The sequence below is a fragment of the Ixodes scapularis genome, unplaced genomic scaffold, assembly GCF_016920785.2.
Source record: "Ixodes scapularis isolate PalLabHiFi unplaced genomic scaffold, ASM1692078v2 PGA_scaffold10__122_contigs__length_95168666, whole genome shotgun sequence".
NCBI classification, from domain to species: Eukaryota; Metazoa; Arthropoda; class Arachnida; order Ixodida; family Ixodidae; genus Ixodes; species Ixodes scapularis.
The window spans coordinates 25179021-25251109 of record NW_024609836.1 but is presented as its reverse complement, the minus strand read 5'-3'; the positions used below and the strand labels follow the sequence as shown (position 1 = coordinate 25251109).

At 46.2% G+C, this 72089-nt stretch overlaps 1 pseudogene; it reads right to left on the bottom strand.

The window, feature by feature from the left end:
* Nucleotides 1-18239: 18239 nt before the first annotated feature.
* LOC115318049 lies at nt 18240-41527 on the bottom strand (annotated as a pseudogene).
* Between the last annotated feature and the right edge of the window lie 30562 nt (nt 41528-72089).

The following is a 72089-nucleotide window of genomic DNA, read 5'->3' as shown; positions in this document are numbered from 1 at the left end:
CAACGTACAGCCCTTGGGAAGATCATGGCGGCACAGCGCAGCACTGAGCTGGATTTGAGACGCCATGAATTTCCTAGAATTGGCGCGCGGCACGTGCCTCGAGCATGTCTACAACAATGAATGGCGCCCTTTTTCTCAGCATAGAGGGGCTTTACTCACACTGCGCTGCTGAAGCGCTAACCGAGCGCTACGTCACGCGCAAGTGGGTGCCATGTGAGCGCTGCTTCCAGCGCTTTCAGCAGGAGGCGCCAGAGCCGTGTATTGGGAGAGTTTGGCCAATAGGCGGAGCAAAAGCCGCCGCCAGCGCCGAATATCCCTCCTGCGCTTAGAGCGCAAACTAAATTTCTGACAATACGTTGACCAATCAGCGAACCGCGACGTCACAATATTGTAAACGACATTCAAATCGGGAAATAGAATCGTTCAATATCACCGTCTTGTTGACAATGGCGTCAATCGCAAATCAGCAGCAATGATCGTTGGGTGACCAAGGCGTGGACGCCTTGACTGAGGCTACCGAGGAACTATTCAAATCGAGCGAATAATCGAGACAGTAGTCTCGCTTCCGCGCTTCTTTCTAGATAAAAATACGAGTGGTGAGTGAGCGCCAACCTAATCTAAGAGAAGACGTCGGGATCTTCGCTGAGACAGAACGGCTCTGCGCTGACACCCGGTTTCGCTAAGCGCAGTTAAAAGAAACATACAACTTTCAGAATCCACAAGTCACAGGTGTCATGCTGGTGGTCCGGTGCTGGTGGACAGGTGGTCCGGCGAGTGCGAGCACCCCGCTTTTGTTCCCTGCTCCGCCGCTCAAGTGTTCGTACCGGGGAAGGATCTTTCGAAGCTACCAGCTCGCACTTATAGCCTCTGCGGCTAGCCCATGTTTGGTCGAAGTATAAATACCACTTTCCCGTGTTGTCCCTTGCTTGCCGAAGCGGCAAGCGAAGGGACAACGAGCTAGGAACCGTGCGAACTGTTTGACTCGTGTGTGTTGCGCACGAGGAGAGTCTGTCACGGAACTTGTTGACGCACGGATGAGTGGTACCAGAAATGGAGTCACACAAGCTTGTTGTTTGGTCCCGTCTAATTCACGCAGTTTCCATTGGGCTAGGGGTCATCCGGCTGCTCTCGTTTTGTTTAAATATAATGGGTATGCAAGAACAGCATTTGCTGTTTATAGACTAATGTTTCTGACGCATTGACCGGTTTGGCATACTTCCTATGGAGCTCTGTTTCAGGCTTTATACACTTGAAATGGGGGTCGTTTTTGCATGTTACGATGACACTGCTTTCATTATGCTTGGCAGACTATTTGCGTGAACGAACCTGAGGCAAAGAAGCTGGGATTAGTTATAGTCCACTGAAGATTAACTTTTGCATAAATGTTACACCAATTAGGCATTCCACCGATTAGGATAAAAAAAACATCTTACCTTTGAGCCAGTGTAGAGTTCGAACTGCAATCTCTACACCTTGGTGACAGCAGTTATTTTGAAATTTACACAAGGTTGGTTAGTTTATCACAGCAGCATAAATCGTATAGGTTATGAGATTGTAGCGCTAATGGCAATATATGTAATAACTGAAGAATTTATCTATTTGCTATTGCAATAAAACATTTTAACTATCAGCAGCGAACATATTTAGCTGGTGTATTATTTGCATGTGCTTGCACAAACTGAACATGAGCAGAGCACATATAGAAAGTATTCATTGGCGGCCATAGCTGTGTGCGCGACTACTGAGCGCGTGCTGATGGCGAGCTTCCACAGTTCTTCTGTAACATGCATTCCGCACCCCCAAGATTGCCGGTCTTAGCAACCTATTAATGTGGGCTCGTTCTGGGCATGCGCTCTAAACAGTACCCACAAATATGGCGCCCAGTGAATACTCCTTATACTTGCATGTCAGACTGAAAATTAAATCTATTTAGGCCAATAACAGGCCCGTGTTAGATGTCTTGTTATCCCTTTTTCTTATAGTGCGAATACCCTACTCTCATGTGCTGGAAGTTGCGCAGTTCCATTTCCTAATGACCTTTTACTTTTGCCTTCTGTCCAAAAGGCGGGATGGGCTGGTAACTTACCACTAACACATGCCTGGTGGCAGACAATTTTTAAAGCAGCTCCATGAAAAATGTGCTCTTGGCTCTTAAAAAAACGGTACTTACCTAGAGGGGTGCCTGCTATATTAAGAATCAACTTCTAATTGCCTTGCCCCGAGTGTTAGGGTGTTGCCAGTCTAGAATGCAGTGTGGCAGTATGAAGCAGTGCCCCACAAATAAAAAAAAAATGAAAGCCGTTTACAACCCCCTGTAACGCCGAATTAGAGCGCAGCTCTTGAGGAGGAGGAGGGAAGGGTACTAAGGGTCACCTGTTCTCGGGGGGGGGGGGGGGGGGGGGTCACGTGACCCCCCAGAAAAATTTTTCCACTAGATTTAGCGAGGAAATGTTTACGCTAGAGTTAGCGGGGAATTTTTTCCGCTAGATTGTAGATTTAGCGGGGAAATGTTTCCGCTAGATTTAGCGGGCAATTGTTTCCGCTAGATTAAGCAGAGAAATTTTTCCGCTAGATTTGGCGGGGAAATGTTTCCGCTAGATTTAGCGGGGAAATTTTTCCGCTAGATTAAACGGGGAAATTTACCCATAATGCACCGCGCGGTGACGCCAATTGCGACGGCGACGGCGACGCCGCTCAAGCCGGAAACGGGCGCCTAAGAGCTGCGCTCTAGAACACAGTAGTACCAGGACACAAGTTCATTTCGAGTCATTCACAGAAGGTACACAACATATTCTGAGAGGAAGAGAATTGCTACATGGCTCAGACAGTATCAATGGAGTACCAGTCTAATATAGGCTACTGAATGAGCTAATATACTCATCTCGGGCGGTACCATCGGCATCCTTAAATGTCCCATAGCTTTCATGTGCCTTGTTTTCTGTTTCCTTTTTCACTAGACTCCAAGTATGCCGTTGTCCTATAGACACCTCGTAGAACTAAAAGGCCGGGATGAAGATAGGCATTCCTCCAAAGCGCTGCAAGCAGGCAGACTATATATGGAATATGCCCAACCAAAATCATCTCTAGTGGAAATAGTAAACCTGTCCACAGTATTTAGTGTTTCCTGTGGTTTACTTTCGAGGCTCTTCTGCTAAAAGGAATAATTCTAGGAGTGTGCAAATAGATATATTTCATACCGAATCAAATACAGATTGAATAATTTTCAAATAGCTTTCGAATAGTTGATACATTGTTTATTTATTAAGTCCTTGCTTTATTAAACAGAATAAACCATAATATGGTTTTCTAGAAGCTGTTGTAAGAGCACAGGACTGGGTGAAAATGAGTAATTAATGGGTGATAATAAATATAAACATAAACTTTCACAATATGGATGTTTGTCAGCTACAGCACGATGGTCGCACCACATAAATTGCCAATGAAGTACATGAAGACAGCTGCTTGAGAACAGTGAACAGAAACTAGAACCCAGAGATCCTGGGTTCAATGCCCGCCACTGCCCGTTGCAATCTGGATGAGTTTCGCACCGGCGTGCACTCGTGTACCACTACTGCGTGGTGCACGTTAAACACCCCAGGCTAGCGGTTGTGCTGCACTGGCTAAATTGTTCATCTACAGCGAGTTACCCCACAACCCCAATTAATATTATTATGAATAGAAACTATGCGAGTGAGACAGGAAAACCAATGGCTTTAAAATGCAGATTGTGAGATCAAGTTCTATATCAGTTCTCAAAAAGCTTTGCAACAGAAAGATAATTGCTACTTTTAATCATCTCCCTGCCCGCGGACCAGATGGGGACAGAAGCAGTTAAAGATTATGATCCAAAACGTACAGGAAAAGTTTTGTGAAAAGTGGGCAGCTACAAATAAAAGAACACCGTACACATAGACACACATTGGGACTGGTAATAGTGACCATGAATGAAGACTAAGGAGCCTACACACACTTTTTGTTGGGTGTACGGCACCCAACTCAAAAATGACATTTTCCTCTACTTATATTAGGCGTACAGAGTGCCTGTGAAGGAATATTTGCTGTGCTGAACTGTCCCAAATCTGGTTCCGGCTATTCAGAAACTTTTAGCAACTATTCGATTCAGACGCCGAATCTAATAAGTCGATATTCAATTCGTTATTCAAAAATCGAAAATATAAACACACCTCTAAATAATTAATTTATCAAACAAAATGGGAGTGAACGGTTCCAACATATTCTTCTTGATTGTAGTACCTTATTTTTGTCGGCTTGGCAATCCAGACGTCCTTTTAGAGTTGCAGATAGCATTAAGACATACATCATATATCACATCACAGCACAAAGACCCTGCTCACTAGCTGCCTGAAGGTTATTATACAAATACACTAAAATTATGCGCCATGCACCACAGAAAGTTAAAAACATTAATAGTTAGCAGTCATTACTGCTTTAATTAGGAAAGTCATAGTAAAGATTATGGAAGACATTTCAGAATATGCAATATGCCTTCTAAATTCATACATTTTGATTGTGGCTTATATACAGGTCCAAAACATTTCAAACACTATTTCATGTCAGTGTAAATGAGGTGCTATGAAGCATCTTTCTTTAATCATAATGTAACAGATAGTGATTACTCCAGTCACTTTGACAAAGTAAGGTGCATTATAACACGCAAAAAAGAGTAAGGGTACAGGGAAGATGGTAAATTCTAAGCATTACTAAACCTGAGAAGCACGAAGAGAGGAGACACAAAATAAAGTGACAACACTTTCAGAGATGGTGTATGTTGTCCCTCTTATTCTGTGTCTCCTCTGTCTTCCTGCGCCTCAAGTTTAGTAATGGTATGAAATGTTCCGACCAATTCATTTATGCTTAGTAATCTGCAAACTGAAAAAAATACATGTAAAAGCACGCTGCAAGACTTACTTGTCAGTGTTCTAAGAAACTATGGTGCACACAGGGGCTAAAACGACAAGCTTAGGTCTTACTGTTTCAAATCTTTTAGAAGTCGAGGTAGAATGAAGCTTGCGTAAAGTGCAGAACCACCAAAAGCCTGGATTGAGTGTTTCAGCTCATAATGTCCAAGGAAGTACCCACCTAACTTTTCAGGCTATCCTGTACCCAATTAACTCCCAACTTTTCAGGCTATCCTGTTCTATCAAGGCCAATATTAGGTGAAATGCCACAAGCATGCTCGTAGTACTATCTGCAAGCATTGATGCATACTGAGTCTGAGACGCATCTTTCCTATCCCCATCTGCACTTGTCATGCCATTCCACATTGCCAGGTCTTCTGCTTAAGAACATTGGTCGGTGGAACCGTTTTACATGAGTACACTTTGCAGCTCTATGCTTGCAAGGAAAAATATTCGAGGTTACATCCTCAGATCCTCTGCTTTGCATCCGTCTTGCAAGAGCAACGGATGTTAAAATGCGTTCTTACATGCCATACTTTCCCGCCCAATTGCTCATAGTGGAGATAAACATATATCAATCGCAAAACCTTTTTTTATTCTGCGATTGTAGCACGATTACACAAGCATCTGCATGATTAGCCGATTTTGGGCCTGTGAAACTATTGTTTCACGTGTTGCGGTCTGGTTACTTTGATAGATTTGACAAAGCCCAGGTTTTTTTGTATTTGATAACCAGAAAGTTTTGTCTCAAAAAGAGTTGGCTTTTTACCCTCTAACCCGTAATTATTTATTTCGATGTAAGAAAGGAAACTTCCCTTGAAGTTAAGAGATGCTGTCATCATGCGTTGTCTTTTGCAGTTTGACTAAATTTTTCATGATTCATTAAGATTTATTATGTTAGCACCATGCAAAAATGCTACTGATATCTCCAAACTTTGTCCTTCAGAAACATCAGTTATCTAATAAAGTCTTCGGCATCATATATTGCTTTGAACGGAGCTTCCACATTGCTGTTGTCTATAAGGCACATCCTTTGTTACCGAAGCCACTGCACAAACAGCTTGTTAGTGTTTGCTTATTTAAAAGGCTTCTGTATTTTCTAGCTTTTCTAGAAGGTTTTGGGACTCCAGCCTAAGTAATCATCCCCACCCTGAAAAAATATAAGGACATGAATGCATGATCCATCATTTGGTACTACTACTAACTACTCTTGGAGGTTCCTTGCTACGAGTGTGAATGTAGGCCAACTTATGCTTTCTAGTTCCCGATTAATTATGCTAGCACGATATGTGGCAACAGGTTAGTGTAAACAAACCTTTGTTTGCTAGGTCGATATCTCGGCGCATATCAAGATGACTTCCATCTGGATGATCAACGTAGTAAAGGTGAAAGTGCCAGGGTTTGAGATGTGCGACCGATTCCTTTTTTTTTTTGTTTAAATGTTTTTTTTAGATATGAGCGACATTAAATACTTTTCATCTTAGTTCGTATTAAAGAAGCGCTTGGAGACTATTTTTTGAAGGTTATCATCCAGGAGCTAGGAAATATCACTGTCACACCGCGATACCACCATCGTTGAAAGTTGCTAATCCTGGCCTACCATCATGTTATAGGCAGTTCTGCAATTGTTCATATCAGATATTGCCACCCACGTGGCCGAGCGAGCGCGTGTGTGGCCGAGTGGTTACCGTGTTTGGCTTTTGTGTGGAGGCCCCAGGTTTGATTCCTGGGAGTGGTGCGTCTTTTATTGATTCTTTCAATTTAGCGTTCTCGTAAGTTCGAGAACCTTGTCGTATAATCGAGGTAGAATGCTCTACGCACCGAACGTTCTATGCCGAATATTCCAGATTCCAGATATCTACGCGGGTGCATAAGGGACTCCGCATGACGAGCCGGAGCCAGTCTTGCCCCAGCGTTCGACCCTGCTGTTTTGCCGCCGTCGACGCTAACATTTTTCTAATTTGCTTTGGGCACAAGTTGACCCAATTAAACATTTAGTTTCTCCAGTTAATTCACTGCCTCATCATTTGCCATTCGTGACATTTTGGTGGAGGTGCAGGGATAGCATTCTATACCCGTGAAGCGTATCCCTCCGAAGACACCCCGGCCAAGTGAGATGGTCAGCCCCGGAAGGCTACCCTTCGCCGAAGACTCAGAAGCCCTAATAAGCTAACGTTCCCAAAACGCGTAGCTGTCCGTACTCCCGCATCCTTGCATGGTGAGCCTTATGAAGATGTCGCAAATAGGGCTGCATGGCTTCCATCCAAGCAACCCATGCCCATGCTACGGTAAGCGACTACAGGGGATTGAAGGGCACCTTCGACAACCGCAGTTTTCTCCGCCTGCACCTTGCCGCTGGTCTCGCTCACCGTCACCACAACATCCAGCTTCGCCGATGCACTGACCCCGTCGTAAGAGCTTGTCGCTCTTGTTTTGCCGGGGAAACTCAGCGCTGCAACTTATGGAGGCAAAGGTTCCGTGGACGGACGCAGTAAAGAGCCTCCTCAAACGCCTGAGCGCTCCCATTCTCCCGACGCCACGCATCACGACACTCTGGCAACGGTATCCAACAACTTAAACATTGTTATCGACGGCCACAATGCATCGGCACTCATGGACACTGGAGCAGACTACTCAGTCTTGAGTTGGAGGCGCTCCCGCAGTCTTCAAAAAGTGACGACACCGTGGGATGGGCCGCAGATACGAACAGCTGGAGGACACCTCATCACGCCTGTCAAAAGGTGCACTGGTCGTGTCAAAATTCACGTCCAGGCGGGTCCTGCGAAATTCGTCGTTCTACAAGACTGTCTCAGAGATGTAATTCTCGCCATGGACATTCTCTGTGAATACGGCGCCGTCGTCGACCTTGGAGCAAACCAGTCGACGCTGTGGACACCCGTTCCACCTTCAGAGAAGCCCCAAACAGCGTCAGCGAGTGGCTGCTGCCCACGTGAACCTGCTGCCGCGATCAAGTGTTGTGGTAACCGTCATGACCGATGCAGCTACCAGCGGTGAAGTTGTTCTGGAAGGAAACCTTCAATTGCTCCTGGGAAGAGGAAGAGGTGTCACAATAGGTGTAGCTGAACTTCAGGATGAGTGCACTGTGGTCTTCGTGACAAACTTCCGAGAAGAAACGCAACACCTTACTAAAGGTGCAGCTGTGGGCCACGTCGATGAACTCCGAAACTCTGCCGAAATCGCCACGATTATTGAAGAATCCTCTCTGCCTCTGCAAGACATTACGTTGCCAGCGCAGCTCGACATTGACCCTTAGCGTCCAGGCCCAAAACAACGGCGGCTGAGTGACTTCCTCGCCGAATACAGCGACTGCTTCGTGACGTCGTCGAAGGTGTGCCAAACTACTGTTGCAAAGCATCGCATCTTTGCCGAGGACGACGTGCTCCCTGTGCATCGATAGCCATACCGAGTCTCTGTAAAAGAAAGGGAGGTCATCGAGGAGCAAGTGCAAGAAATGCTGAACGACGATATCATCCAGCCTTTAAGCAGTCCGTGGGCCTCTCCAGTCGTATTGGTTAAGAAGAAGGACGGAAAGCTTAGGTTCAACGTGGACTACCGGCAGCTGAACGGAGCGACGAAGAACGACAACTACTCACGCCCCCGCATAGACGACATCCTAGACTGGTTGCGCCACTCTCGATATTTTTCATCGATGGACCTGAAAAGTGGCTACTGGCAGATCGAAGTCGACGAACGGGACCGAGGGAAGACAGCCTTCGTCACGCCGGATGGACTCTACGAGTTGAAGGTGATGCCCTTTGGACTGTGCATGGTACCAGCAACTTTCTAGCGTGTCGTGGACACCGTACTGACTGGACTGAAATGGCAAAGCTACCTCGCCAACCTTGACAATGTCGTAGCGTTTTCAAGCGACTTCGACGAGCACTTCCGACGACTCCGAGCTGTTCTCCAAGTTATAGAGACCGCCGGCCTCACTCTCAAGCCATCGAAATGTCGGTTCGCCTCTGTCGGTTCGCCTCTGACGGACTGAAGTTCCTGGGCCACCCCATTATTTGATGTCCGTTAAGCTCCACAAACACAGTGAAATGGTAGCTCCGTAGCTCTCGCACCCTTCTATTTAAAATTGTGCTGAAATTGAAAAGGTTTGTCCTGTAAATTGCTGAATATTTCCCAGTCGGTGCCAGATCTCCGCAACCTGATGATACGCCCGCCTGAACAGTACTGCCACCTGGCTAGCAGACGACGCAGAAATGAAGAGTGGTGCAATGAGCAAAGGGGCCGATTTCTCTCAGTCTCATCCAACGAGGTAGAGAAACTTAGAGCGATAAACTGGTATCCCGTTCATCAGGCAAAAAGCGTCCCACAACAGCAACCACCATGTTGGACATTTTCTTGACTACTTGTCATGCGACCTGACAAAATATGTGATGACGGCCACACAAATATTTCAGCGCCCAATAAGTTTGCCTTTGATATACTGGGCCCCGCCATCTTTTCGCTGTTTTGTCACAAAATTGGTTGTATGTTCACGTGATGAGTAGACAAATTTATATGGCAGGGGCCAGGAGGGGTCTCTTTCAACTGAGAGATTAACACTTTAGGTCCCCCCCTTCCCCCATACCTCGTCGGCTTCGGCGTGCATTAAAGTTAGCAAAACAATACGACACAGGCGACTCCAACATTATAACACAGTATGCATCCTGGCGTTCCAGATCATATTGGTCATGATAGCACATATAATAGTGCAGGATCCAGAAAAGAGACTTTTCGTTCAGCATTTCATCCAAGGGTCTGGTCATGTTTGAATCTAGCTTGCTAGATTAATCACTATTACCACATGAAATAGCTGTTAAGGACAGGTAGATAACATGAATGCCGTGGAATGACGAAAAGCTTGTGGTCGGTTTGCCTTGCTGCATACCCGACCCGGAGGAATAACACGGAGCCAACGGTTTCAACAACAAGAAACTACATTTAATGGGACATGGACGAGACGATTAACATGGTTACCAGCGGCGCCTGAGTCCAGGCAGCGACTCTCCGTGCGCCGCCTCTGATCTGCCTTATCAAGGCGGCGCATCCGATGTGCGCGTGGCTGGCGTGACGTCGCCGCCACGCGGGAAAAGTTCGGCTTGAGCCTCGCAGTCGGGCAACTTGGCTTGGGAGCCGCCACGGTGCCCACACTTCGCCCCCCTCAAGCTTCGTCCGGCATGTCGATGACGGAGACGTTGTGGGCGTCAGGGGGTGGATGGCGCTGTTGGGCGGACTGACGTTTAAGTCCGGCCGGCACCTGCTGGACGAGCGCGGCGGCTGCTGACGAGCGCGGCGGCTCGGTCAGCTCCAGCTTGTCGCTTGTCCGGGATCAGGGCTCCACCAGGTGGCTGCTTTGCCCGTGGTCCTGTAGAGGGTGGCCGCGGTCCACGATGAGACCGGCCGCCGTGTCGTTCAGATGGCGGGTGGGGCGACGGTTTTGTCCATGAGTCAACTTCGTAGAAAACATGGAAGCAGACGACATGGGACTCAGTTGAGGGCTGAGCCTGACGTTATTTTCGGACCCCTTCCAGAAAGTTTGAAATAACGGATCTGAGGTGGGCACACAATCTTCTCCCCCCTCTCTTGAAAAAGGGGCAGATCCGTGGAAGTAGAAAACTACCCCCAAAATGCGAAAGAGGCCAAGGAGACAGAAAAAAAAGTTCCTCTCTCTTTGGTGTCACCGACGTCGCAGGTTATACCGCCGCCTTGGTGGAGACAAGGGGGTTTCCGGAACGGGACTGCCGTCAGTGTCGTTCCGGTCCTGCGAGGAATCTTCGTCTTCTGCTTGGAAAAATCGTTTAAGGTCGGTGACATGAACAGGTCCGGTTTCCTCACTAGACTCACAGTTAACTAGTTTGTAAGTGAGTGGCGAGCACTTTTCACGCACGCGAAACGGACCTTCCCACCTGTTGGCGAGGGAGGCTGCGAAGCCTCGAGCGGCGTCACTCAGTGGGTGAGTACGCCGGAGTACAAAATCTCCCACCTCGAACTGCAAGTCACGTCGCCCCCGGTTGTACTGTTCAGCCTGCTGTACCCGGGCGACGTCGAGATTTTCTCTGGCCTCTCGAAGGTTATCGGAGAAGCGCTTTCGCAGGTCCTCTGCGAACTTCACGTAAGGGCGAGGCCTTCCTCCAGACTCTGTAGAAAGGAGGCTGTTAGAAAGCGGGAATGCGAGCTCCTTGCCGAAATTTAATTGGGCAGGAGTGAGACCCGTTGACCGATTAGTGGTTGTACGGGTCGCGAATGCCAGCTCGGGCAGTTTCGCGTCCCAGTCCTTGTGGCGCTCTGTGTAGGCCACTAGCATCATCTTAAGGTTTCGATTTACCCTTTCCGTGATGTTTGCTTGCGGGTGGTACGGGGAAGTTCTTTTGTGTTTGATTCCCAGTACCGCGCATGCGTCCACAAACACCTTACTCGTGAAATAGGAGGCATTATCGCTTACAAGCTGTGCAGGAAAGCCAAACCTAGCGAATGTTTCGAGTAGACACTCCCAGATTTTTTACGAATCTAGCTTCCGCAATGGAAATAACTCAACCCACTTCGTGAAGTGGTCGGTTACCACGAACAAGTACTGATTGCCCCGGGTACTACGTGGGAAGGGGCCCATGACGTCACAGCAACAAATCTGCCAAGGGCTCTGACTCGCGATTGGTTGCATGAGACCGGGGGGCTGGCCACCACGTGGTTTTGCCTTCTGGCACACCGAGCAGCTACGAGCGTATCGGAGCACATCCTGCCTCATGCCTGGCCAGGTAGCAATTTGGGATAACTTTTCGTAGGTCTTGCTCCCACTGCTGTGTCCTGCCAAGGCAGAGTCATGCATGTATCGGATGAAAAGCTTACGTAGCTTGCGGGGTATCACGGTCCGGAATGCCGAGCCATCCGGATCGTCGTCGGCTTGGGGGATGTAGCGCAGCAGGAGGCCGTCGTCGCTCATCAAGTAGGAGTCGAACTCCTCGTCACTTGGGCGGTCGACTGGACCTCTTGCTGCCAGCCAAGCGGACACGCGTTGGCAGAGTCCGTCATCCAGCTGCGCCTTGCGAAGCTCCTCGCGGCTCACCAATGTACCCCACCGTGAACCTGGGGATCCTCGTGTCGTGGCCGCGACGGTCACCAAGCCATGGGTATCCTGCGAGTGTTCCTCGGGAAGTGGAGCACGAGAAAGCGCATCAGCAACTTTGTTAGTTGACCCCGGGCGGTACACAATGGAGTAGTCGTACTGTTGTAGCGTAAGCGCCCAACGAGCAAGACGTCCAGCTGGATTCTTAAGTCCCCTTAGCCATGATAGCGCTAAGTGATCAGATTGAATCTGGAACGTTGCGCCATCTAGGTACATATCGAAGCGCTTCAAAGCATGAATAATGGCGAGACATTCATGTTCTGCGACACTGTAGTTGCGCTCGGCTGGAGTTAGCGTGTGGCTCGTGAAAGCAACTGGCCGAAGCACACCGCCATACTCCTGCAGCAAGACAGCACCCAGGCCACAGTCGCTTGCATCTGTCTGCAGGACGAACGGCTTGTTCAAGTCTGGGAGCTGTAAACAAGCGTTGTCAGTCACGGCTCTTGAAAGGGCTGCGAATGCGCATTGTTGTTGTTCGGCCCAACACCACTTGACGCCATTTTTTAGAAGGTGATTGAGCGGTTGAGATATCTCGGAACAGTGTGGAATGAAATCCCTGTAGAACGCAATCATTCCGAGGTATCTTTGTAGGCTCTTTACGTCATGTGGGCTTGGGTATTCCGTTAGCGCGCGCAACTTATCTTCGTTGGGGCGGAGCGTGCCGTTATCCACAACGAATCCAAGGAGGTTAATCTTGGGCGCGGCTAACTGAACCTTTCCGGGATGAATCGTGAGCCCAGCATTACGCATTCGCTCAAGTACAATGCGAAGGTGCTCGACATGCTCTTCGATAGTTCTCGAGAAAACAACCACGTCGTCCATGTATGCCATGGCAAATTCGTACTTCGAGTTCCCAAGTACGACATCCATCAGGCGTTGAAAACTGGCTGGAGAGTTAGACAAGCCAAACGGCAGTCGGGTGAACTCGAACAACCCTCTGTGGCAGATGAAAGCCGTTTTTGGAATGTCTGATGGGTGAATCTCTATCTGAAGGAACCCGCGACTGCAATCCAGCGTTGTAAACACGGTCGCGTTACCGAGCGCGTACATCACGGAGGAAATGCTGGGGAAAGGGTAGCTGTCTGGTACGGACACATCGTTAAGCCGCCTGTAATCCACACAGAGTCTGGCTGTTCCATCTTTTTTCGGGGCGAGAACAACGGGGAATGCCGAGGGGCTCTTCGACTCACGTACTGAACCGGTGTCGATCATTTCCTCGAGCGCCGCATCAAGGAGTGCCCTTTTGTGGACGCTGATCGGTCGAGGGTTGCACCTCCGAGGCGGCGCGTCACCGGTTTCAATACGGTGCAGCAGAATGTCAGTCTTTCCAGGTGTTTCCGTGAACATCGGTGAGAAAGACTCCAGGACGGCTTGCAGCTCCTGCTTCTGCTGGCTGCTTGCGGGGCACTTTCGCAACGATTCTCGAACGCCGGCAGGCAAGACGTCTGGCACCGTGGTGAAGTGGGCTGCAGTGGTCGAGTTAGGGATGCAGTCCTCCCTTTTGGTAAACGGAGTCAGCTCCGGTTGTTGTCCCAGCCGGTATCCACCACCAGAAAAGTCGAGTGTCATGCTTTCGCCTGTAATGAAATCTCGGCCCAAGATCACAGGTACCACAAGTCCTGGCATATAAAGAAATCGCTGACGTCGCTTTTTTCCATTAAACCGAATCTGCAGCCTCACGGCTCCTCCAGCTGTTATCGCTGTACCAGAAGCTAGCTGCAAACGGGTTTCGCACTCCCGGAGGCTTATCTTTTTTTCTTTGCAGAGTTCGAAAACGAAATCCCCTATGAGCGAGATAGCGGCCCCGGAATCCAAAAGTGCGGCAATGGAAAAATCGAGCAGTGAAATCGTCATGCGCGGTTCAATGATATTAGGCTCGGGCTGGATTCGACATACCGGTGGAATCTGTGCCACGGCCTCACTGCTCCCAGGGACTGCAACGGCCGTCGGCGAGTGGCTGTCTGGTTTCAGCGTCGCCGGCCGTAGTAGTTTCCCTGGTTCTGGTTCCGGCCCTTTGCCGCCGTCTCGTGCCACCTCTTGTTTGTAGTGTCCGGAAGTCTTGGACACTGGTTTCGGTGATGGCCGGGCTGCTCGCACTCGTAGCAGCAGTCCGACGACAGTTGCCTGCTTAGGCCACCGGCACCGAGGTGCCCGTCGGACCGCCCCCAGTGATCGGATAAGGAACCACTATGGGAGGGCCTCCACCAGGCTTGCGACTGGCTGTTGTGGGGAGGGCTTGTTCCGTTGCGGCGGGGGTCAATGCTGCTGGGCTGCGGGTTTGCGACCGCACCGTGCCAGTTTTCGCCAGCACTTGCAGGAGCAGACTGATGAAGATGGTTCGCTTGGGTGGTGATCTCCGTTGGGCCCCAGCTTGCGATAGGGCACGGCCAACGACCTCCCACCTGTCGTGGCGACCCCCGCCCGAAACCCTCACGGGCCTCGCTGTGACCTCCGGGGACCTCTCGGGGAGAGTTAGGCGAACATACGCTTATCCCGCACGGGATATCACCATGCATGCCACGCCAACTCTCCTGGTTGACGTGGTGGGGAAGGGAGGTCTCGTTCGGACAGTCCACTTGCGTGGAGGCCTCGGGGCCCCGCCATGCGCATGCCGGCTCGAGCGCGTACTTGGCTGGTGGCGGCGGCACGTAGTTCCGCTCGGCATGAAGAGCTTCCTCGATGAGGCGGGCGCCCCGGGCTAGCTCTTCAAGGGTCTCAAAGGTGCGGTTGATCAGGTAGACGTGGTACCTTGGGTGACACTGTCTTCTGACCCGAGCTACTCTGTCCGACTCCGGTGACTTCGGGTCCGCCCTCTTGAAGAGCTCTTGCATGACCCGAACGTACCGGACCAGACTTTCATCCGGGTGCTGCGTCCTTGCCTCGAGCTCTCGGAGAATCTGCGTCGCGTAGCCTGCAGGCAGGAACTCTTCGCGAAGCCTTTTCTGGAAGTCCGCCAGGCTGGTGAAGGGGGCCTGTGACCCCAACCAGCACCTGGCGCTGGCTTGCAACGCCAGCGGGACAATCCGCTCCACGATGAAGGCTTCCGAGGCACCGGAGGCAAGGTGGTACGTCTGCAGCTCGCCCAGGAAGTCTGCCACGGACTTGACGTCGTCGTACCCCATGTAGACCGGAACAGTCAAGTGTGGTCTGGGCTCTCGCGGTGGGGTTTCCTGCTGGCCAGGCGTGTGGGCCAGGCGCTGCATCACGGAGTCGCACATCTCCGTGACCTTCGTGAGCAGGTTCATTTGTGCTGCTGCGGCCATCGCGGCTTCCTGCTCCCGCGTGAGCATGCCTGCGAGCACAAAAAAAGAAACGCCCCCAAAAACCCAACACAAGCGCGCAAAACGATTGCCGCGTTCACAAAGACACATTCACAAACACGCCAATACAGCAAACGTGGACGTGACGGAAGTACGAAACAACGATAGGAAACACGGGGAATATGAAAAAGGCTTACCGAAAGAAGAAACCAAGCCCCGTGAAATTCCTGCGAGTGGGTAGCATACCACGGTTGGGCGCCATTGTGGTCGGTTTGCCTTGCTGCATACCCGACCCGGAGGAATAACACGGAGCCAACGGTTTCAACAACAAGAAACTACATTTAATGGGACATGGACGAGACGATTAACATGGTTACCAGCGGCGCCTGAGTCCAGGCAGCGACTCTCCGTGCGCCGCCTCTGATCTGCCTTATCAAGGCGGCGCATCCGATGTGCGCGTGGCTGGCGTGACGTCGCCGCCACGCGGGAAAAGTTCGGCTTGAGCCTCGCAGTCGGGCAACTTGGCTTGGGAGCCGCCACGGTGCCCACAAGCTTTGAGATTCATCCACCTGAACAATCTACAAAGCTTTCACCTCATTACAAAAGATAAATTCAATCTCACTAATGGATCTGGCCACCAGGGTGCCAGTGTTTCAGAAGACTTTCCTGCCCAATGGCTGCGGGCTTTGTCCCTTTCTGCCTGCCAGCTTGTGACCATGCAACAACGAACAGCATCATATGACACGATCATGCCGGTTACTCTATAATAAGCCAATCCGTACGTTTCCAGCATTTCAGACAAGTTTGAGTTTTGGCGTCAACAAGTTGTTCACCCGAATCACCAGATACGTAAACATCGTCATTCAGAACAAAAACGGGAAGCCATCATTCAAACTCCTTGGAATTTTCCCAAGCTTCGTTCCTTCCTCGTGTTCACCAGCTACAACTGAAGTTTCCTGCCTCAAATGTCCCAGCTGCTGGCTCCACCTTAAAACCTGCCCCGGCAAATGTGAAAAGGAGCTGGGTTTAGAGGCGAACGAAGCCTTTAACAAGGCAGAGCAACACTGCTGCGGTCAAGTCGTCAGGTGCACTACAACCCCACTCAGGAACTGATCCTGGGATGGACACATCTCCAGATGGAATTTGAGTAGCGTTTTCATATATAGCATCAATGCAGCCAGCAAGCACGTGATTCTGGTCCACAACATTCATCAGTGCAGAGAAAACAAATCCCTACTTGAGAAAGAGGTCTAAGCATCAATTTTCGGAGGAACCAAGACTCGTGACTGCCTGCCAGATAGAAATTTTATGCTCAAAACTGATCATGATCCCTTGATGGGAGTTTTCGAAGAGTGCAGACCAAATCCAACCACTGCAGCTGCCAAAATACAGTGCTGTGCAATCATGGTTGTGAAGTACTGCTAAACATTTAGTAATAGCCTGGACAAGCAAACAAAGATGCATATCCACTCGTTCAGCTGCAACAGAAGAAAACAGCAGATTGCATGAAGTGCAGACCTCTGACATATTAATCCAGTTTCCCAAAAGCAGCTGGAAGATCTAACTACAAAAAATCCTGCTCTAGTAGCACTTCCAGAGACGACCAGAGAAGGTTGGCCAAGAAAGCTTCAAACATTCAGTCCTGCAACCCTTCTGCCAACAGAGGGACATATTTACTTTGGATGGTCTTCACATTCGTAGAGAGGAGAGTGGTCATGCCCGAGAAAGTGAGACACCTTCCTCAAAGAACCCACTGATACACAGGTGGGTATCAACAAGATAAAAGCACTTACACAGGCAATACTCTGTTGACCAGGTGTTGCTAAGGCGACTGAAGACGTTTTGCAAGCTTGCACGGTACGCCAAAAGGCTCGGCCAGAAACCATGGCTCCGTGAACATGAATTAATCTGGACCGTGCTGCCCTATAGAAGGGAAAATAGTGCTAACTGTGGTGGATAGTTAACTTTCTGAAACATCCCTTTGTCCAGTAAGACCTCCCGTTTGCCTGGTGCATGGTAAGAGAAATGAACTGTTTACACAGTTCATTTCTCAGAATAAAATCCGCCATCTAAGACACCTAAGGACTGCACCTCGCGTCCACAGTCGGACGGAGTCGCTGAGAGAGCAGTTAATATCGTGGTACACTGTCTGGCAGAGGAGGACAATCTGCAGCAGAGCTGATGATCAACTTTTCTCTCAAGTTTGTTGCATAAACCTCATCAAGCAGAAAAGCAAGGGTAGACCTGGAGAGATCCAGCAACCTCAAGGAAAGCAATCTTCTCTTTGCAAGAAACTTCGGAGCTGTAGCCTATTGGGTGCCTGGACGGTCTCCCAGGTTCTGAGAAAGCGCTTAAATTTAAAACAAATCCATCACGGCACAATGAGGCGTCGCCTAGAGCATGGATCAGTTGTGCCCAAGACACCCTAACCTAGCTCATTGCGAGTTGTGTTATGAATTACCCCACTGGACACTTGCTTGTTTGGCAGTGACCCAGCAAAAGAACTATGCTATGGACGAGGAAACAATCAGTACAAGCGGTGCAAGGATGCCCCGCTCGGGCATGGATAGCACCTACCCAGATGAACCTTTAGCTTGCATGGGGGAGGTTGGATCTAGCCATCAGGCGGCCAGTGTTTATGGAGACTTTCCCACGCAACAGCTGTGGGCTTTTTTCTCTTTTTTGAAGCCTGCTTGTGACCATGTAACGAACATGTATGATGCCAGTCATGTAACTTCTTCCATAACAAACCACTATGCATGTTCTTCCACAGCACAGATTTAACAACCAACAATATTTGAACCGTGGTGTTGATAAAGGCAAAACAATAAAGAAAAAGAGCTTCTGCATCACAATTGCACGTGATGCCTGCACATAATTGGCCACCAGCCTCCTTGCAACAACCTGGAGCATTGAAGCATAAGAACATTAACAGCTCTCGCATTTATTGGACTGAGTAAAAGCGTCCAGACGAAAACTAACTACCAGAAACGAAATGGCTGCAGTTAAGTCTACTGCAAACAAACTAACCCACCAATGCTCGATAATTAGTAAGTCGGCAACCTCAGTGAAAAGAAACGAGACAGACCTAAAAGCTTCAAGCGATGACAATGGAGGTGACGTGGGTCTCGTGCCACTGCAAGAGAAAACACCAAAACTAGAAAATCCAAATACGTAGGTGGATAAAAAGAAAGGGTCGGAGGCAAAGTGCAGGTGCCGAAGTGTAAGGGTCTTGCACGGTGAGGGCTCAGATGCAAAGCTTGCGAAGGAAAATAACGGCCTGCAAAAGTTTTGAGCGGGTACAAAAGAAATGAGAAACATGTGAATGCAGAAAAAGTGTGCTAATTACAAGAGGAAAGCAAACTGAAGAACAGGGAAAAAAAAAACAGGCTCACATGGCCAAGTCTCTCCATCGACTTCCATGCAAGGAAGCAGGTACAAAAATCGAAGTCAAGCAAAAGGAGCATGTAAAGCATGAACAGCATACAGAATGAAAGAAAAAGAGACAAAGCATAGAAAATACGAGACACAAAGGATATTCGCATCACAGCAGAGTCTTACATAAGCTCACATGCAAAGCACACAAACATCCAAAGCCATAAAAAAAATTCAGCAAGAGCTTAGAACAAATGCAATGCGCAAACCAAAGAGCAGAAACTGCACTATATACAAAAAAGCAAAGCAAAAGGCAATAATTAAAGCAGGGACAACAGTCACCTCAGATGAGGGGATCTGAAACACTAATTCCTCCTACGCGGTACAGCCATAGACTTGCTGGCAAAGTCCTTGTGTTCAGCTGCCCTAGCTGCCAACCCGCGACTCTTTTCTCGCAGGAACACTTGCAGCCGTGAGAGACAGAACCGTCTGATAAGCTTAGCTTTTATCTTATGGACCAGGACTCGGGCAGCTGAACACATTGGCTCTCTGTGGCCATCCATGCAGACAGGCCTTTCAAGATCCCCTGCGCACTCATCAAACCTTTGATGAGGCTGCGAAACACTCTCACCTCACCAGGCTGCATGTACCCTCTTCACTTGTGAAGAGGGTGCATGCAGCCTCAGACGAACAAGTCAGTGCATCTGGGACGTAATTTTTGAGCCTGATGAGGCTGTTTGCAGGTGCTGTGCATACTTGAACAGCTGCAGCACAGGTGTTACGCAGAGCATTATTTTTAATGACTGTCCTCACCATGTATTTACAGTAATAGTCAAAGCTATTCTCTTCGGGATGTGACATGGTTAATTCCACTTCCCCAAGCAGAGTGTCAGTGGGCACAGTGGGCGGTACATTTAGCTCTACAAGGTCTGTCAGGTAGAATGAAGCATCGCCCAGTTCGTAGGACCCTGCCTTAGAAACCTTAAGTTACTGTGACAGGGTAATAATGTTAAGGGCCATCTTAAACTCCAAGAGAGTTGGCAAAGGATTTCCCTGTCGTACTACTGAAAAAAATTTTTCCAAGCCTGTGTGAACTAGGATGTCAAAATAAATGAAAAGGAGTGCCTCTCTATGAGATTCTGCTGCTGGTCCAAAATGGACTTTGTTGACAGCATTACGCCCGCTTGCACAGGTTTAAACACCCCATCCCTGATTGTCACATGGAGCAGTAGGTCCTTAAAATTGCTAAAAAGTCCAGTGTCTCTTTATAGCCGGCCTCATTCTGTCTTCTGATCGTAAGGACCGGGTGCCTGCTGCTCATGAGGTCAAACCACTTATTGACCTGTTCGAAGAACCAGGCCGTGGTGAGGAAGTCCTTGCTCCATCCATGGTTCTCCACCAGGTTGCGAAGGGCGGCGCTGTCGAGTGGCTCAGCACCCGCAGGGCAGTGCTCACCTATAAACGAAGAAAAACAGAGTTTTAGATTCTCAAGCCTATGCAGTGTTTAGTAAACTCAGCTGAAGGAACGAAAAGTCTGAGGACACCTAAGCACTTCTTATGAGTTGTGAATGCGAAAGCATGAATGTCGTTCTTCTGCTCCCGTAGTTCTTCTGCGGCGTAGTGGCGTAGACGGCCGAGCGCGTGCTTTCGTCAAGTGGCCGCGCCGCTGCCTTCCCAGGGTTTGCCCGACCAGGCTGTGCAGCCAGGCCCGCACAGCCGCACCTCTTATCAGCGGCTAGGCCGCTGCGTGCGCTGCTTCACCATAGAAAGGGCTTCTCTGGTGGCACCCCTTGGAACTACGCCGCGCCAGAGCAAATGGGAGCCTTGTTCATTGGCGATGCGCAACAGCCAATGGCAGCCTATCTATCATATTTCTGTTACAGACGACAGGCTTTGCTTCATTGGGACAGGGGAAGGTGCCATTTGGCGCAGCTCCAAAGCTGATGACGTGAGTTCGCTCTATGGGACAGTTAACTCTTTTGCATTAAAACCTAAAATCTGGAAACTGCACCCTCAGCCAGTCAAAGAACTGCATGAGGACATATGGAGGTAAAGGTTGATAACTTCCACTCGTATTGTCCATACAAATAGTTTTTTGCACTTCTTACGAGTTCGTAAGATGCTCTTAAAGCACTGCAGCAAAGCACACACTCCATTGTCACTTAGGTGGTTGTAGTGCTTTAAATGTCACTGACCTCGATTTTAAAACCACTGTTTGATTTTGTTGAAATAATTTTAAAGAGATACTACAACGAAATTTTGGCGCTCATTTTCTGGTCTATACGCGTTCAAAGGGGCAGTATACATTGGACACTCCAATATCTTATTAAAACACACGAAAAGAAATTTTAAGACAAATTAAAATAAAATGATTAGCAAAGAGCACCTGGTGGATGTTGCTAAAGCCTCGTTTGTAATGCCCGTCTAGAAATTTCGACAGGTAGTGACGATAACTGTCTCGCCTGGAACTATGCATGCTTTGAACCTGACATCATCACAACAGCCCTACGAGCAGCACAATAGAAGAGGGGAGGGAGGAACTCCCCACTCAATGCGGCTCTCTTTTGTGTGTCTCAGACGTCGCTAGTGTCCCTCTACAAGATGTTTACTTTTTGGTACCCCATTACCATCTTTTATCTAATCACTGGCTACTAAAGCCTCTTTTTTCTCTCCAAACCTTTTCCAGCAATACTCTCGTTTTTGGCGCATTGTTTTTGGCCAAATCAACCAACCAATCAACCAAACTCTACAAGATTATAGAAGATTAACCCGTCACTCAAAATTTGTAGGAAAATAGCTTTGCGGTTAGTTGCGGTGGCCCGATCGTGGCGTCATTCGACCGCTTCTGTGGCTGGAACGGCTAGGGCATCCTGACGATGTCAGCTTCGCCGCAGCTTTGCTCATTCCGAGACAAACTATGTCGTGATTGCACTGGGTGTGATGTGCTCTCCGCTGGCTGCTCTCCGAGCGCTTGCCAGAGTGGGCCTTTTACAACTATAAATACAGCCATCAGGCTCAAAATACAAATGAGCGATGGTCATTTGCTCATAATGTGGATCATACTCAGCCGATTTCTGAACACTACGAGTATGTTTTAAATTTCGTTGAAGTACCCTTTAAGGGTGGCCCAGATATTTTAAATGTGATAGCATTTCCAGCCCCCCATTTCTTGGCCTTGAGCGTGTCAGTACAGTCGCCATCACCAATACCGGCGGGCACGTGTAAAGCCATGTCAAGATACTAAGCATCAGATTAATACAGGCAAAGGTATGTTGTAACGCGCCTCTGCAAGCGTTTCACGAGTTGACGCATGTACAAAGAACGCTCTTCGTTTGTCGACTAAAAAGGTTCGCCTCTGCTCTGCACGGAACACTGATATATATCCCCTTCTACAGGGTCACCCTTCCGAAACCTCGCAGATTTTACAGCAGAACATTATGATGGATCCCTAAATGTCCGCAACCAACGAGCCGACCGACCAACTCGAAAATCCGTCTGCACAGAAAGTGACGTACTGGAAGGATACGACGTCATTTTCGGAAGTGACGTCACTGAAGTCATGTCAAAAGGTGACGTCGCTTGTGCGCCGGCGCGATCTTGGGGCGACGAGCTTTATAACCATGTTGTACGGCTTCAGTACAAAAAACACTGAGACGCCATGAAGCAGCAGGCTGAGATTTTCAACGCGTCAGGTACATAGTCTACGTGAATCATCAGACTCGAGCAGGAGCTAGGTCGGAAGCGTTCGTGTATGCCTCAGAGGAGAAGGCGATGCCAAGCGTATTTGCCGGGCTGCTATGAGTGCGCGCGTCTGTGGCGTCGCAAAGGGGGGACTCCGTTACCCCCCTACTGTCTAGAGTTTTCAGGCATTGAAAAGTAACCGTGCTGGGGAAAAGCGGCCCGGAGCTATTTGCCAGCACTGTTTGCATTAGCGTCAAACTAGGGCCGACTTGCTGGAAACAGCGTTTCAGCTGAGACGGGGAAAGATAGCACTGCCAAAGCCAGCGCACGAGCCGAGCGGGACTCCACGTCTCCGGACGCTCGCGCACCCCACCCTTTGCACTGTTTTCTTTAAGCCAGTCTCTGAGATGCTGTTCTTGCAAGCCTTCCCAGAACAAGCTGTCGCCGATAGGCCGAGATTGAATGCTTCTATTTCACGCTTTAGATGTTGTTTCCAATATTGTAACGACGCGGTCTGCTGACTCGTCGACGCTGTGTCGCACCTTTTGCTTAAGCTCTAACCGCGGGGGGGGGGGGGGGGGGAGGGGAGGGGAGGGGAGGGGAGGGGGAGTAGTACTCGGCACTGGTTGCGTCCTTTGTCCGCCCATTGGCTAAACTTTCCTAATTTACGGCTCTGGCCCCGACCACATCTTTGAGGGTTTGTGTGGTTGGAAGATACTTGAGACAACTTAGGGGAACCCCTAGGCTACTTAAAACCTAGCTTGAAAGTCCGTGCCTTAAAAACAGCAAGGCAAGACCTGCTCATCACTATAAACGTCTCGCTCACCTTCATCTTCTCAAAATGGTTCGGATCCAGAAGCTCGGGGCGAACTTAAAGGCGAGGTTCTTCGGGAACTCGACAAGCTGGTGAACCGGCTCGAGTGATACAGTTGAACACGTCAGCCCGTTAACAACTACAACGTCTGATGGCAGTGTTATTGTCTGGCCACGCACAAGATGCCCGTTCAAATTATTCATGAGGTGGGGAACATCAGCCGAGAAAGCGATCTGCTCCCCAGGAACTTGTGGGTGGGGAGTCATGTTGACGACTCTGCTGTGCCTGTCAGCGTTTACACCAAACTGTTTCCACATCGCACGGTTGCTGCTTCTTATGTCACTCGTGACGGCCACAACCTGAAGCCCAACATTATGGCACCGCTCGATCAGAGTCTTCACTTCGACGGCAGCGTCCTCTCCCCTGAAGAAGCTGCCCACACCAAAACAAATATAACAAAAAAAGTAAAGATATTGTTCAATATACAGAATCAGAAACTCTAACAAATACAGAAAGGTGGCAGTTATAGTCTGTTACAGGTTAAGAACAGCGAGAGAAGTGTCCCTCCCCTTTTCTTCACATTTGCGGAGCAAACGCCATAGAGGAGGAATGGAGAGGAGCAAACCACCAATCACAACAAGGCGAGGTGGTTTCCTCCTTTCCTCCCTTCTGTTCTTGACCTGCAACACACTATAGTATGCTGGTGTGTTGCAACTCAGAGCTGTCAAGAAGTTAGAAGAGACAGGCAACACTATGAACCATCCACTTCTTAGAGGTGAAAAATAATACAAGCCAGTTTCCAGGCTTAAAGGGTCACAAAAACCGTTGCAAGATTACTGCTACTCATGATGTGAAGCAACTAAACCAACAGACTTTAAACAGTATATAAAGAAATGCATAAAATAAAAGTAATAATTAATATAGTTGCATTTTAGTTACTAATAACAACACAAGCATCTCTTTTTCACCGTGAGTCTAACCAGGTGTCTTGGGCTCATCGGCCTAATGCCCTGTGTTGTTCCAGCGGAGCGATGAAGGAGAGCTGTGCTATAGCTGTACTGGCTGTACGGTTTGGGTTAGGAGTAAAAAAAGACACCCATAAAAGAGATCACGCCACCTCTAGTCAGGGACGCTGCGACAGTGGTCTTCGATTAAAAAAAGTCCTGAAATGTACCATGATATTTCGAAATAAGTCGGCTGGAATGAGAAAAACACAGTGCTTGCACCAGCTTGTCAGCACACTCAGGGCTCACCGCACCACTAAATTTCGCAAACAGTGTCGCGTGCAAACCGACCAATAACAGTGCAGGCGAAGCGTTTGCTACCCCAAACATTTTTCCTGCCTTGCACGAACGTAAAACAGCTTTCGCTGCAACTTCTTTGCTCTTTGTGGGCAAAAAAGCACCATATTTTTGTCAGTTTCTACACGTCGATTTGTGACCAAGGGGGGGGGGGGGGGGGGGGTTATTCTGACCCTTTAAACTTACCATTGGCTACACTACAGGATATAACTTACTTTAATCGGCTTTTTTAACATATGCTGAAATTTCATTACAAAGATGGTGTTTTTTTTGGTGCCAATAGCAATAGATGAACTTAGCTCAATAACATTAAAGAACCAACGTAACCGCTGATTAGCATCTTTGTAATCCAAGGCATTTCTTAAAAACGGATCAAGCACAAAATTAGTTTTGCCCTAAGCCCTTAACTGGGAAGTTTTTTTTCCACGCGTCTAACACCTTGAGGGGGTTTTCCCTATATCAAATCTTAAAAATTGCTTATGTATAAAAAATTCAGACGTGTTTTAATAGGAAAAGTTTTTCCCTGTACTTTGAATCGAAATTAATTTCTAGGCTCCGCTGTCGTGCCACGGCAACTTAAGCATGCGGATGTGCTCGGCATCGACACGTCAGGGAGGTCCACTTCATTCTAAATGTTAACAAGTGACGAGGTTATCGTTTTTGCAAAGCATGTACTCATCTGAGTTTTTCTCGTCACCTTGCTCAAGGAGCGCCATTATTAGTTTGTTCGTCAAAGCTTCATACATGGTAAATTTCCACAAGTACCACACTAATGCGAGAAAACCACTGTATGGAGGGCCGTGGTACAGGGAGCAATGCTCATCTGTTAAGCAAACATTCCTGTTAATCTCTCGACTTTCAATTCCAATGCATTTGGTTTCAAGAAAACAGAACTTTATATTTAATGAGCAGTTTTCATAAAAGAGCTTCAGCTATTATAAGAGATACTACACTGTTTCGTTTTGCTTAACAATCTTTATTCGTCTGAACTGAAACACGAGAACATGTGTTTGTTCTTAGACTGAACTACTTCCTACTGGAACGTATGCAAGGTTCGAAGTCCTTTTATGTAGTTATGAGAGTTTCGATTGAAACTGGAAATAAACAAGCGAAGACTGAAAGCAACAGTGTTGCTCAAACAAGCCACTTGTACTCATGTTTTATGGGACAAACCAAACTTTGACAGTCAATGCTCCAGTTGATTGAGCCTATCGGAGAAAAAAAAATTCAAATAATGAAAAGATATCTTTAACATCAAGCACAGTGTCAGACAAAGCTAATGAAGCCACAGGAGGGAGTGGTTTCGGACGAAGCACGTGCCACAGCACAACGAAGAGAAAACATTTGCCCTGAGCATTTGCCATTTCTTTAAGGGTGGCCAACATCCGGTTGCTTAAGCTTGTGGGCTCTGCGGCCCATCATGGGCCAAAAGAACGTGTGCTCCGCGCCCGGCGCGCAACGTGCGCGCGAGCCACGTTGGAGGCGCGGGGCTCGGCAGTCGGTTGACTGCCACCAGAAAGTAAAGGTGTGTTTTTTCGGAGATCTGCCTCGTTGGTCCTTCTTCCGGGTGAGCAGTAGCACCGAACCCTACATTATTTGGCGCTCCACGCGAGGCCTACTGCTCGCCCGCGGGTTGGACCGCAGGCTTTTAGCCCGTTTTAGGCGTGTTTGCCTGGGTTTTCTTGCGTTTGCCGTCCCCGATAGGCCTACGTGGTCGTTCGACGAGGCCTCGGCCACCGGACGCCATCTTTGCCATCGTGGCTTGGACACTGTGAATAGTGTGCATACTGTAGTATATTAAGTGTTTTTTTCGTTCTTTTGTGTTCTGTTTTGTTCTGTTTTTGTGTTCGCCTGTTTTTCCGTGGTTGCTTCTGCGATGCAGACCCGCCAAAGAGCCGCCGCAGACCAAGGCGAGACCGGAGGGGTGCCGGACCCGACGTCCATGGACCTGATGGTTCGGGTGGCCAACCTGTGCGACACGGTCGCGCAACGCCTGGTCCTGGCTGACCACGGACCCCAAGGACAAGGGCCACGACCCCAAGTGCCGGTCCCGTTGTACACGGGCTACGACGACCGGAAGTCCGTGGCCGACTTCCTGGCCGAGCTGGCGGCCTATAAGCTCGCCACGGGAGCCTCGGACGAGTATGTCCTTGCGCGGGTTCTGCCCGTGGCGTTCCAGGCGAGCGCCGCGCGCTGGTGGCGCATCGTGGCCCCTTTCCTCACCTGGGAAGACTTTCGGCGGAAGTTTCAAGAAGAATTTCTTCCACCTGGGTACCAGTCTCGAGTCCAGCGAGAACTGGAGCGCCGGACCCAGCACCCGGACGAGACCCTCGTCGAATATGTACGGGTGATGCAGGAGCTCTATGACAGAGCCTGCCCAACGACGTCGGAGTCGGACAGGGTTGCTCGGGTGATGCAGCAGAGCCACCCAAGATTCCGGCCCTACCTGCAAGGCCGCACGTATTCCACCCTGGAGCAACTGGCCCGGGAAGCTCACGGCATACTAGAGACGCTCCTGGCCGAGCTGCAGTATTGGCCCCCGCCACCGCCTGAAGAAGCTCTTGAGCCGCCCTGTGCCTGGCGAGCTCCCGGGCCCAGAAGAGGTCCGACTCAGCGCCAAACCCTGGATGGCGCGGTCTGTCTCCCCCGTGCGCTGGACTCCTACGCCTTCGGGCAATGGGAGCGCGGGAGACCACTCGATGGTTCGGACCCCCGGCTACGTGCCCGGCCGGCTGGATCGAGACTACGGCAGGGTGAAAGCCGTTTAAGGTCCTTCCCCCGCAATGCCAACCGGGGCGCCGATCGCTGGTCCAACGAGGGACACCAAGAAGGCCCTCAACGACAAGCGCAGGCAAGCCAGGCGCACGGCCCTGACCGGCGCAACTCGGTGCGGTGCTTCGGCTGCGGTCGCCATGGCCACTTCCGGCGTGACTGCCCCGACCTACTGCGCAACAGCAATGCAGCCTCGGGAAACGAGTACGGCCGGTGGCGTTGACCCCTGAACGCCTGCCGGCCGCGATGACCATGGACAACTCGGCAAAACTTCCATCGGTATGTCGAATTCAGCCTGACCTTGAGCTAATTGAGCCTCGCATGACAGTTACAGCGCTCGGAGTAGCTGTGGCAGCGCTGATTGATACCGGTGCGAGTCTGTCGCTTATTGGGGACTACCTGATTGAACGCTGCAAAGAGCAGAAAGCTAACCTGCGCGAGACTAGCGTGCGCTTACAGCTAGCGTCAGGACCAGAAACGCTTGCGAGTCAAGCCGTGAGGTTACAGATCGGGTTTAACGAGAAAAAACGCGGTCAGCGTTTCGTTTGCTTACCTGGTCTCACGGTACCGATTATTTTGGGGCGAGATTTCATTTTCGGGGACAACCTGGTTCTGGACTTTCCGAACAAAGGCTACCGGTTGGGTAGTGACGCGCAACTGATCCCATTTACTAGACGAGAGGATTGTGTCGTCAGTGTCGATAACGTTGGCGTTAGAACGCCTGCTCTGCGGCTCCCATGTGCGGTAAGCGATTCTTTGCAGAAGTGTCCTGCTACGGATCAGCAAAAGCGGCGTCTCCAAAGTCTCGTGGAAGAGTTTTCGCCGATGTTCACGGAGAACCCCGGCAGAACCGGTGTCCTAAAGCATTCAATTGACACCGGGAATACACGGCCTCTACGCTGCAACCCTCGACCTATCAGCGTACACAAGCGGGCCCTGCTGGACAAGGCGCTCCAAGAGATGATCGACACGGGTGCAGTACGTGAGTCACAGAGCCCTTGGGCCTTTCCGATCGTCCTTGCCCCCAAGAAGGATGGAACGGCTCGGTTTTGCGTCGACTACCGGCGCCTGAATGCGGTAACCGTTCGTGACGCCTACCCGTACCCCTCGATTGAGTTGACGTGCCTGCGCGCGTGCACCAGTTCACCGGCATCCCTGGATATCCTCGGTTGCCCACACACAACAATCATGTACAACTTGGGAAACGCGAGTTTTTTCACGACTCTTGACTGCAGTCGCGGTTTCCTCCAGATAGAGGTCGAGCCCGCTGACATTGAGAAAACAGCATTCCCATGCTGTTTTCCTGTGCGACACGGTCGCGCAACGCCTGGTCCTGGCTGACCACGGACCCCAAGGACAAGGGCCACGACCCCAAGTGCCGGTCCCGTTGTACACGGGCTACGACGACCGGAAGTCCGATGCTACAGAGGGTTGTACGAGTTTGTGCGCATGCCTTTCGGCTTGAGCAACTCTCCTGCCACATTCCAGCGTCTTATGGACATTGTGCTTGGAGACGCACGGCACAACTACGCCGTAGCATATATGGATGACGTAGTAGTCTTTTCACGCACGTTTGAAGAACATCTTGTGCACCTTCGGACTATTCTCGAACGCATGCAGAATGCTGGTTTGACAGTTCACCCGGGAAAAATGCAACTGGCAACATCTAAGATTAACCTGCTCGGTTTTGTAATCGACGATGGATCGCTTCGCCCTAATGAGGACAAGCTGAGGGCCATAACTGAGTTTCCTCCCCCACATGATGCAAAGAGTTTGCAGAGATTTCTTGGCATGGTTGGATTTTACCGCAAGTTTATTCCCCACTATGCAGAGATAACGCGGCCTCTGAACGAACTGCTGCGCAAAGGCGTCAAATGGCGTTGGAAGGAGGCACAGCAAAATGCTTTCCTTCAACTGTCCAGAGCTATTGCTGAGACAGCATCTTTGAAGCTCCCAGACCTCAACCGTCCGTTTGTGCTGCAAACCGATGCGAGCGGCTACGGTTTAGGTGCTGTGCTGCTTCAAGACTTTGATGGTGTCTTACGACCCGTAGCGTTTGCTAGCCATACGTTGACAGCAGCTCAGCGGAATTACATTGTTTGCGAGCGTTAGTGCCTAGCCATCATATTCGCCCTGCAGAAATTCAACATGTATCTTGATGGCGCGCGCTTTGTGATCCAGTCGGATAATGCCGCCTTGTCTTGGCTTCAGCGGCTGGAAAATCCGGCAGGACGATTAGCACGCTGGGCACTAACGCTTCAGAAATATGACTACACTATTGTGCACAAGCCAGGCTCACAAAACAAAGTTGCAGACGCTTTATCGCGCGCTCCGCTCGGCGAAGAGCACGTGCCCGAGGATGCCAATGTTGTGGCTGCGATAGATGCTGGCTCGCGCTGGGGTACTTTGATTAGCCGAGATGAGCTTCGTGCTGCGCAGCAGAACGATGGACTTTGTCGCAGGGTCTCTGAGTGGTTATCTTCACGAGACCGACGTGGCAACAGAGACGCTGACATGGGTTTTGACTCGTACTTGCTGGCCGAAGATGGTCTGCTCCTCCGGTACATACCTCAGATCGACGACGAGGAGGGTGGCCCCACAGACACTCCATTTCGAGCCGTGATACCTCGCCGACTTCGCACGTCCTTCATTAGATACTACCATGACTCTGCTTTGGCTGGTCACAGTAGTGGCTGCAAGACTTCTGAAAAGTTAAGCCGTACTGCAACTTGGCCAGGAATTCGTCAGGACGTGCTGAGGTAAGCTCGTTCATGCCCGGTTTGTCAGAAAGCCTAACCTCGCGGTGGTCAGCCCCCTGGTCTCATGCAGCCAGTCGTGAGTCGATCCCCATGGGAATGCGTTGCTGTCGACGTCATGGGCCCTTTCCCACGCAGTCCGCGTGGCAACCAGTACTTGTTGGTTGTCACGGATCACTTTAGCAAGTGGGTGGAGCTTTTTGCATTACGGTCGCTGACGTCCAAAAGAATCTGGTCGTGTCTGATGGAGACGTTCACACGCTTCGGATTTCCGGCGAAATTGATTAGCGACAACGCTACTTACTTCGCCAGCAAAGTGTTCCGAGACTCATGTGCCGCATTGGGCATACAACACAAGCGGAAGTCTCCCTATCACCCACAGGCAAACACCACAGAGCGGGTGAACCGAAACCTGAAATCAATGTTAATAGCTCACACCGAACGTCACCCTGACTGGGACGCAAAGCTCTCAGAGCTCGCGTTCGCAACACGCACAACCGTTAACCGGTCTACAGGTTTTACGCCAGCTTGCCTTAAATTCGGAAGAGAGCTAACTTTCCCGCTGGAAAACACTTGCACGACCAACAACCGTGGCGCTGCTCGCTCATACGGTCAGTTTACAGGAAGCCTACGACGGAGACTCAGGGACATCGTTCGTGATGCCCGGGAGAGCTTGGACGCCGCACAGCTTCAGCAGGCTGAGCAGTACAATCGTGGCCACCGGGACGTGCAATTAGAAGTTGGAGATCTTGTACTCCGGCGGACACACCCACTTAGTGACGCCTCCAGAGGTTTCACAGCTTCCCTGGCGAACCGGTGGGATGGTCCGTATCGAGTGCGAAACAAGGCCTCACGCCTTACGTACACGCTTGTTCATTGTGAGTCTGGTCGACACGCCGGACCTGTTCATGTCACCAACCTCAAATGGTATTATGAATTGGATGACGAACTTCTCTCGCAGGTGGAGGGTGATGCCGATCCGGGTTATACGTAATTCTGCGAGGACTATACCTGATGTTGGTGACGAAGACGAAGATCTAAGAAGATGCGCGTTGCAATAGACTTGAGCGAGAACTAGTGCTCTCCCGACTGAATTTCCGCGGGGTTTTGTGTGATGGACGCGCAGACGCGGATAGTATCCTCGCAAATTTAACTTGTCTATTGCCGCGCCCAACGTTATGAACGCTTTCTCGTAGAAGAAACCCCGGTAGAAGACCACTCACGGGCCCCTTTTTTTTTTTTGTTTCTCTCTGCTCTCCAAGATGCCTCGCTACCACCGACGGAGACGCTCAGCTTCCCCCCCACCGCCACCACCACCCTGGGGACACCACGGCCGTCGCCCTCCGGCTCCGGGAAAACATCGCCGCCGGCCCTTCTACCGACGCCGGGGCAACTCCGCAACCTGGACCGTGCTGGGCCCCCAGGGCCTAGCCATCTCATAGACCTCGAACCTGCCCTGGGAGGTCCAGCCCCGGCCCCTGACCACGGACCCCCCGGCCGAAGTCCCGGAGCCGTTTCGGGGAAACACTCTTACCGACCGCCATCCCAACGACCCGGTGCAGTTCTACGATGAGGAGGAGCGCCAGCTCCTGTGCCCCCTCTGTGGGGTGCCCGAGATCCACAGGCGCACCCACCAGGCCGGCGCTCTCCACCGGGCCCGGGAGTCGGCCGCCGCCGCCAGGGCAGCCGTCTTGCGCCTCGCGGCCATAGACGAACACAACCTCCAGCGGGCCCTGGCGGTCGTCCGGCGCCTAAGACCCGCCCTCCTCCGCCCCCCCTCGCCGGCCGACATCGCAATTAACATTGACGAAAACGAAGAACCCTTCTAACCACCCCGTCAACTCCAACGAACTTGGGGGGGCGGGGGGGGGGGGGGGGAGTTTGTGGGCTCTGCGGTCCATCATGGGCCAAAAGAACGTGTGCTCCGTGTCCGGCGCGCAACGTGCGCGCGAGCCACGTTGTAGGCGCGGGGCTCGGCAGTCGGTTGACTGCCACCAGAAAGTAAGGGTGTGTTTTTTCGGAGATCTGCCTCGTTGGTCCTTCTTGCGGGTGAGCAGTAGCACCGAACCCTACAAGCTTTATGTTATCACTGCTTTGGCGCAAACACCACAGCAGCATCAAAGCGGTGAGAATAGGCAGGACCAGACGCTAGGTTGTGGTAGCCCTGCACTCTCGGAGCTGGCAGATGCTCGGTGCAAGTGATATCTTGCCTCCGTGCTGCGGCATACAGGCAGTCCAATGCCACACGCTCCTGAAGGATCGTTGGTTTTGTTCACAAGCTAGAGTGACTAGAACACCAGAAAAAGAACACCAAAATCAAACAAGCTCCTCTTGGAATGTGACTAAAGCTCACAAAAACATACACACCTGTTTTAAAACATAGTTTTTTCAGAACATTTTGATTTAAAAATATTTTCACACAGGAGCAAAACCAGTCCATGACTCAATGTAAAAATGCAACACAAAAAAAGTAATTCTGTGGGCAACATAAACCTTGGAAAATAATGGCTTCACAAGGTTGGCTAAAGCGCACAGTTCTTTTCGAAGCACCTTCAAGTGTCATTCAGTGCTTTCTTTACATCAGCTGGTGGAAAGATGTCCCTTTGGGACTTTGGGCGCCTGAGGTCGGATACCTTGCGTGAAAGGTGCACCCGTAACTTCTTGAGCCTCTCCTTTTTTTCCTTGTCTTTAGCACCGCACTTGTCAAGGTTGTGACCAAACAGTTCTGCAAGAAAAAACACCCATGTGTATTGATGGGAGGTATTCAGATACAAATCAAAAGCCACTGCATTTTATATGAACACCTATAAAATCGTAACGAATGTTTATTCATTGTCCCTTTTGTTGGTATTCCAACACGTTCACCGTCCGACATGCTCCGTATCACCGATTTCATCCATCACCTCTTCTCTCACCACCTTCCCGTGCTATGCACTACTACCAGCTGAGGCAGACAACCTTGCTCTCTGCTACAGAGTTTCTGCCTGCCTGAATTCAACTTTCCGAGACTTCCCTGATTCCAAACTTGGTATTCCACCACAAATTTGAAAGAGTTCTGAATATCAGATAGTTCTATCACAGAAATATATAAATATTATGCTAAAAAATAAAAATAGTGGCATAGGTAGAATTTTGCAAGCTCGCCAGGCTGGCGATGGTGCAGCAGGACAGTGAGTTGATGTCATCCATGTGTCACCTCAGAGCAATGGGATTGGCCGTAAAAGTTTGTGGGTTTGGCTTCCAGGCAGAGTTAAAAGTAAATGGACTATAACTGGAATGCTTATATGAAATCATGAGTACCTTTGAAGGCCCTCAGTTTCGCTGGAGTGAGTGCTGGAAATGGATCCTGATAGCCTCGGAAGAGCACTGAGTTGGGGAGCGTGCCTGTTACGCTCCTCTTGGCAAGGACGTCGGCTGGCCAGAGTGAGACTGCGGCCAGTCTGCAAAAGTCTGTCTCTTGCTCCATTAGGATCTCCCAGGTTTCCATGTCAATCCACACGTTTTGACCTGCGCACACCTGAAATGCCAGACCAATTGCAAGGATTGCATAGGGTCGTGATGTTCAGAAAATTGAGGCATATTTCTGCAAGGATATAGCTTACCTTGCCATCCTCTCTTTGTTGACCCACCGCTGTTTTTTGCTCACCATGATAATCGTTGGAGTTTCTCTCTGTAATAAAATAATACATGCACGGGTAAGCATTACACGCTTCTATTACAATACAGTGATGCGATTGGTCCTGGTCATTTTGGTGCAGCTATTAGAGCAGCCAAGAGTTTATTTTGGAGAAGCAAAAAGAGCTTGTGGAGCATAATTGCACACTTTATTTTCATTTATATTACTGCATATGTTGAGGAGGAAAGACTGCAAATATTAGGAGAACAAACATTAGCTGTTTAGTTGTGTGTGGAAGCACCAAACACGGTAACAAGACAACCGATGAAGGACAGCGCAAACTGCCGTGAATTATTATTTAAGGCACGAAATCCCACTGAACAAATATCAAGAAACAATCATTTTCAGCGCATAGATTTATGGGTCCTTTAAGTTCTAGGGGGAAGGGGGGTTGTAACAAAGCTGCAACTCTTAATTCAGACAAAAAACAAAGCATAAAAGATAAAACTACAAAAGGGTCCATATATATTTTCTTGCACCACGTCTCGCTCTGGAGAAGTACGGCAAAGCAAGACACGCAAGATCACGACGCTTAGTTTGCAATCGTCGCTTCACTGCAGTACACCAGTATGCGGGGAGAAGTGCACTCAACAAAGCTAACTAACCCACCATAACGAACCACAAGACTTGTTGCAAAAGTTCCGAGTACTGTCAGTGCTTGTTGCAAAATCAAATCGAACAGTACATTATTCGAGGCAATTATCGAAAGTCCTGAAAACCCGCACGAGCCTACCCTAACAATCAGATCCAGAAGTGAGGCCTGCAGCTGTAACCTTTTCAGTATACGTTGACGCAAATTCCTCACACTTTGGTCGAATGTAGCAGGGTAAGCAGTTTGGCGCAGCAATCACATCACTGCAATGCGACTGGGTACTTCACCTTGGTCTGAAGCAGTGGCCACAAAAGCATCATTGTTGGGGGCTTTTCGATCCTTGTCCACAGGCTTCATAAGAAGTGCTGCAATCTTCACCTGCGAAGCAATCCCGTGGTAACACACATTCACAGTAAGAGCATGTGACTGATAATTCAAATGAAATTTTGATGGAGACATCACATATAGGAAACAATCAAACATTGTTTTTTCTTTCGAAGAAAGTGCCCCGCTTTGTGTTCAGCCATTTTAGTTTCCATTTTTTTATAGAAAGTACCACCGCTTTCTTTTTGTCTAACTTCCTAAATTGGGGACATTCTTAACAGTTGTTCATTAAATCCTCGTGTCACTGCCAAACTCATTGCTCCTAAGGCCGGTTATAGAAGTCATATCTGTAATGTTGAGAAACTCTGCTCTTTCTATAAATGGCGAACACCCGAATAGATCATTCGGTTGGCGGAATACTTGCCATGATAGAAACTATCCCTGCGCTAAATCCCAGGACAGGGTGGAATTTTCCTGATTTCCATATTGTGAGAGTAATCTGTGGTGTGATCTACAGATCACATACCAGATAACAGACAACTGACTGGCTGCGAGGCAAGCAAATATGTCGCATGTGAGCTTGCAGTCATGCATCCTAGAAAGGATTCGGTGCACGACTCCTCTCAACAGGTTCGAGGTTTTTTTTTTTAAAGGACACCAGTTTGTGTGAAAAATTTTCTTTCCAATGGCAAGTGCTTTGTATAGCTGCGGGGCAGTGTGATAGCCTTGCGGAGTCATATGTGATACTTTCGTTGCCCTCACTGTAGGTCTCTTGCCGTCCCCTTGAACGTTTTTGTTGTTATTGACTGTGCATCATACCATAGACATTATGTAACAGAACTGGCCAATGCATTTTTCTTTGATGAAACTGTCTAAAACTACAACAAATGTATTCCTTTTTTTGCTAAGATGTACAATTTGTTGGTGAATACAACTTACTCTTCATGATGTTCAAGATCTTATTGAAACACGATCAAATTAACAAGGTAATGGATGGAAGAAAGGTACTATCTCCTGCAATTAACTACAAAAGACCATTCTCTTCTAAAGTGGTAGGTACCAGCTTCAAGCTGTTCATTTTCTGGAGATTCGGGCAGCATGGCAATTGAACTGGCAGTCAGATGCGCTGAAAGAAACAAAAAATGTTTGCAAAGTGTGTAGACATATAGTGTTACCTATAAATAAAAGAGACACTGACTTCATGCAGTAGTAGTAAATTCTGCCACAATATGGATGACCTACTAAAAATGTGCCACTGATTCCTTTTCGGGCATTAGCCTACTTTCCCCGAACTCTTGAGTGACCTAATTTATAGCCTGAGAATGAACTAAAGGTCTATTGCCCCCGAATAAAGTAATCTAGTCTTAACCAAAATGGGCTGCGAACTATGCATGACCGCTGCATCCAATATGTTATTGCCCATTCACACCGACTGGGTCTTTCTGTATATGCAGCACCACTCGTTGACGACTCTTTGCACACAAGACAGCAGCAAGCTGTTATGTATGTCTCTTGACCTCCCCTTTAACTTTTTTGTTGTTGTTAACTGTGCATCATACCACGGACATTATATAACAGAACTGGTCAATGTATTTTTCTTTGGTGAAATTCTTTGAAACAGCAGCAAATGTATTACCTTTTTCTTGCTAAGATGCACAGTTTGTTTGTGAACACAACTTACTGTCCATGATGTTTAAGATCTTATTGAAACACGATCAAATGAACAAGGTAATGGATGGAAGAAAGGTACTATCTCTTGCAATTTACAAAAGACCATTCTCTTATCCTGTCATTGATGTTTAAGATCTTATTGAAACACGATCAAATGAACAAGGTAATGGATAGAAGAAAGGTTCTATCTCTTGCAATTAACAACAAAAGACCATTCTCTTCTAAAGTGGTACGTAAATTCTTCCACAATATGGAAGACCTACTAAAAGTGTGCCACTGATTCTGTTTCGGGCATTAGCCTACTTTCCCCGAACTCTTGAGTGACCTAATTTATAGCCTGAGAATAAACTAAGCTTCTATTGTCCCCGAATAAAGTAATCTAGTCTTAACCAAAATGAGGCGCAAACTATGCATGACCGCTGCATCCAATGCCCATTCACGCCGACTGGGTCTTTATGTACATGCAGCACCACTCGTTGACGACCCTTTGCACACAAGACAGCAGCAAGCTGTTTCTTCTCAGCAGAAACATTCCTTGAAGACACAAATGGTAGCCTCATATGCAGGGCAATGTCAAGTCACATTACGAAGCAGCCTGAGAGCTTTTGTATGCACACAGGGACATGCTTAGTTGGAACGCCTAACGTCGTTCTCTTGGATCTCACTCGTGAGTATCCAAAAGTAAAGGTACTCTCTTAATCTGACGCTGTCCAGATGCACTTTCTAAAACATTAATACTTGCGAAAACAGCCTTTCACATACAAGAGAATATTGCACAGAACTGCCAATTGCGTATTTCAGATAAGCGTATACCACAGTGTACATTGTTTAATTTTTAGCCACCGCATTATCAAAAATAAGCTGTGCTTACGCATTGCGACTTACATAGAGGTGTGCTGCTGCCAGGCCACTGCTCCAGGAGTCTTGACTCTAGAACATACATAAACTTGGAATAGAATACCACAACCCACATTTCACAATAGCAAAATTCCACTAAGAGCGGTCACATATCCCATGTGTCAAATTGCTGGCTTACCGAGCTCAAAAACTTTGGAGCAAAGTGCTCTCTGTAACAGTGCGTTGGTCCTTCGTAATTCTTTCAGTTCCTCTGTAACATTTCTCTGTTTTTGAGTCTCCAATTCAAATATCAGGTCTGTGTCATTCTTTCGTTTAACTAGTTGCTGTCGGAACTTTTCCTGATCTTTGGGCTGAAAGAAGGACACTAGATATTAGCATCAGATTCCGGCTCCTTCGATGGAAAGGCATTTTTTGGTTTTAACCGTAAATGGTTGATACACCGTCATCAGCCATGACAGCTATCTGAATGATGCGTTTAGTTAGGGTAGTTATTTGTATTACAGACAGTTGGTAACAAACTGCATGCTTGAAAAATGTGTATGCCACTGATATGTATCATCCACTTGAGTTCACAAAGTGAGCTTGCACCTGGTGCAACAGTTGGTTTGTTTACCTCTATTGTGATTTAAGGAAGGTGAGGAAAGTTTTCTGTACTGTAATTGTTCTAAATGTTGCCTCACCGTAACACAAAGACTATGCTTTGAGCAGCACACTTTTGATTAACTCATTGGCTTGTCGCAGACATTGTTGATAAGAAATTGGAAATATTAACTAGATTAAATGTTAGTGCGCTTAAAAAGAATTTGACTTGAGCAAGCATTTGCGACAACCAGACTTATTTGGACCAACCTACCCATGCCTGCCCTGCGGGTAGGTTGTGAAGTACACCTGCATATAAGTTACGGGAAATCGGTATGTATAGTGTGTTGCAGGATAAGAAAACTGTGAGGAAACCCTCAATCCTTTCCACTTTAGCAGAAGCACTCTGGAGAGGAGGAAATCGCCAATCATCACTCTGTAAGGTTTGGTGGGAGGGGCGTCTCCTGTATTCTTAGGTTGCCCGATACTATGGGCACTTTCTGTGACGTACCAATATAAGTACTTCATTTCTTTTAGTCTGGCTCTCGCGCAAAGACCTTAGGTTCGAACCCTGGGAGCAGATGAATCTTCTGTTAAATTGCAAGTTTATGTGTTCTAAGAAATTCGAGAAGATTGGTGTTTCTTTGAGCAAAAAAATGCTCTACGATGGAATGTACTATAGTCAGTCACAGCTCAAGAATTGCGTACGAGGGAGAGAGGCGAAAACAGAGCAAAGCAAGTGGAGACGAAAACTCTCCATTCAATCCAAGCTTTTGTCTGCTGCTTTCTCTCCAGGTCATAGATAATTTTTGACCTGTCACTCACTATAGTTCGAGTGTTCAAAAAATCAAGCAGCTAAAAAAGGGCGCCTCTGCGTGGTTGTATGCAGCCAGTGTATCGCCAGCACCTTATCCTCCTGTTACGCCGCTACCGACTCTTCCCCGATGCATGTTATGTCCTTTTTGCTTGCAGGCACAAGTTTTCTATATTACACACTTAATCTTTCAGTAATTGCCACCTTACCGCTTGTCATTTGTGACAATAAATAAAGAGAATATCACCTTTGAGTGAAAATAGTTTTAAACAAAAGACTGAGAAAAAAATTATTCCTTTGGAATAGCATTACTTACCGCAACAGACGTCAGAAATTGCGGGAAAAAAAAGAACACGCTGATTACCTAACAAATTATTAACTAAAATTCAGTAAGGGACTGTTTAATTAGCGTAATAAAAGTATGTGTTTCCATCGAAAACCTCGATGCACAAGTGTTCTACCAATTGTTTGATTTTGCAAAAGTTTGCCTTAAAAAAGCTATGTTCCGAAATATTGCTCTCCAAACTTTCTGCACAATCCCGCAAATAGAGATGCGTAAATCCTGACGCATTGCATCCTATTTTGTTGGATCGTGTAAAAACATTGAACAGGGGATATCTTTGAAAACAAGGGGGTTAGGAAAACTCCACGAAACTTTCCGCAGCCTTTTGACCGAAAAATTGGTGTAAATATAATTTAAAATCATGGACCTAGCTGGTATCCAAATCTATAGCAACACTAAAATGTTTTCAGCCTAACAGGAGTGCACAACAAGTTTCTTCGAATACAGAGATAATGCAAAGCACAAACCATTATTTTTTCTCTTGATCGATTCTTACAAAGACGACGCTTCTCCTCCATTAGAAATTTCCTTACATCTTCTTCAGAGTCAGAAAAATGTACAATCATATATTACATTGTGGGCCTTACCGCATGTTCAATTTCGAATAAAATATACAACACTTGACCAATGTTATTGCGTCATTTCCAATGCAGCAGTACAAAAATGCTATAATAATTTGGAACCTTATGCCGGTGCTGAGGGTTTCTCACCAATGGTGACAGGTGTTCATATTGAATTCTAACAAGGGAATTTCATCAACAAGGGCAGCATTTATATAAAAGCTTGCATTCCGAGATGGCCATCTTGGATGGCATGAAACGGTTCACAAGCCAAAGTGGCCATCTTGCATGGCTATGGAACGGTTCACAAGTCCTTAAAGTGAATGCAATTCATGACACCAAAAATCAGAAAAAGCGTGTACCCGTCCTTATTTCTTGTTTCTTTTCACTTTTGAAATTTGCGTTTTTTAGGGAAAAGGGACATTTCTTTACAAACGGGCCCACGCGCACCCAAAGCATGTTTCAGAGAAACGCCCTCGATGTCTGAACCTTTCGGGACGACCGTATACACTGTAATTCACAAAACGTATGCGACTCCGTTGAAGCTAGAGAGCAATCATGCATGCTACGACAGGCAGCCCTGGCTTCCACGGACGAACGGGAGCAGCAGACATATCTGAACTGCGCTCGTGGATGCTTTTTGTCTGCGCTCTTCATGAAACAATAATAATGAGCTGCGACACAGCGGTAAGGCCAGTAGCCCACACCAGATAGAAAGGGGTCCATATTATATAAGCGAATTGACGTTTTAGCGAATAACAGGGACGCGCGTTAACCCATCCGTCGCGCTGTGCGACGGATGGGTTAATGCGCGTCCCCGTTTTGACGTACAGTCAGAGACAATCGATGTACAATCAGAATCGCTACCAAGAACTCCTGACGGCATTTCGCGGCGGCCGTCTGCCACCAGGAAACCATCAGAAAGCCGACAAGCGGGGTCTAATTGGAGTCTGACTATCGGTCAGAGTAACTTGTTGGCCAGTCAGACATGCGTGACGTACAGTCAGGCACAGTCAGCGGTCCACTAGAAAATACTGACTGCCAAACAGGGTTACATTGATGGATTTTTCCTTCGGGCTTGTATTTAAGTAAGCATGAACGAAGTACAATGTGGCTACACCGTGGCCCTGTGGCTTCGTCACTATGCTTTGCGAAGGCGAGAAGAAAAGAAATATTTCGTTTTTACTCTTGAGGTAAAACGCCAAAAACAAAGCTTCTGGCTCAGCACGTTACATGCCAGCATACTTGTGCCACGCTTGCGTCAGCATGCTTGCGTAAAGTATGTAAAATTCGAACTTGAAATCGTTGCATGGCATCAGTTTGTGGATGAGTAGTGGGCACACGAAGACCTCGCCACAATATGCTTACATCACCCTAGCCTGGCATTGGCAACCTCTTCAAACTGACTGAGCCTGTTGGAAGTATCTCAAGAAAAAAATGCATTCTAAGACAGATTCAATATCTCCGGAGGTGACATGTGAACTAAGCGGCATGAACAGAACAACCTAGTCTTGGCACAGCTGTTTCTTCCAACGCATCCAGAACAAGCCAAAAAATGTCCCCGCAGATGTTTGTTCCATCCAGGACCGTTGCCACTGTTCCCTCCACCACTTGAAAAGCAGTGAACATTTTCAGGGACGGCTGCTTGAGGCTGCCCTCCTTGAACGACCTGAGTGCAGTCAGGTAGGCTGTCCGTCCAGCCGCAACGTCTGATGGTGCCTCAATATCCCTGAGGCACAACTTGCAAACACCACGCTTTGAAAATTTGTATACAATGTAACCACTGATGTAAAACATTACGCAGTCATGTGCATTGGGTGCAATACAGTCGTGGTCAAATATTAGGGTCTTTGGCTCTGTGTTAGTCAAAGCTGTAGAAAGCTTTCCGGATATTAAAAGTTCCAGCCTGTCTTGCGACGACTGTTTGTCCTTCTTGAGCCGAATTGCCTCCTCCATGGTTGTCAGAACTGTGCCGGGCTCTCCGTCAATGATCCCTCTCAGAGCAGTCTTGATTGGGGTGTAGAGGCTCAGTAAGCGGTAGATGTAGCTGAATGTGATGACGGTCGGGTGGTCTTCATCTCCTCCAAATAAACGAATCATGCCGAAGAACCTCTGATAAAAATGAAATAACAAATTGGCAAACCAGTCGGAATGCTGAATTGATATTGAAGGTCCGCATAGACATCAAACAAATTAAAAGCCATCTTAATTATCATAATTCAATATTTTACTATGTTTGTCATGCATCGTTTAGCGGTAAGTTTAGCGTTGCCTCTTGGATAGTACTCTAACTGGACTGACAATGCAAGGCTCAGTTGTGAAACTTTATCATACATCATCTCGTACGGTGTGGTTGGTGCTCTGCAGAATGATTTGTTTTCATACGTATAAAAGACATTTCCGAAAGCTATGCACTTGCTAGCATTGCCTTTGCTTGCATTGCTGCACATAACTTGGTCATTTTGCTGCGGGGCAGTTTATCATAAATTGGAAAGCCGATAGAAAGCTATGGCTCTAATCAGGTCTGATACAATTTTTTTTTTCTGGCATATTGCTCTAATAGATGCAGTTTACATTATGTCTTACTCCTGTTCCACTCACTGCGCTATCCTTTTCTTTTTGCAGGAGACACAAAGGTTTTTAAGCACTAGGCAGGATGCTGTTATATGTGTTTCAACAAGTTCCCTTCGTACCTCTGGCTCGATGGTTATATGATAATGGCTTTATGACCTTTTGTAGTGGGTGGCAGCCTGTACCATTGAGCCTAAAATATTTCTACCCCTCTTAAGTGCCTCCCCGTTTAGTGTACAAACAGATTAATTTCATGCTTACATACATATTTTATTGAAAAAAAGCAAGTAAAATTTAAGTTGAGCTAGCTAGGGTGGGAGCAGTGGGTTTCACCTCATTGCATGGATGCAATGAGGTGAAATCCACTGGTCTACTCAAAATTTTAGCCTCTGGCTTTACTATCCTTGAATCAAAACAAACAAGGTGCTTCGGCTGTATTCAAATTCCCCCTTCACTAGGTTTGTTAATTTTCACATTGTGTGGTCACGAAACAATACTCACAAAAAAATAGATGAAACTTATTCTGACTTGCCAAATACTGCCATGAGTAGAACTTGATAGTACTTGAAAGGGGGGGAAGGTTGATATGATGGGAATATCGTCCTTTTCGCATAATTTCGGCACCATCTTACTCATACCCCATGCCATAACTTATATTGCCTAAAATATAGAGATTATGGTTTAAAAACCTAACAGAAGATTACCAAGTTTTGAAAGATATAGCAGTTCTTCAATTGCACATCTGCATACAGCAATGAGCTCGATACTTCATTAGGAAGCAGTATTGCATTGTATGGACAAAGCCAATACGCAGAGCTAGCTCAGGCAAAGACTCTTAGGAAAAGCTTCCCACACAAAACTAACGAAGTAACAAACTAGCATGCAGAGAAGAAAAAAAATTTGGTTCATTCAAAATCGAGCTTGTTTCTCTCTGATTTGCCCGCTTCTGACATTAGTTTATCTCGAAACGCTTATCGATAACAAAACCACAACCCAGTAATTTTATATGTCGTGTTTTGCACCTGCTCCTCACTGTAATGTTTCGTTGAACAAGCTGTGCTCTGCCCCAGGAATTTTAACTAGAGAGTCCTGAGATCACGAGACGCACTTGAGGGCATGAAGAGCCGCCTGCGGCTCGCGAGCCGCAGTTTGTCCACCCCTGTGTCAAGCCATGTACGGACAGAAACACATGTTTATTTATTTTATTTATTTATTTATTTACATACCCTCAAGGCCCTGAGGGCGTTACAGAGGGGAGTGAGTGAAAAAAACAACAACAAACAGTAATAGAAGACATTATAAATCACGGGTCACTTTTGCAAAAATAATTAGTAACAGCACTTTTAAATACACCTAACGAGGGTAATAATATTAATGACGCCGGAAGGTGGTTCCACTCTGGTGATGTCCTAGGAATAAAAGAATCGTGAGAGGCTGAGGTTCGAGAATGAGGAACGCCGACTTTGTACTGATGGTCAATGCGTGGAGAAACGTAATGTGGGACGAGGAAGAGCTTCTCTTTAAGAATGGGGTTAGAATTGTATATTTTATAGAAAAGACATAGACGAGAACACTTACGGCGCCAAGAAAGCAGTGGCAAGGAGAGAAGAGATTTCATGGATGATACACTAGCTGTCCGGTGATAATTATTAAGTATAAAACGAGCGCCGCGGTTCTGAACTGACTCGAGATGAGAAGTGAGCGTCGTCTGACCAGGATCCCAGATTGAAACTGCATACTCTAATTTTGAGCGAACCAAAGATTTGAATAATATCAGTTTGAGAGAAATTGGCGCTAGAGAAAAGTTACGTTTTAGGTAGCCTAATATAGAATTGGCATTTGCAATTGATGGGGTTAATATGAATATGCCAGGAGAGGTTAGAAGTAATATGTACACCAAGGTATTTATATGAAGTTACACATTCTAAAGAAACGTTATCAAGATGATAGATAAAAGGCGAAGTGTTACGGCGAGACACTTTCACTGTTTTACATTTTTTAGTGTTAAGTGTCATGGACCACGGGTTGCACCAATCAAGAACAGCATTGAAGTCGTTTTGAAGAAGGAGAGAGTCAGAATCATTAGAAATCTTACGATAAATAAAGCAGTCACCCGCGAACAAACTAAGCGATGATGAGACACACAACGGCAAATCATTGATGTAAATGAGGAATAACAAAGGACCTAGAACGGAGCCTCGAGGGACTCCAGAAGTAGCAGAAGACACCAAAGAATTAGAGTTATTTACATGAACAAACTGAGAACGATTAGTAAGAAAACACTCAATCCAAGTTAGTATCTGAGGGTCAAGATTGAGTTTGCTAAGCTTGAAGAGTAGTAGTTGGTGAGAAACTTTATCAAATACTTTGCAGAAATCAAGGAAAATACAGTCAACCTGGGATCCATGATCAAGTAATGAAAATAAATCGTTAGTAAAGACAAGAAGTTGTGTTTCACAAGAAAGAAATTTACGAAAGCCATGCTGTGAGGAAGAAAAAAAAAGAGTTGGATTCTAGATATTTAACAAGATGTGACTAAATAATATTCTAACATTTTACAAGGAGTACTGGTTATGGAAATGGGTCTATAATTGTCGGGGCTTGTTTGTCACCTGATTTATGAAGTGGAACCATCTTGCCAGTTTTCCAATCTTCAGGAAGGACACCAGTAAGAATAGATTGCTCAAAAATCTTAGTAAGAAAAATTGCACCGTAAATTTTAGTATTCTTTAGAAACTTCGCGTTAATATTATCAATACCACATGATGAAGACACTTTGAGGTTGTGAATCAGCTTAACAATCCCATCAAAATCAAACACAAGCGAGTCCATAGTAAAGAAATCATAATTAGGGTAAGTAAGAATGGAACAGCTTACATCCCTAGAAAACGATTGTACAAACACCTCATTGAGGACTTTTGCGGAGTCATCGTTAGACATAACAATGCCATCAGAGTCATAAAGCAAAATATCCTTTTCTTTCTTGCCATTAATAACGCTCCAAAACATTTTGACACCAGTTGATAACAGACGGGGCAAGGTTTGGCTGAAGAAAGTTTGTTTAGTGTTCCCTAATTGCATTTCTGTATACATTTTCAGCGTTGTAATAAGCCGCCCAGCGCTCAACAGTGTCTGCACGCTTATCAGTGCAAAACAGGCGTTTCTTTTTATTTGAAAGTCTTTTCAAGGCACTATTAAACCATGGGGACGTGGAGCTATTAGTAAGAAAGCGACGTGGGACGAAAGAATTGATAGGGGAATTGACTTTATTTTTGAACATTGTCCAATTAACTTCGACAGAGCGTTCAAAAAAATTGGATAGGAAAACGTCAAGGAATTGCGCCAACTCGCTGTTTATAGCCTCGAAAGCTACTTGTGTCACCGGAAGCAGTACGTCCATGTTAACGGTTATTCGTCAGATGTAAAGAATCTAACTTCAGGTGTGCCTCAAGGAAGCATTTTAGGGCCGTTCTTGTTTAATATATATATCAATGATTTAGTCAATATAAACAAACAGGTAAAATTTTGTATCTATGCTGACGACACCAGTGTCTTTGTATCTGCTCAGACTGGGGATGAAATGGCTAAGATTGCGAATAACGTACTAGCAGAGCTAGAATCATGGGCAAACGCAAACTTGCTAAAAATCAACACAGCTAAGACAAAGGCTATTTGCTTTAAACCTAAAAACAAATCTGTTGAAATTCCGACCAATATCATAATGTACTCTTCACCAATTGAGGTTGTTAGATCATTTAAAACACTAGGGGTGTATTTTTCCGAAAATATGTCCTGGGACGCTCACGTTGACCACATCACATCAAAACTAAGTCACGTGGTAGGTTTAATGTATCGGCATTCTTATATTCTTCCATTCAATGTTAAACTACTTCTGTACCAGTCATTATTTTGTTCCCATTTAAACTATTGTCATTTGATTTGGGGGACGACCACAGGACGGAACCTTCAAAAAATACATCTCTTGCAAAAAAAAGCTCTAAGAATAATTTGCAATGTCGGCTATGACTTTCACACAGAATCCCTTTTTCGCAATCTAAATGTCATGAAAATCTTCACACTTTCAACTTTAAGTTATGCATGAAATATAAAATAGAATGCAGTAAAAATAGAAACTGTTTCATTTCTCTAGCGTCCCTGAAGGAAAAAAGCTCAAATTATCCAACTCGTAGTTCTGAACCTTGGTTCATTGAAAACTCCCGCTCTAACTATGGTCTTCAGAGAATCAAAATAACTCTCCCGAAGTTGCTAAATATGCTAACCCTAAAGCACATAGACATAACTAGTCTTTCACCCAAAGAATTGCGGTCTTATGTTTTGTGTTGAGAGTGATATGGTTACACTTGAGTTGCATTTGTATTGTACTTGCTTTGTTGCTTGTTTTTTGGTTTTAAATCCACTGTTCTCTGCATTAGCTAATATTGTATAACTTTTTATCTTTTTTTTTTTCTTCTTTTTAATATGTATACCCTGTGTGTGAACTCGCATTGCCGCTGCTGCTGAAACTTTTGTGGTGCTGGGAACTCGTCAAGCTGTCCATACAGCTTTTTTTCCCAGCCCCGCCATTGTAAAAAATGGTAAATAAACATTGAATTGAATTGAAATCAGCTTTGCCATAATCAAGAAAAGAGTTATTCTTCGCTTTTGTAAAGGCAGATACAGGAACACTTAGGTGAAAGTGAAGTAAACAGTGATCGCTGATGGCAGGTAAATACGTAAGAAAGGGTGCAAGATCAGGCGCAGTAGAAAGAATAAGGTCCAGCACGTTCTCAGAAGTTGCCGTACCACGAGTCGGCCTAATAACTATCTGCGTTAACGAAAAATCGGAGCAGAGACTCAAAAACTTGGAGCACGCAGCAGAATTTGAAGATATGGTAGGATATATACCAGACCAGTCAATGCCGGGGAGATTAAAATCGGCCAAAAGAAGCAAGGGCAAGGCAGGAAACCTTGTACGAATTGTATTGAGAGCATCGTGTAAATCTATAAAAAAGTTTGCTGCGGCATTGGGAGGACGGTAGCACGCGCACAAAATGACCTGCTTATGGTTAAAACGCAAGCGCACGCCAATAAACTCAAGAGATATAACAATGTTGACAAGACGAGACTCAATGCTACCATTTACCGCGACTATGACACCACCACCACGCTTAGATAGCCTATCGCATCGATAAAAAGAGAAACGCTGTCACGTACAACACTAGATGTTTTGATTTTCTGTCCGTACACTTAAATCAAGATCCTCTAAAGGATCTTGATTTAACTTTGCAGTCAATACGTAGATGGCTCCTTCTGTTAAAAATTCTTGAATAATGTCTTCAACAGACAGTAGGGTCACCCTCAAGGACTGCATTGTTACTGCCGATGCAAACATAATCCTATTATTGGTTATGGGGTTGAGTTCTGTCAGGTTGAGGAGGTCAATGAAGTCGTTGATGATCTGGAACAGTAAGAAACAGAAAAACCATCATCTAAAATTTGACAGACGAAACTATATAGACCTCAATTAAACATTGAGAAGAATTGAGTCATAGGCTATTGCATGCTGTACTTCCTCATACGTATACAGGTTAAGCAAGAAGCAACTGATGTTGTAAATGTAAATTTCAAAATTTCTTTTTGGCATTTCTTTGCTGTGTTCCAAATTGGCATAGCAATCTGTGTGTACCTGTCACACTGGCATTTAATTAACATAATTATTTCCTAAGTTACTAAAAGATCGTTCTGTAGTATGATATGATGTGATATCCGAAATGTTACCTCATGTTCAGTCATAATCGTGGTGCAGAAAGACATGCAGGTATACTTTCTTTGCATTAAGGTCACAAATAAATAAGGTGGTTTTTCCCTAACTGCGCTAGGGACTGTACTTGCCCATGGACCATCTGTTAACAGTATGCTTGCAACATACATATCATGCTTGAAGGAGACGGTTCCGAAAAGGGGCATGGGCCACTAGTCCTCTCCCCGAGACATTTCAAGCAGTTCTAGTAATCAACATGAAAAAAGTGTTAGGCTGCCGCCCCCCCCCCCCCCAATCCATCCCTGTTGGTTCCTAACCTTCCAAGTACTTTTAGTGCCTCTGTTTATGGCATGTAATCAGTGGCTAGTGTTCAAAGATCCTTCATATGTGACTGCTTGTAGAATATTAGTCAACCGCTTTTAACACAGAACGTTTTTATATGCTTGTTTTCATGGAAAGGCCGTCAGATATTAGACCGTTGGATGGAAGGAGCGGGTGGCCAATGGTGATGAGATGGTCACATGCCCATGATATGGGGGTCAGATGACCATTATCCATTGTCGATGATCATGCACATCATGCATTTGAGTGAGCTCAAGACATGCTGTGGTTTCCTGGTTTGTCAGCATGATCAAGCTGGCCTAACGTTTTCCACGGCTATTTTCACTGCTTTGCAAATTAATACTATTATTATTTTTTACTTTTAATATATGTCTCCATTTATTGGTTTATTTTCATAATGTCCTCTGCCAGTGTGAAATATTTGTCTTATTGGAATATTTTTATATAATCATTAATTATACTTTTGTTTTCGTGTTGACACTATTACATATGTTGCACCACAATGAGGTTACTTATTCTGGTGTGCCAATTAAATTGAAGGCTGGTGCGCTGTAATTATTATTATAGTCTGATGCAGGTTAAGAATAGCAGAACAATATTTTCTCCTCTCTCTCCATATTTGCAGGGCAAGCGCTGGAAAGGAGGAGGGTGGAGAGGAGCAAACGACCAATCCTGGAGAAGGGTGGTGGTTTCCTTTTTTCCACATTACTGCCATCCTTAACCTGCAACAGACTAGTAATAGCAGTAGTTATATTAATAAATAAAATTATTTTGGATAAATAATGTGCCTCATAATATTATGAAGTTATATGTGTGCACATATGCACATACCTTTATGCCAGAAGAAGTCTTTCTTATTCCTTGCAGTGGTAGCTTGGCATTTAAGGCGTCGAAGAGGTCATTCACTAACCTTGTAAAGGTTTCCGTTCCCTCAGAGCTTTCCAGGCCTGGCCTCCTTTCATTCCGATAGATGCGTATGCCCAAAGCTGTGCTTCGGCTGAAAAGCTGTTAGGGAAAAATATTTACAAAAAATTAACTGAAATGAGTCGCCTTTATCTTGTTTTCTGAGTGTAGTTAGGCATACAAGATGCGAATGAAAGCTGGAGCATGAGTCCATTTTAGCTTGTTTATTAGTTCTGTACTCATTCATTATTGCTGTAGCAATTAGCATTGGTTGTCACAGGATCTCACTGGGCAAGGTTGGTCATACTCTCTGTATTTAGTGCATTAGTGAAGAAATAAAATTGTATATAGTCACCTGAGTTGCTAGGCGAACAGTCATTTTTCGGAGGTTATCAGGATCCACATGAGCTTTTGAAAGTTTAGGAACTGCCCGCACCTGCTCGTTGCATTCAACCTCGTATAGAAGTCTGTAGTGGTTGTAGTCAATAAGATGCTCCCCGGCCTATGAAAAGATAGAAGTATTCGACATTAAGACCACAGTTTGTTTCTGCTGGATTTAACTAATGCTTACCTGGCCAAATCTGTGGATTTTGAGATGATTGCGGATGCACTTCAGGATATGTGGCACGTCACACAAAAAGTAAAGAGTTTTTGAAGGGTCGCACGGGTGTTCCAGCTTGTGGCAAGGTGCTCCAAACTTTCCAGAGATACCGAGCTTGATCCACATTGACTTGTTGCTTCCGGCACCGTCACTCACAACTGCCAGCACAAAGGCGTTGTGGTTATGGAGCTCGATAATTGCATTAAGAACAAGCTTGGCCAGTATATGTCCAGGGGCTGCTCCTTTGCTTGCAAAGCTTGCAATAGGCTGGACCCAGTGAAAGTATAGGGGCACAAACATCAGTACAAGGGCATGGTCTGGTAGCTCCTCCTGCGATGAGGTGTCTTCTTCACCGTAATCCACCAGGCCATCTAGCTTGTACGTACTCTTGTTGAACACCAGTGACTTTCGCACCTTCATCTCATCAAGTAACAGGGTACTAGAGCACTCGAGCGGTTTCTTGTTGTCAAGTTGTGCAGCAATGCTGACAAGCGAGAGCCGGTTAAACCCGAACTGGCATGGTGCATCCTTAAGCATCTTTTGCAGACGGCTCACTGAAGGAGGTGGTAGTAGGTTCATTTGGGTCACGAGGTTGTATGCTCGAGGGCTTGAAATTCTCAGGAGCATGCAGCTCATGAGCCAGTTTGTCTCGTATCTCATCCCTTTTGCCGATTTTGCGATTACCGCCTATCGGGCAGTTCTGAAGGCCATCTGCTGAGCAGCTGGGAGTCTCTGGACTGCATCATGAACTTTGCGTTCTGACAGGGTTCCAAGCTGCCTCCTCAAATTTTTCAACTCCTTTTTCAGTGCCTCCGAACGACTTGCTGCTTGTCGAAGCTTTTTGCGAAGGATCCTCTCTTTTGGTCGGGGTTCTCTTCCCTGAGCCTCCGTTTTTACTTTGTTTCTCTGATGCAGTAGCTTGCCGAGTCTCATGCAGGAGGGACAGATTTTCTTGTCCGCCAGAACTGTGCAGTCTGTCCTGTGCCACACCTCTTCATACTTTACAGCTGTCTTCGAGGTGACAACGTTGGGAAAATCTTGTGCAGCGTAGCCCGAGCAGATGTGGCGCTCATTGAGGTACCCCAGTAGGCTCTTCACTTCCTCTGCACTGTTGAAGTTGGGGTGATCTGATCCCAGGTAGCTCTGGGGCGGTACCACCATCCCTCTGGCATTAACGCTGACGTTAAAGTTAGTGTACACGATCGGCGCAATTTCAATGCGGCAAAGGTCCTTGTTTAGTGAGGCCTTGTAGAACACTGTGTTCGTCTGAAATATCAACTGACCACCCTTCGAATTCCCACTCTTTTCCAATTGCTGCTAGAAGTTCGCAAAATAAACTTGGCTGTGAGCTATGCAGCTGTTCTGCAAGTGTTGTACCAGAATCTGGGTCTACTTCCAACTAAGCTGCTGTTGAAAGGCTCTCTCGGTCCTTCTCCGGTTGATAGAGATTCTCAGTAGCTTTGGAGTAGCCTTCTAAGAAATCTTTACCAGACAGGTCGGCGCCCCCAGGCAACGTTGGCTGAGCGCCTTCCGAAGAGTTGTCCACGACATCTTCACTCAGAGGCGTCTCGCCTGACCGCCTACTCTCAGGTTTTGTATCAAAACGCGGCAAATGGTCCGGGAACGATGCAAATATGCTTGGGACGGCGTCGGGTTTCAAACTCCACTTACCTCGTGGCGTTAGGACGACCTCTCCACGAATCTCGTGCTTGTAGTACTTCAGGATGTCCTGTTCTCTGAAGTGCAAATCACAGAGGACGTCCTTGTGCGATAGGTCTCGCCAAGGAAATTTTCTCAACCATAGGGCGAGTCGTTTTTCATCCAAAGGTACTTTGAAGAAATGTCTCGCCTGAGTACCTGGCCCCGACCGTTTACGATGTGGACACTCCGGTGCGCCAGCACACCACCGGCATATTCCAATAAGATTGTACACTCACGGATTGTCGCTTCACAAGTTTTGAGCAATGTGTGAACTCTGATGTCCTGGGCCGGTTTGCTCATCTTGCGGCTGCGGTCGCGGCTGCGGCCAAGAGGGATTTTTACGTCACGTGACCAGCTCCATGGGAACAAGGAAGTACTTAGCGTCCCTGCCTTATGGCGGAGTGATCTGCATCGCTTCAAGCACAAAAGCCTAATTTCGCTCGCAGAAACTGATTGCAGGGACTTTCATCTGGAATTCAATTGACCGCCCCTTTATACTGTAGGAACGGCAGGTAAAGTTACGGCCAGGGAGGGTAAATAGGAGCCAAAATAAAGAAGAAACCACAAGAGATAAAAGCGGTAGCAGTATATTTATCTACCTCCGCCGGCGCGGGCGCACGCCTGCTGCTATGGTCGAGACGTTAAAGCGCCGGTACTTGTCGCGGCGTGAAAGTTCCGGGTTCAAATCGCGCTAGAAACTTCTTTTTTTTTTCTTTTTTTTTGTGCGCGCCTTACTTTTTAGCTGTGATCCTTTTTAGGAAATCATCCACTTGCACTACCGCGCCTTACACGTTTTTTTCTGTTAGTCCCACGTGTTCAATCAAAACATCGGGAAGAAAAAAAAAAGATGAACGCAAGTTAACGCGCTAATACAATCATTTCATTCCATTTGTTGATCCCAAGTCATTATAGGAGTTTGCATTAGAGTGAGAAACCTAAAATGACTTTGGATCATAAATAGAATTAATTATAATCAATTCTATTTGTTGTTCCAAAGTCATTTTAGATGTTTGCATTAGAGAGAGGGTTTGCGATGTCGACGCCCGATTCATTTTTGCATTCGGTCGTGATCTTCCGCTAATCTAACTAAAATTCAACAAGTAATATGGTAATATTACAAAACGATTGCCACAAAAAAATGTAAAGAGTATAAATATACTTTTTATCACATTCCATGCAAGTAAAAGTATGATCGCTTTTATTTCGGTTCTACCACTTTCTCAGACGTTTGACTTGCTGCCTTGCCTGTAGGATTTCGCTCAATCAGTGTAGCCACAGTTGCTAGTCTTTTTTTTTTTTTTAATTGTCACAACTGCAGTTTTTATTAGTCCTAAATAGGCGTCTCTTGTTATTGAAAGGAATCGTAGCAAGAGCGTTGTATATTTAAAAACACATAAAACTAGTTGCTGGGGAAAGGATGCTTGTTTCGGCTCCGTTAGTGTGAAAGCCATAGCGATGCTGTTATCTTGGTTTCCTTTTAATGAACATTATGAAATGATTGTATTAGCGCGTTAACTTGCGTTGATCCTTTTCTTTTTTTTTTCTTCCCGGTGTTTCGATTGAACAGGTGGGACTAACAGTAAAAACCGTGTAAGGCGCAGTAGTGCAAGTGTATGATTTCCTAAAAAGGATCACAGTTAAAAAGTAAGACACGCGCAAAATACAAAAAAAAAAAGAAGTCCCTAGTGCGATTTGAACTCGGAACTTTCACGCCGCGACGACAATTACCGGCGCTTTAACCTCTCGACCATAGCAGAACGTGCGAGGCGCCGGCGCCGGCGGAGGTAGGTAAATATGCTGCTACCGCTTTTATCAAGTGTGGTTTTTTCTTTATTTCGGCTCCTATTTACCCTCCCTGGCCGTAACTTTACCTGCCGCTCCGACAGTATAACGGGGCGGTCAATTGGACTCCAGTTGAAAGTCCCTGCAATCAGTTCCTGCGAGCGACATTAGGCTTTTGTGCTTGAAGCAATGCGGACCTCTTCGCCATTAGGCAGGGACGCTAGGTACTTCCTTGTCCCCATGGAGCTGGTCACGTGACGTAAAAATCCCTCTTTGCCGCGGCCGCGGCCGCAGCTTCAAGATGAGCAAACCGGCCCTGGGATAAGCATCTCTGCATTGTTTTTCCGAGGCGTGAAATGCGCGCGGACGTTTCCGTCGCGGCGGTTGCAGACGACCGAAGGAACGTTCGCGCGCGCGCGATCATTATTTTGCGCCGACAGCAGACGACATTTGGAATGTGGTTCAGAGTCAACAGGAACACACAGATTCAATGTTTTATTGGTTAAAACAAGTATCGGAATTTTTCATATGTACCTACATTTCCTACCAACTGCAGCAGAAACAATTTGAAAGTCGTCTGCTACTGTCAGAAAAAGCGCCACGAACATCCGTAAGCATGCAACGGCCACAAGCGCGCCGTTAATGATGATGATAGCGAGTATTAATGCGGAGCGCGTGCCCTCTAACAGGCGCCACGAAAGGGACCCCCCTCCGGAGCGGAGTTTCAGAACTGAGTTGGTTCTAATAACGTTGGATTCTAGAGTGGATGCGTCTGGATTGAAAAAATCGTTGGCTCACGCTCACGGGAAGCCCTCTCTCAGAAGACCCCTCCTGTTGTGCCGCTCTACTCTCGTTAATAAGGCAGTGTTGGTTTCTGCTTCGATAATCCGAAAAATATGGCTATAGATGAATTTCAGAATGGTTCTATGAGCAATACAGTATGGCGGCTAACATCTAGTGAAGTTTCTAGATTGGATGTGTCTGGATTGAAAAACGCTTCGCTCACGCTCACGGGAAGCCCTCTCTCACAAGACCCCTCCTGTTGTGCCACTCTACTCTCGTTAATAAGCAGTGTAGGTTTCTGCTTCGATAATATGAAAAATATGGTTACAGATGAATTTCAGAATGGTTTTATGAGCAATTGAGGAGTTTCAGCGAATATAGGGGGCGCTCCGATCGATCCAACATGGCGGACAAGAGGGCGATAGATTTGCGACGCCCGTAGACCGGTAGCGTATAAATAAAACAATGCGTGTCGTTCTCTGTTTGTTGCCGTGTGCGAGACGATTATCGTTTCAACCAAGAGCTACCGTGATGCTACAGATGAAGTGTTCAAGCCAGTCGAAGGCAAGAAATCTTGTCATAGTCAAGATATGTGTGCAAGTGTTGGACTTGAGCTCTCACGCTGGTGCAGCTGTCATCAAGTTGAACCGAATGTACGCGGGTCCAAGGAAAGGTACATATCAACAATGTTCGCGCGTTGGAACTATGGTGCGTACTTTATCTAAAACTAAACTTATCGGTCTGCGGCTACAAACATTTTCGTTGACGTTGCTTAGATGATGTAACCATTCAGGCCTCGTATTAAAAGGTGTTGCGAACTCTTCGGTTGCTCTAGTTAATTGTGCTAAAAAACGGTAGGATGGAAAGTATGACAGCTACAGCATACAAAGGACGATTGAGGTCTTTACCCTGCGTTCTATGTTTCGAAACATCGGTATCCTTGGTGTTATATTGCCATCAGCTGGTCGCCGATCGTCCCGTTTTTAAGCATAATGTAAACAAGCCGCGGAAGCGCCAGTCTCATTTCGATGTGCTTGTTCACCCCTACAGGCCTCGTTTTCGCTCTTGTGGAAAGCTTTATTGTAATAGCAATAGTCTCATCGGTCATTCGAGTTATATGTGCCAGAGTGATATCTGCTGACAAACAAGTCTGTATTAAATGCGAGAAGGAGAACGAAGGTAAAGCTTTATTAACTGTTTTCTTTTTACAGAGAACAGGCCAGGGCAAAGCTTCTAAAACAAGAGCAAACTAAGCTGATATTTGAGTGTGCTCAAGAATGAATGGCAAAAGGTGCTTATGCTAAGTGGTAGATGTACGCAGTTGATTTTCTGTTTGCCTCTGCGTTGTAAATTGGAAGGTATGTATCAGCACAACACGCGTCTCCTTTTGAAAATGTCTTTTATTAGGGCAAAAATAGGTTTTCATAGACAACCGAAGAGTTCGCAACACCATTTAATGCGAGGCCTGAACGGTTACATCATCTAAGCAACGTCAACAAAAATTTTTGTAGCCGCAGACCTCTAAATTTAGGTTTAGATAAGTATGCGTCATAGTTTCAGCCTCAAACACGCAACATTGTTGGTATGTATACCTTTCTTGATGACAACTGCACCAATGTGAGAGAGCCCACGTCGGCGAACACTTGCACACATATCTTGACTATAGTATGGCAAGATTTCTTGCCTGAAGTGAAGATCATCTCGCTACGAATAGCTACGACCACCCACCGCAGCGATGCAGGCGTCGAAGGGGCGCAACGCTGTCAGTCGCCGTCACCCGACGCTGCTCGTTTGTCATTCACAGCTTTCCGCCCAGGTGCCTCGATTGTACTTGGCACAGAGTGTTATTTTCTGTGCTTGTGTCTGTGCTCAGTGGCTGGATATGGGCCTCAAGAGCAGTTCTTCAGGCTCAATATCGTTTCGCCGAAGAACTTCTCAAGAAAATGCCATCCAGGAAAAAAAACACGAAGACACAACGCACCAGCTTGGCGGACTATGCACTAGGCGCGTAATTCGGAATATACACCAAATGCAAACTATCTAAACAAAACAAAAACATTTTTAGATACGCCTGGACTCTGGTGCCTGTTACTATGCATTGTATATTCACTGCTGTTTGTTGGGGCTTGAGACTGCCTTCCTGTAATGATGTAGAGGGGTCCACTGAACCTTGAAAAAAAGATGTTTAAGCACATCTAGACGCAATGTCCCTTGAACCCAGATGGTCAGGGAAGAGGTGTGCCATTACCTAATCTGCCAACAGCACACCAATGGTCCCAATAAAAACTCACCGAGTCAATGGGCAGTTTTTCACCACAATATTTATTGCCGTGTAATCACCAATTTGGTCCATTAAAAATCTTGAGGCTGTAGCCTATAGCACAATAGCACATCCATTCTGGATCTGCAAAGCTTATGCTGTAGACATGAATCATCACATGAGCATGTTTCTTATCAATCATAAACGTAAAACGCTAGTTATGCAACGAAATTCTTATATCATCACATTTTTAGCAAATTGAGTGGTCCCGCCTGTCACACTGTTAGCTTTGGAAGTAAACCAATTCACAATACCACCAGTGGCATACATCGTACCAAGCGTTAGTGCCGCATGTGGCACGAAAATATCCTAACTAGGGAAGCAAACTTAATCGATCGTGTTGATTAAAGCACTTAAGTACGGGAAAATTAGGAACCAGAAGGTCACTCAAAAGGGAAGTTTTCTCGGTGAACGAATAGGATTTTTTATTGGGCATTCCGCAATTGAAGGCCTAAGACATTCACTCCGTGATCGGTACAGAAGCATTTGCTTAGCAGTCGGTCGTGCGTGCTAAAAACAACAAAAACAAAGGTGGATTAGAAACGCGATAGACTCGCCTTTGCACGGAGTACTTACACTCAAAATCGTGTCAACATAAAGCGACTATGGCCCACCTTGCTAGCAGAAATCTTAAAATTTATCCGTGTGGTCGTCGCACCCGTGCACCAACCGAAAGCGTTGCTGCAAGCCCCTCCGCCGTCAACTTTGAGTCGCTGTCGCTGTTGAGTCTGAAGAACTGCTCTATGAGGTCCATATACAGCCACTGAGCACATACACAAGCACAGGAAATAATACTCAGTTCCAAGTGCAAGCGAAGAACCCGGGGCGGAAAGCCCTGAATGCCAAACGACCTGCGTCGGGCGACGGCGACTGACTGCGTAGTACACAAGTTGCGCTCCTTCGACGCCTGCATCGCTGCGGCGGGTGGTCGTAGATAGTCGTATTTGAAATGACGAACCCCAAGACTGTGGCCAGGGCCACCTGCAACTGCCCTCGAGGTTCCCTTCGACGCCATCACATGTTTGCTTTCCTCCTCTTTGCTCATAAAAATATTTCCTGCACAGATCGAGCTTGCACATGGACCATGAAGACGACTTCAAAGGACAGACAGGTTGGACCAGTCGAGACTGATTCCGAGTCCATCTACTTCCGCTTCACTGAATCAGCCCGTGAGTGAGGAGGTCAAAGACTGAATTAGGAGTCGCCTGGATTCTCTTGGGGCCACAGTTGGCTACACATGGCTGTTGTCCAGAGAGCCAGGCATGCCCATTCATGTCACTATTGAGGACCTAATATTTAGTGATGAATACACCCAGGCAGCCGACCGAACCGCCTATCTGGTTAAGAAAGCCGCAAAGTCACGTGAAGAGATCCAGCAGCTGGCAGTCTACAACTGGACAACGCACTAATCCGCTGTGGCAATTGGAGAGAAAGCTACGCCGGACCGCGAGTAACTCTGGAAAATCCTCAGGGCGCCACTTACTTGGCGAATACTTACTGGAAGGTGTAAAAGCTGTCCAGTGGGGCATCATCCACGATCCAGATGCTATCAAGGCATTTAGCGAAGCCACCAACCTGACGCCAACGCCAACAGGGCTCTCGCTGCACGAGTCGGGCCTGTTAGGTGCATCACCAGATGGTCTTGTTGGAGACGAGGCTGTTCTTGAAATAAAATGCCCATGGAAATTGCTATGCCACTTGAAGGACGCCAACGACTACAGCCTACGTTATGATGGCAGCAGCACGTTTGTGAACAAAGGCCATGACCACTACCACCAACTCCAAGCTCAGATGTATTTTGCGAAGCGAACTTAGATGTACCTCACGATCTGGAACCCAAAAGGCAGTATCACTGTTGGCATTGAGAAGGATGCAGAGCGGGCAGCTAATCCCGACATTCTACTGCGTTTTTATCATGACATATTTATTCCATTTTTATTCCCGTACTCGCAATATGTAGATCATAATTAAAGTAATCATGATTCTTGTCTCACGGTTACTACAGTCATGATAGCTGACCAGCTCGCGTGTACTTTCATCGGTGTTGGGAAGTACTTTAAGTACATTGTACTTAAAAGTACTACTTCAAGTAGGTTTAGAAAACTTGTACTTTACCTGAAGTACATTCTCTGAGCATGTAGTACTTTGCTTAAAGTACATAGTATTTATAGTATTTTTCTTCAAGTACATTGCAGCGAGTGTACTTACTACTTTACTTAAAGTATATTGTATTTATAGTACTTTACTACAGTTACATTGCAGCCAGTGTACTTACTACTTTACTTGATGTACATCACGTCTCATTTACTTTGTACTTTATTGAAATACTTTTTAGATGTACTTTACCCAACACTGACTTTCTTGCTCATCTTACGTATGTCACTGAACTCGAACACAAAGGCATTTGCAGGTGCTGCTCTTCATCATCACACATTTGGTCATTTGTTTACTATTTCTCATGTTAGGAGCATCTTTTTGCCACGAATTGATACAAAACATGTTTACTAGTATTGCTACAGAGGGGAGCTATGCACATGCTAGTGTATTTTGAGGTCCACATTCTCAACTCAGGCAGTCTAAACATGATATTACTTTTTCTTGCATTATTCTCGCACTTAAGCAAAAATATAAAAGCCATTGTTCATTTGTTTATGCCAACTATGTCGTGCTCTGTACAGTTTGTTGTCTATAATTATTCATACAAAATAAAAGAAACTGAAAATGATCCAGTTCAATCTAGCGAATCTTGTCTTTTCTACACGAAAGACATGGCTGCATGCATTTCGCACTACTACATATCAAGAGACATCTTTCAATGAGTAAAGACGAAAGAAGACATGCCCAGCCCGGCTGTTAACGATTACTGCAGCCACACATATATTTAGTTTTTGTTTGTGAAACATATGACTTCAGTATTTTCTCATACTGTGTCTTTCAAACAGCTACATCTCTGACCTGTCAAGCTTCCATTGTGAACTATTTAGTGTGCCTCGATAATCTCGCTCTCTCTTTGGTCTTTAGTTTTTTTTTTTCTACGGAGCTCTCTCCATCAGTGAGCTGAATGCAACGTTAAAAAGGTAGGGACTGGAGCAAGCAGTACTCACTGGCACATGTTTATAGGAATTCATTTAGCCATATTGAGCATTATTATAATTAAGAGACTTCCAAATCCTGTTAACCACTATGTAACCTAGTGAGAAAGCTTATATTCAAAGGCACAAATGCATGGCTCAGTCGTGTCTAAACTGCCTATACACCTTTGTTAGGGAAAAGACAGTCAAGAAACTTTTTTTTTTGGTTAAAAAATCCTTATGCATTCAGTATTTGAGTAAAGAAATTAGGGGAACGTATGGATGGCAACTGAAATTACACCAGGTTACCCGTGTCTCATTTATTGTAGAACATCCATGGCCTCTCGGACTATTGTATTTGAAATATAGTTTAATAATCGAAAGTTCATCCAAGAAGTGCACATAACAACATGCAATGCAACATGCCATGCGAGTTCGGTTGGTGTCCTGAATTACTTTCCTTGTTTTTTAATAACGCAAAACTCTGAAAAGAAACACCTGCCTTCAGTAGGAATACGAGGGTGACTTCCACTTGTGATGACACATACATTTTCACCAGTACGAGAATTGAACGTATAACACAGGGGCCAAACCGGTGAAATGCTGCTGCAACCACAATATATTTACAAGCTGGGTTGCTAAAAAGGCATTTTTCGACATATAGAACATCAGGTGCATGAAAAATGTAAGCTAAGGTGAGGTTTCTGTACGTTTGGCCTAGAACAGCCTAAACTCGTTGTAATTCAGACCTTGATGATGAAAAACATTTTGGTACGTTGTAAAAAGAGTGCGCACTATGCAGATCCAAGGTTGAATCACCGGCAGAAAGAAAAACCAGCCAAACCTGGCAAATAAGTATACAAATGTCTGCTTCAACCAGATTTCTTGTAATGAGTTTATAGTGGATGTGCACGCTTTACCTGGGAGTAGCTTACCAGTTAGCGGTGCAGAAATCTGCATAATTTTCTAATAAGGGGTCAAATATTGCCCTATTTGATTCAGCGTCTGAAGCATCTGATGCTTCAGACGAAACTTTAGAAAACAAATAAATGTTTTCTAAAGTTTCGAATATTTTTCTAAAATTTTTCGAAGATTCAGTACCACTCTAAATGATTCATGCCACAAATGTTTCTTCACGGGCCTTTGCCACACACCTATACAGGATGATCACGAGCAGTACCGGTCAATATTCGTATGGGGTCATTCTACCTGTCTTCTACTACGCATACTGTTAACTGCACATTTTTTCATGAAATTAATCTTGCATGCTTTGAATTAGAAATCTTCAACTACTTCTATCTCAATGTGGCTTGTGGAAAGACGTGTAATTACAAGTTGTATAATTTTTTTCTTGCAATTGTTTTTGTTATCTGAGATGTGAGCTCACATTCCGCATCTTGACCTTGTTCATTCCTTCTGTTTTGGGTATATACTTTGTATTGATTGACTCTGAGTGGCCTCCTGATGTGATTTATATGCTTCTTTTGCACTTTACAGTCCGCCAAAATCCTGCTGTGGCCAAAAAACTCGTACAAACTGTTATAGTTTCTGCCTCTATCTAATCGCAGCCTTTAATTCTAGTAATTTGTATATAGTATTTTGTTATTTTAATGCTTTCTAGAAAACCATAATAATCTGTAGTCTGCACCCAACTCTTCGGTAACTAATCGAAAATTATTCCATTCGCGCTCGATCTGATTTGGAAAATCATTATTCACACCCCTTTTACAAACGCTACTTCTAGGCAAGTTCTTCGGCCTGTAAAACTGTTCGACTTCCTTCAGAAGTGAATTTTGATAATTCGTTAGAGCAGCACAAACTTCCCAGACTTTTGAGGCGATGGGAACAAATGTAACTGGAATGTATTTCAGTATCGTGTAGCCCTTAATGCGACCGATCGCACTCTCAACGTGCACACGAAACCTGGCAATTGATTTTGTCAGCAGGACCTGTTGTGGTGTGGATTGTGGCGTTGAGAGGAACGGTGGTATGTTAAGGCTTACTCCAGGAGGGAGGAGGTTTCTGATCAGGAAGCCCTTGTCTGCAAGGACAAGGTCCCCTGGCACCAGTTGTTTTAGCACGCCACAGTCCTTGACGATATCTCTGTCCGTGTTGGCTCCTGGGTAGAGTTTGCTGACAGACGTCACAACCCCATTTGACACCACACCAACCAGACCTTTCAGAGTAGTGCTACGCTTGTAGGGGCTGTACAAGATGTTCTGGAGTTTCATCTCCTGTTGCATTGTAGAAAAAGATGAAAACAAAGTTCTTGAGGATTTTAAAAGACAAATGAGCAGAATAGCTCACGCTGTCCTGAAACACAATAGCACTCAAGTTATATCTCTTGAAGTGGCCCGAGTGAGTCATGTATACTTACACCCTCCGCCGAAAATTGGGTAAGTAATCATACATTTTAAGGTAGATTATCTTACATTTATAAAATATAAAATTTCACTCAGTGCTCTTCGGAAAACCTGGGCTAAGAGGAAACACATAGGTTTGAGAACTTATATACCAGCCTCTTAAGAGGGAGGTGCGCTTGACTGCACCAAAGACGTGTGTGATTTTTGTTATGTTCTGATGGAGATCTACCACGATCAAGAAAACAAGCAGATGATGCTTGGCCGAACTGCTGCTTTCCCACGGTGCTTCCGTGAGCACAGGGAGAAGCAAAATTTCCAGGAGTTTGTGTAGATATTTATGCATATGTTTTATAAAAGTTTTGAGTTTTTATATGGCACCAATTATTTACTTAGCTATTTCTAACTTGGCTTTCACAAGATTATCATTAATCATCGCACTTTGACGTTCTTCACAAGTTACATCACCACTTGGGCAAAGACAGCATCTGCTTTCATGCAGTCCTGTGTGTGTTGACAACATTTCTCTCCAGCTACATATAGGCTGTTACAAATTTGGGCTGAGGCACCCAGCATTACAAGCGCTCAAAACACATGTGTTGCGAAACAATTACTGGAAATATAGGCCAGGCAGGAGAATGTGATATGTGTGAAACATTCAACAATATTTGAGCTCTGTACGTTTAGGTCCTGTAGCAGCTGCAATACTTTGTGTTTTTTTTCTGACATTTTATATTTGACATTCTATTACTTCTGTAGTTTATGAAGTTAATGATTGCACAAAAACAAATCGTAGGCAGCACCCTGAGGCCCGTGACCTAAAAATTCACTGCTACGAAGATAGAGCAGAATGCTCTTCGATACTAAGGCAATGAAATGTATTTGTGTGATATGGCAGAATATAAAACATATTTTCTATATATGGCTAAGCTGAAAACTTCAGTTGTATTTAATACCTTCGGGACAGCAGCTTCAACCTCTGTGCAGTTGAGGATGATTCTGCAGTTGCTGAAGCTGGCAAAACATGACGGGAGACAGGCCTTGTTCTTGTTGACCGAAGGAATCTGGCCCATCAGCCCATCGCAAAGCACCTTGTGTAATATGTTCACTCATGTGAGCACCACATTTGGGACTGTGGCAGTGCTGCAGCTGAATCGAACAGCAAGGTCAAGGTCGGTGGTGTTCGAGCGCAGCTTGATGAGAGTCATGAATAGCTGGTCAGCCAGCTCAATGGACTGCACCTGCCATCCCGCATGGTAGCTTATGGTGAACCTCTGGCACAGTTCTAGCAAGAGATAAAACATATCTTTGTGTGGCAGCCCCGTGTAGAGAACGGTCTTTGGTGTTCTTTCCCGGAAGCCTCTTCCTCCTGTAATAGAATTTAGTGAACCTAATATATATGATATATCATAGCAAAATATGTACTCAAATGACAGAATGTACGACTTGTAACACCCTCTGACCTGAATGAAACGAAAAATGTTTGCTATAACTGCTGCTGTCAAATTGTAAGCTCGCTTCTCAGTTTATGTGTACTTTAAATGCAGAATTGCATGCTATATTAATATTCTGTGAATATAGTGGTGCTGACAGTGAATTATGATCGCTGACGATTAGTTTAGTTTATTTTGTGCCCCATGCACATGGGTTTCCCTTAAAATCTGGGGAGGAACCTTGACAAGCCATAATCAGCATACAAACCGGGGAAAAGAAGATATCTATCTTAATTAAGCAACTGACTCAAGTTTGAAGTGCATCAAAAGATAAGATCAGAGCAAACCCTTCTTTGAAGTTTTTCCCAGTTAAGTCTCTTATTTCTAGTTCTCAATCGTTGTTCGCTATACTATAATCTGTTGTGTCGAAGCAGTTTGGGATATTTGAAGTAATACTAGTAAGATATATTGTGCAAAGGGGCTGAATCAGCCTCCCCCGCCCCTGTCACCCCCCCCCCCCCTCCACCCCCTCCCCGCACCAACTCCTAATGCCACTGTCTTGGATGCGAAAATATGTGCATGTACGCATGCTAACTTAAACTTTTAGATGAAAAATCATGGTTATGATTCATATGTTAAAGAGCCATGTAGATGTGACATCTTTTCAATTAAAGAACATATTAAAAGCACACATACTCTCTGCAGGAAGTAATTCTCCGCTTCTAGTACAGCTCTTGACGTGGTAGGTTTGTGGCCTGCTGTGGTGTGTGGGGTTCTGTTCGTTTCCTGCAAATCACAATGTGTGCAAAGCATACTCAATGGTTATAAGCTACATCAAACAATATTTGTTAAATATAAAGAGATATAAAAAATTAATTATGTGTTATTAACCTTATAATAATATATAATGCATATTCAGGCCCTCACTTCTGTCCACCTTGGGTTTCTGAAAATTGGAAACGAGTTTTCTTATTCCAAGGGAAAATGGTTGGCATTTTGCTTTTTTTCCCATCCTTGAAATGGCAACTGCAAATGCGTGCTTGTTGCCCCGGCTGGCTGTCTGCTCTCCTAAAATAATAATAATAGTCAATTAGTGTTTTATTGTGCCCAAAAACAACCTTGCAGTTGTTCCTCAATAAAATAATACTAATAATATATAGTTAAATAAAACACTCAATTGAAAGAATATAAAAAAAAGGTGAACAAGGAGAATGCTATCCACCCGTCTTGTACTAAATATACTAAATTAAAACGCTAGTCTGAACAGGGGAACATATGAAGAGCACAATGGAAAAACAACAGCAAGGGTAGATATATAAGCATAAACAAAATAACCGGATAGCGCATGGACACAGGCATACTTCTCAACGCTGCTTTACCATAGCAATATAAGACTACCGCAGGTTTCAGCTGGATTTTACTCTCACTACTACTTGCATGCAGCTACTTTATCAATGTTATAGTAATAATATATAAATATAGCGCCTTATTTTAAGATATTTTTTATGACCGAAGAGAATATGGGTTTTACGTGCTCTCGGTTGGTTCGACCCTTTTTTTTTCACACCAAGCGACTGTCCGCCAGTGCTACATGTACTCTCCTTATGTTTTTTATCCAGTACTTTCGCGTTTTGGGGTCTTGCGGAAATCTAAAGAACCTGCAAGAATCTTTCTCCACGCGATGGTTACAACCAGGTACGAAGCACCCTCCCATAGCGCGAGTCCGCAAACAAAATTTGGGATCTCAACCGATCGCCTCAAGTGCTTTTCTCACAGGCGCAAATGCGATCTTTGAGCAGACAATCATCTCGATCAACGCCTGGATTTTCAAAAAACCATATTTTGCATCTTATCCCACTATAAATTCTTATAAGTGTCTGAAACTCATTATATTTCAAACAAATGCAATATCAGAATATCGGCTTTATTCACACGATTCAAAGGACGGCGCCGGCTTGGCCGGCCGGCGTGTGGCAGACGGCATACTTCTTGCTTTCGTCGTCTGCTGCAGGCATCTTAAGGACCGGAAGTTGCAGTCGTAAATATTTCAAAAACAAGCGATTACCGGCACACTTCTGTCGAAACGTACATGACATTCAAGCTTTTTGTATGTCTGGTTTTTAGTAGTTTAAATCCTACTCCTGATTTGTCAACGCTCAAGTTTTCACAGCGAAACCGAGCCACATGAATTCGTCCATAACAACGACCCTAGCAGCGGTTTGTTTGGACCTATGACGTCATACTTACGGAGTCCATTGCCTCCTCCGCTTGGGTGTGCCATAGAGTTATTATAATGTACGCTAGAGGTGCAACTGGCGCTAGTGTCTACGCAACTTGCGTGATGCAAATTGAAGCAGACAGCAACCAGTCTACTTTTGCGTTGCTCCTGTGCATTCCTATGAGAGAACGCGCGTACATTTTGTCTCTTCGCCAGAAAATAACATGGAACACTTTTGTTATTTGGGTCGTGCCGAATACTATGTACCCTGATTAACATTGTAAAAGTGTAATAGATTTAGTTAGCGAATTTTTCTTCATCGGTGGACGATGTTTAACTTCGCTACATTACAGTCCCAAACATGTGTTCCGCAGCAGGTGTGCAAAAACAAGCGACGATTCAAAGCAAAATTTCAAATGAGAAAGGAATATAGAGTCTGTTCAAGGCTCGCCAGCATTCCAGTGACGCTTATATATTGATACTATGCCAGTCCGGTCACTGTATGAAAATGACCTCGTCGTGCATGAGCGGCCGGATAAAAACATTCACAATGTAAACGATAAAGTACGTGGGCTCTGAAAGGAGTCTCTTCGTATTGTTTTCTCTGCCGGGCAGCTTTTATGGGTCACTTCTGCCCGATAAATCTTTGAGAACAATTGTTAAAGAATTCGAGCGTGCGGGTGATGCTTTGAAGGTAGAATACGTATTTTCACACAGAACAGAAGGAATAAAGAAGTATTTATTGAAAATCGTAATCTATTACGTGCCTTTAATAAATTTTGATCGTACATGCACGGGTAGTTACTGATCCAGTGTTACTGCGTAGTTCTTGCCGTCTCCCTTAATTTCCAGATGTCCATCGTTCGTTTAGTACGTATATATCTCACGCTAAAAATCGCCGACGTCGTATTCGCGCTAACAGTGTCCGACAGTGCACATAAATACACGTGCGAAGCCGTTTTAGCACCTTTTTTAACGCGATGAATTTGAAATAAAATGGCGTAACCGACCAATTATTTCGTCGGCCCAACTGAGAAATGTCCCAAGCTACCTAGCACGTCCGAATTATTCGGGATATTTGCTCTTATGATCGAGCGCAGTGAGAAAATTCACTCACTTTTCCCCATAGAAATGCATTACCGGATGTCAGTTTTCGACTGGTTGCTGTCTGCTTCAATTTGCGTCAGCACACTAGCGCCACTTGAACCTCTAGCGTACATTATAATAACTCTATGGGGTGTGTTAATTCGACAATTTTATTTGTCACTTGTTAACAGCAACCCTCCACTACTTTTTTTTTGCACCCCTTAGAATTTAAAGGCGTCACAACACGATATCGGGTTGGAATGTTCATGACTTTTCAGAGGCGTACGGTCCTCTAGTCTGTCCCAAGTATAGACCAGTGTCCGCGCCAATTCCAGTGCGCCGCCATGTTTATCTACGCTTGCGCCACCACGCGGAAAGAACTGGCAGGCAGGAGGGGGGGGGGGGGGGGGGGCTGCGTTGGCGGCGTTGCTTTGGGGAGTTGGATTCGGCAGGCTGTCCGAATGCACTGACACATCGTGAAAAAAGTCTTCACCAGAAGCCTCTGCGGCCCGTTCTTCAACAGGCAAGATGTCGTGAACATTCGAGAACCCATCTCGATCAAGGAAAATAAGGGAAAACCTTTTTTGTCTTAGATGTTCTCGGTGTCTGCTGACCCTTGACATCCGCGTTTCAGTCCGGATTCATTGCGTAGTAAATATTTCGCTACTGCTTTCTTGTAGCTTTCAAATGCTTAATTGTTGGCTTCTTGTATACGACATTACATTCGTGGCACGTTTGAGACCGATTTTCGCGATCTACTTGCCTTTCTGCGGCAGCGCGGCTCTGCCGTGCCAAAATAAGTGGGAGGCGTTCACTTGATCGAACGACGTTTTATCGAATGAAAACGAGACCACGACGTTTCATCGAATGACTTGCGAATGGTGCGTTCACATTAGCGAATGGGTCTAGTTACATAGAAAGCTCGGATTAGCTTTTTTTTGTAATGTGCCGCTTTGTCTGCCGCCGCGAAGCGGCGTAAACGAAGGCTCTGAGTATGTTAACACACGTCCCCCCGCCCCTCCCCCCCCCCCCCCCCCCCCCCCAAACACACACGCTGCGAGCGTCTGGGTTCAAAACTATTAATTGCCATTTCTAAAGGATGGTACTTACTTGAAGTGGGAGCTGGAATTCTACGAGGTACCAGGAGACACTTACTATCGGGCAACGAAGCAGGGTGCCTGTCGGGGCGGAGTCTAGGAACGCTACTGATTAATATTGTGACAGGCGATCAGTTCTGATAACAGACAAAACTTCAACTAGTTTGTTCAGAAGTTCACGGTGATATTTTATTAGCCCTCGTTACAGCACATCAAAGATCATAGGCAGTGAAATTCACATCACGCAGGCTCCTGCGTCGTAGTCAAATGAGCGGAGTTGACGACGAGGTGTAATGAGCTACTAAGCTTCACAAGGAAAATACCCGTGAGGAAGAGTTTTGCGGCAGTCCAGAACACCGATCCAGCAGACGCACGTACGTACGTTTACTCCGGACTCGATGAACCCGACGGCGCAAGATCAAAGCGATCAAAGAGCAGCGCCGCCATCGCCACTCGGTTTTCTCTGCACTTTGCGCGACGACGGCGCTGCAACGGAGGGCCCTCGCCTCGGCGTTAACAATCCGCGAAAGAGATTAATTTCCCACTCTTGAAGCCATTCCAAATGATAAATGAAAATACCTCGGCGTTGTAGAGCATCTGACGACACAACGGTGCCGAGCGCCTGCTCGGCATCGTCGTTTCTCGTGAAGGCCTGCTTTTTTGTAGCTGAGACGATGATTCCACATCTTCGTGCCACTCGTGGCGCTTGCAATAACTTCGAAGGACAGGAGAATCTTCTCACGAGGAAGTTGAAGACAAGCAACACCGGAGCTACCAAAACAATCGTACAAACCGTCGCCATGTTTGCTTTTTCTTCGTCACTCGCGGCGCGGTCTAATCGTCGCGAGACATTTTCTGGCTCGGCTAGATGGAAACCAACAGCGGCAAAGTGGCGTATGGACAAACGGCTTTCACATTACGGGCGCTATACTCATATACCGCGGTAAACAGGACCGATGCCGGCGAAACGGCAGTCGGCACACCAGCGACGAAGCCTGCGGCTGGAAGCTGCTGACGCAGGCCGACGCAGCCCCCCCCCCCCCCCCCCCCCCCTTCCCCGTGAGCGTCTGGGTTCGAGATTATTGTTCGCTTTTGCTACTTGCGGTAGAGGCTAAAAAGAGCACTTCCGGACACTGGTCTATACTTGCACAGGCCGCCCCTCATTCAGAAGCTTTTTTGTCGCGGTGAAATTGCGAGGATAAAACTAGTCTTTTTTTTTTTTAGTCTGACCTTCGTAAAAATTGATGTCGTAATTGTGGGATCGAAATCACCCGCGTGACGACAGTCGAGTGCGGCTCATGGATTGGAGACGAGAACTGCGTGAGCACTGAACATCGGTCGTAACAATCAATGCCTCGGCGGACAGTTGGGTAGTTGCGCGTGTCCAACCGCTATGGTGATGAGAATATCCGAACTCTTATAATGCCTGGAGCTCAACACGCGTTTTCTGCTTTCCTAACCCCAGCGCGTGACTATGATTAACGTTGGTGGCATAGGATAGACACCAGGCCATGTGGCCGCCTCTGTATCCGAGTTGAGGGGATGAACAATGCTCATATTTCTCTAATATGTTGGCGACTGCCATTGCCTAGACAGAAGAGCAAAGCCAAGTTTACTTAGTTATTATCGTTAGGGAGTGATTCTTAGTACTATTTTGTGAATGCATAAAAATGTATGGCACCGCCCAAGTAGGTGGTCAAAACTTGGGCAGTAACTTCAGAACGACGCTCATGTGAGACAGAGCGACTGTCGACGCTCGGCTGTCCCTCTGAGGCCATTAGAATTATTTTTAAGTATCCTTTTGGTACACACATGTAGTTCTATGTAACTTCATATTACTAAGTCGCATTTAGTCATATCAACACTTCTATTCTCGGGGACATATTTCGAATCCAGTTCAGCAGCAACGAAAACATTTTTGAGTGCCTCAGTAATGTAAAATTGGTCGTACAACATTTTTTGTACTTTCAACAAATACTGCTAAGAAGTAACCCCGGACGTTCATAGCTTTTGAAAACAACCATTAGTTTTTCCTTCTGCGCATTAGCAAATGCAGAAAGAAAGAATAAAGGAAAGAGACAGCTGTCAATCCTCTCTTCAACCCGCAATTCGAACAAGGGGTCACGTGAACTGACGCTAATTATATACCGTCAGTACTCATCATAGTCATGGGCTGGGGCTTGGAAAGCCTAGAGCATGGGTTGAGCTTCAGATATTCTTAGAGTTGGGTTGTTAACATATTTAACTGAACATGAGCCGTTGCCGAAATGTTCGGCGATGCTGATTGTTATGAGCCCGTGCACTCGACTCGGAGTTATGAAAATCGCCAGGGTGTCGCGTTACTCTCGGTGCAAAAATCGTGATGTCATGTGACGTCACGCTGTCGATAAGGGTAATACACCTAGTGACTTCCTCAAATTAAATCGATTTAACGCATTTAGTCACGTGATGTCACGGGGTCATGTCACATTTCTTGAAAGCATGTAGTGACACCATAACGTCACGTGACAACGAGACACATGGTTAATCATAGTGCCAATACAAAAGCGCCGCGGTAACACACCGTTTAGTATACATTGCAATTCTGTATTTGACGACTTGATTAATTGGGAGATATACACCAGCCAATTTTTATTCCCAGATTTTCATTTTGTGAGACTAACGAAAAAGAAAAAGTATTTCTTGAACCGGTTACCGTTATATTTTTTTTCGGTTCGGTTCCGGTTCAGTTCCAAGATGGTGGCAAAGATTTAAGTTCGGTTTAGTTCCGGTTCGGCTAAAAATAACGGTTCGGTTCGGTTCCGGTTCGACACCCTGACCGCGAGGCTTATTGTCAATAAGGAACTGACACAGCCAATCCACGTGAAAGCGTCCGCGCAACAGGGATGTCATATGACGCCTTTACTGTTTAATGTGTACTTAGAAATTTTTTGTTTAAGTTTTAATACTAGTAAGCAATGTCAGAGATTCCGGCTGTAAAACGCTGAGATCAAAGTCATGAGCTATGCGGATGACATTGCAGTGTTTTGTTGCGACAAGCAAACAGTTAGTGCCGCAGTTTTATTGGCAAAATTTTTCTGCGAGGCGAAGGGTGCAGTAATAGACAGGAGTAAATACCGCGGGTTTTGGCATGGTGCGTGGGCCACAACGCCTTAAATTTTTGAAGGGGTGTGTTGGGATTTCGTGCCCTGCACAAACCTCTGTGTGCCCCTGCAATGTTACACAGTGACCAAAACCTAATGGTAGGAAGTCGCTACCGACTTAGGCAGGCGTGCCTCCCGCTGGAGGCAGCGTGATCTGTCCATCTTGCCAAAGCGACTGTTTGTGAAGTTTTTCTAATCTCAAAGCTTTGGTATGTTTTGCAAGTCACACAATGTACGCGCATTAATGTGCAGAAATTCTAGCGCGTTTCTCTATGTTCATTTGGGGATCGAACTGGGAGCGAATGAGACGTGACAACCTCTTCCACAGAGTACGTAACTGGGGTCTCAGACTCTCTCACTTGTTCGTTAAGCAACTGGTTTCTCGGTTTATTTTCCTACGGGATCACGGGCATTCATTCATGCGCACGTTCATCAAGACAAGTTGGTCCCCTCACCTGTCGTCGTTCCTTGTCTCGTCACATGACGGGGAGCCAAAGAGGCTCGTTGGGTACCAGAAAGAGTGTGGTTGACGCAGTTTATTTTTTTATCCGCCCGTTTTTCTTTAGACTACACGTCTGTTCTGAACAAGAAAACGCTAGCACGTGACTTGGTGATGCGTTTGTTCCCGACACTACTTCATAGAGCTGTAATTTGTCCCGGAGGCCACGATGTGCGAAAGCGGGTCAAAAGAATGTGTTTCCCTCCTTCCGTTAAATCTTTTTTTTTTTTTTTTTAAATAGCACACCAGCGCTTTCCCCGTTAAGGCATCGCTCAGAGAAAAAGGAATTTAAGTGCCACGGCCGGTTGACTCTCTTGTATGTAAACAGCCAGAAACTATCGAACACGTCCTTACTTTTTGCTTGGATGCCGTTTTTTTCTAGGAGAGGTCCTCCAACACACACTGAAGGAACAGTTGTTTGTTAGCCGATCCGGCGTGCGCTTCTTGAGCGTAACGAATGATAATGGCGTTCCTTTTGATTTGATTATGTTGCTTAGGGTGTCTGGCATATGGAGGTTGCGCATGGCTGTCTCCCATGCCCACCCCAATGCTGAAGAAGTGAGATATTAATTTTTCAGCCTCATTCGGCGAGTGGAACGTGCTCTTTCAAACCGTGAGCCGAAGCCGAACTGGCTAGGCATTCGTGAATCTCTCCTTAAGATGGGAGGTTTTTAATGTGCCCTATAAAAAGTGTTGTAGACCATTTTCAGGTGTTTGGACTATTTGTGTTTTTCTTATGCAATAAAGAAAAAAAAAAGGCGCTTGTGGCTTAACGGTTGTCGCGCTTGCATTCCACGCAAAAAGCCAAGGTTCGATGCCTGGCCGCGGGTACACAATTTTATTGACTTTTTAATGTAATGTTCTGGTAAATTCGATTAACGTGCTGCTGATTTGAGGTTAGAATGTTCTCCGCGCCGAACGTTCTAGGCTGAATGTTCCAGAAAGCCACGCCAGCATAAAACGTGCTCCGCGTGGCGAGCCGCAGTCAGTC